Source organism: Miscanthus floridulus, chromosome 17, assembly GCF_019320115.1.
Source record: "Miscanthus floridulus cultivar M001 chromosome 17, ASM1932011v1, whole genome shotgun sequence".
Classification (NCBI taxonomy): Eukaryota; Viridiplantae; Streptophyta; class Magnoliopsida; order Poales; family Poaceae; genus Miscanthus; species Miscanthus floridulus.
Window position 1 is genome coordinate 103181052 of NC_089596.1, and position 71672 is coordinate 103252723.

The following is a 71672-nucleotide window of genomic DNA, read 5'->3' on the forward strand; positions in this document are numbered from 1 at the left end:
CGACCTTGACTATGGAGCACCAAGAATCAGAGCATACAACAAACAGGGAGCCGAGGCATCCCACCAAGATGCCATGGACCAGCTAGATAAAGCTCATGACATCGCCCTCCTTCGTTTGGCCAAGTACTAGCAGGCGCTACGAGGTACCACAACCAACAGGTGCGGGACTGAGCCTTCAATGTTGGGGACCTAGTTCTCCGCCTCATGCAGAGCACCAAGGAGCGTCACAAGATCTCCCTGCCTTGGGAAGGGCCATACATCATCGTAGAAGTACACCGGTTAGGCACCTACAAGTTCAAAACCATCGACGGCGAGGTCTTCACCAATGCCTGGAACATTGAGCAGCTACGTCGTTTTTACCCTTAAATAAATGAATACTTTTTCTTATCAGTTCTTGTCTTCAAAAAATCCCCGGTCTTTAGTGACATCCAACCCCTGCAAAGTGCGAGGGGTCAGACCTCACTCAGGGGCTGATATAAGTATGTTTATCTTGCAAACACTCTCTGTGTTATCATTGCAAACATTCTTTGAGTTTCCCCTTTTTCTCATGACAAGTCCTAAGGACTAGGATTTTGGGAACAAAATCTGAGTATAACTGGTAGGACTGTGGGAAACCCACGCCCCAGCGGCTATGGCCTCCTTGCTCACCAGCATGATCAGGATTGGCTCACCTGCACTCTGAGTTTTTTACGACCTTAACTATGGGAAGGGTCGGAAGGCACCAGACCTCTTTGCAAAAAAGAGGAAGAAGAGCTGAAAAGCTGTTTGTCATAACAAAATTTAAGAACTTGCTCATTTTTGCACAAATTCATCGCTTACAAAGTAATTTCATCACAAAAAGGACTGATGTATTCATAAATATAGAAGACTGTTCACCCAGGGGCTCCCCCACAAACTTATTCAATTATAGTTTCTGATCAGTTCTACTATGAGCACTACTACGGTCGCTATGCCATGCTCTCCATCGGTGACATCCTACCGGTCCATGGGATCCTCGAGGGTGCCGTCATCTGCAACATTGAACACCATGTCAGTGACTGTGGTGCCCTCTCTAGGGCGCCTAGGGACTATGCCATCATCATCAGCTACAACCCTAACAACGGCACCCTCACCAGGGCGCCCAGGGACTACGCCATCATCATCAGCCACAACCCTGACAATGACACCCTCGCCTAGGCATCTAGGGACTACACCATCGTGATCAATCACAACCCTCACAACAGCATCTAGACGGGGGGTGTTTCTCACCGAAGAAAGGCCGCCACGAACGACGGCAAAATCGATGACACGCAGCACCTCTAGTGTACCTCCTCCTTTGGTGGAAGCGGTCCCTTCTTAGCAAAGGTGACTAGCACCATCTCATCTACATTGAAGGACCTCAGCTCAACATCATGCTCTGGATTCATGAGCGGATCTGTGAGTTTTTCTCTCCCTAGCATTACACTCTCTCACTTAGGAACCGCTGCGACGCACGAACGCATTCGGTGAAAAGGAAGGAGAAGAGGTAGTGGCTCAGAAGCAGGTGAAGGAATGTGACGAGAACTCCCCTCCCCCTCCCTATTTAAGGAAGAAGCGCATCAGTTGTAGAAAGGCGAAAGGTTGGGACGAAAAACTCTCTTCCTTCCCCTATTCAATGCAGATGGGAAATCGATGCTGACGGGAATCTAAGGGGATGCGCCTAGACCGATGGGATGCGCTCTAGTCGATGAGACATCACCTGGTCAAACAAGATGTTGCCTAGGCATGGCCCACCACTACCGTGCGCCAGGTGCAAGAATCTAGGCGCACCCACATGCAGGCGACTCCCCGGTTCCCCAGGTAGGACCATGGAATGACCCGACGATGGAACCCCCATCTAGGGGGCCCAACGGGCCTCTTGGGTTGATCGGATGGCCTAGGTAAAATGATGGACGAACTACCGCTGAAAGATAAGTACCTCTGTCTACTTATTTTGCGAGTTAATTTCATTATCGAGCTTCTGACCCCAGCAACGATAGGGGCACGGACATCGCTCGGAGGCTGTCGAGAGTGTCTACTTGTTTAGACATCCTCATCGCCTGACCCCTCCTTATGTTTAAAACCAGAGACACGGGGTGCGGGTGTAAAGCTTTGAGTAAAACTAGATAGACCGCTAGACCCTACGCCTCGGCGGCTACGGTGTTTTTGTTCACCAGCATAACCAAATTCACAGTTCCCCATACCCCAAGCTTCTACATCCACCTTTTCAAGAAGGGTTAGGAGGGGTCCTCCTATAGAATCTCCTTCAAGGAGAAGCTGTCAGGTCTCTTAAAGTCAATCGAACGGCTCAAATTGCCACCGAGGGATGGAAATAAAAAATTGCGGTGCTCATGCAGGTCATGGTGGCCCCATCACAAACATCAAACTCAAACCCCGCACGGGCATGTCGGGTAAGAGCTTCTTGTCACTCATGCCACCAAGGTAACATTACCGACCTCCATTTTCATTTCAATTAAATCATACATTAAACCCATACATCCAAACGTTGCATATGCGGTCGTCGCATCTCAACACTTTATGTCGTGCCACGAAGCGGCACCCGTCTCATTCGATATGAGCGGTAGCTGACTGAGGTTCGAAGGCCAGTCCACAAAGGGCTCGAGGCCACCTTGCGTTAAATAGAGCCAGGGGAGAAAAACCATGATGAGCCCCAGCGGCCTTGTCCGACCCCGCTTAGAAGTAGACAGGGACATCTCAACCTTTCTCGTTTGATTCTAACCCCAAGCCAAACCCATAGAATCTCCATCGAGGAGAGGCCAATGGGCCACCTGAGCCTACCGAACGGCTCAGGCATCTACCGGGAGGCGAGTTAAGAAGTAGTGGAATGCCACATGAGGGCTCTACTGACCCCGTCAGTGAATGATGGACCCGGATTCCACATGAACATACCCGTTAGCAAGCTCATTGAGCATGACACTCGAGCCATCTAGGCAAGTGTCGTCAACTCAACCCCTCTGGTCATGGAAACCGAGGATGGGGGTGGCGCGCAAAACACGACCGACCCCTATCAGACCATGAGGGGCTTGAGGGCTCAAGCCGCTCAATCCAAGATCAAGAGACTGAGGTTCAAAGGCTGACCCACGAAGGGTCTAAGGCCACCTCACGACAAACAAAAGCCAGGGGAGAAAACGCAGATGAGCCTCAACGGCCTTTACCCAACCCGCATTAAGGCGGATAGGGTCATCTCAATCTTCTAAATTCAATCCAGCTTCTTACCGAGCCCATAGAATCCCCATTGAGGGGGAATCTGTTGGAAGGCAGGTCAAGGAGCAATGGAACACCACACGAGGGCTTTGCCGACCCTGTTGCAAAGCAACATGATCGGATTCTGTCTAAACATACCTATTAGTGAGCTCATCAGGCACGCCACTCAAGCCATTGAGGCAAGTGATGCCGCCTTAATCCCTCTAGCTGTGAAAAACTACGAACAGGGCGACAGTCACAAAATGAGCCGACCCTTGACCAAATCCCTACCACGCGTAGGGGCTCGGGGAAGGCCAGGTGAGCATTGGGACCAAACACATGGTCATGGAACGATCGCTAAAATCCTAAGTAGGGGGTACGTGCGAATACAAAAGTAAGTTTGCTACCCTCGCTCTAGTCTCTAGTAACATCTGGCCCCAGCGACCGCAAGGGGTCAGATCTCACTTAGGGGCTAATAAAGGAACGATTGCCTCCTTTCTTTTTTTGAAACAATCATTGCATTAGACCTTTTCCTCACATCGAGACTAGGTGCAAGGTTAGAGGGAACAGATAAACGAGCATGCCTGGTAAGACTGCAAAAAGCCCACGCCTAGATGGCTATGGTAATTTCACTCACCAACACAATCAAAATCTTTCATTATACACCTCGGGCCCTACAGACTTAACGAACAGAAAGATCAGATCGCATAAACCTTTTTTCGAATGCAAAAGGGAAGAAAGTAAGCTCAAACGAACGAAACAAAATTGCAAAATGAAATTATGAATCTATTTTCAGACACGAAAGTACCGACACTTGTCCACATATTACAGATAAATGTTTATCAAACCTATTCAACTAACTACTTCCTTGAAGGGAGAACCATGTCTTTCAGCCTGTTCGCCAGGTTTCGCGCAATGGGAGTAACCGCCTTCTCAATCTCATCTAGCTCGGAGTTTTCATAGCCAGGCGCGAAGCCGAGGCTCATTACCTCTAAGTTGATTTCCTGATCATAATGAGAGCGGGCAACAGTAAAGGCTTGGGTGATCCTGACATGAGAGGCGTCCTCCTCAAGCTGGCCCACCCACACCATGATACCCATAGCATAGGCCGCAAGTGAGCTAGTTCCCTCTGGCCGCGCCACCCCTAGGTCATCGAAGACCACCCCGACGGTGGTGCTCAGAAGATCATGCTGGTCACTCTCGACCTAAAGAGTCCCTCATACCTCAGCAAGCTTCGTGCCTAGCCCAGTAGAGATGCTCTCTGCCTCCAACCTTTAGGTCACCGTGACTCCAAGATTCGCCTAGAGGGAGTTGACCACCTGACGCGCCTCATCACGCTCTCGGATGGCCCGGTCATGCTCCTTGCGGACTGTGCCGTGCTCCGAGCAGAGTCTTTCTATAGTCTAACGTAGCTCGTCTTGCTCCCTACACAGCCAAGCAATCACCTCGGCATCCTGATCCACCCTCTACTACAACGCCACAGACCTGTCCTCAGCTTTTAGCTTGAGATTCTGCTCCATCTCTAGGTCATCCAGGAGTTCGATGGCCCACTGGCTAGCCTCGGCATCCTTCTAGAGCAACTCATTCCACTCCTTTTGGATCTAGGTAGCCACCTCCTTGTCCTGCTGCACCCTCGCCGATAGGTCTTGGAACATCCCATACATCTCCTCCACGTCCCGACGCGTCTCGGCTTCCCGCTATTGGGCGGCAGCAAGCTAGGCACCCACATCTCCACATAGTCGGGCCTCCTCAGTGAGGCGGTCTGATTCCACCTTTTGCTCATGGAGGAATCGGGACTTCTCCCGACTACGAGCAATAAGGGACTAAAAAGAAGACCAGTGTCAAAAGTACAAAAATACATGAAGAAAGAAGGGTGCGGAAGGAAAGATCAAGTGGATACTCAGTAATTGAGAATGCTGACATCACGCAAGATGACCCTGGCCTGATCCAGGACATCCATCATTACCGAGATCCCTTCATCGAGACTCCCCCGCTCTATGTTCTCGGTAGCATCGCCAAATAAGAAGAGAGTTAATGTTGGGTCTTGGGGATCCATCCACTAGAGCAGCGACTCACCCTGTGCCACTGAGCAGCTACCCCCGACACCAGGGCCGAGGGTGACCTCCCATTGGTCCTCTCCACCACTGCCACGGTGCTCGAGGACCCTCCAGCCGTGTCTCCCTCTGTTCTACCCACCTCAGGCTCCATCGCCTGGGCCACCGGAGGCGCGGATTGCGCTACCCCCTCGGACACCACCGTGGCTACGTTCGGCTGCTCTAGGCTTGGCGCAGCCATGGCCACCTCCGCTTGCGATGCTAGGGCCTCAACTTGTGGTGCCATGCCCACCACAGGAGGCACCACAAGCACGGGCGACAGCTCCATCTGCTCCAACATAGGTGGCGGAGTCACCTCCACCGTCGTCTACTCGACGACCCCCGAGGGTGCTTCTTCAACCCTAGTGCCCACTTGACCCACCGAGAGCACGAGCGCCACCGCTGGCAGCGCCTGATCGGCCGATGAGACCACAACATCGGCATCACTCCTACCTGAAACAGGAGCAACATCAGGCGACGGCATCCCTCTTGCCTAAAGAGCAACGCTCTTCTTGGGCGCCAGCGGCAAAGAACAGCCCCGTCGCAAGAGTCTACAAGAGGTAAAAGGCATAAGGCCAAATAGAAAAATAGAAAAACATGAAAAATAGAGGAATTGGTGACTTACTCTGGCGCCGTTGGGCGGTAGGAATGTTTTGGGGATGAACCCCCAGTTTCCTGCTCCAACTCGTCCGGGCGGGACCGCTTTGAGCCTGCCCCCTGCTCCTGGGCAGGGGGTCTCGCCTCCCTTGTCTCCGAGGGTGTGGCAGTGGAGCCACCCCCCTTTGTTGGCACCTCAGGCGTGGCAGCGAATCTGCCTACCTCTATCAGCTCATGGGGCGTTGAAGGGTCGAGATGGCGACTGGAGGGGGGGGTGAATAGTCTTTTCTAAAACTTAATCGCGTCGGCTAACCGATACAAATGCGGAATTAAAACTATCGGTCTAGCCAAGACTATACCCCACTATATATGTTCACTAGCACCTTGCAAAGATAACGATTATGCAACAAAGGTGCCGGGCTAGCTAGAGCTCTCCTAAACAATTCTAGGAGCAAGGTTACACAAACCTATGCCATTAGTACTTTAAGCAACAAGGGAGCTCCTACACATGCTAGTAAGCAAAAGCATAAAGCTAACTAAGCTCACTAGCAATGCTCAATAACAAGGCAACCAATGCCTAATTAGAGAGCGCAAATACTTAGCTACACAAACTAAGCAATGTGACTAACAAGGTTACTAAAACCAAATTAGCCACGCAAGGGAGCTACTTCTATGCTACACAAGCAAGAAGGTAATTAGCAAGCTACACAAGCTATCTAATTACAAGAGCAACTACACAAGCTTAATATGTATAAAAGTAATTGCAAGCTTGTGTAATGGGGATGCAAACCAACGGGAAGAACAAGGTTGACACGATGATTTTTCTCCCGAGGTTCACGTGTTTGCCAACACGCTAGTCCCCGTTGTGTCGACCGCTCACTTGGTGGTTCGGCGGCTAATTAGCATCACCCGCTAAGCCCGCACATTGGGCGCCGCAAGAACCTACCCCTTGAGTGAGGGTAGCTCAATGACACGCTTTACTAGAGTTGCTCTTCGCGGCTCCCGCGAGGCGAGCACAATGCCCCTCACAAGCACTTCTCTGGAGCGTCGCACAAGCTTCTTGCGCGCTTCGACGGAGACCACCACCAAGCCGTCTAGGAGGTGGCAACCTCCAAGAGTAACAAGCACCACCGGCTTGCAACTCGATCACCTAGTGCCACTCAATGCAACCTCACGATGCAATCGCACTAGAATCGCTCACTCACACAATCGAATGATCACTATCAAGTATGTGTGTGATGGAGGGCTCCTAAGCACTCTCAAGCATGGACACAAAGTCCCCCAAGGTGCTCAGCACCAGCCATGGCCGAGGGCCACTTCTATTTATAGCCCCAAGGGCTAAACTAGCCGTTACCCCTTCACTGGGCAACGGTCGGGCCGACCGGACGCTCCGGTCGTGTTGACCGGACGCTAGACCTCAGCGTCCGGTCGCCCACAGACGACCACGTGTCCCAGTTCCAACAGTCACTTGACCTGATCGAACGCAGCAGCACTCAACTGACCGGATGCTGAACCCCCAGTGTCCGGTCGTTTCTAGTAAGCTCCCGAGCATGACCGGACGTGTCCGGTCGAACGCGATCGGACGCAGCCAGCGTCCAGTCACACTCCAGTTTCTGCGTCACCGTATGTCAGCCTGACCGGACACAGCCTGCCAGCGTCCGGTGCATGCAGATCCAGCGTCCGGTTAGTTGACCGACGCCAGCATCTTCGCGACCAACTCGTTTTTACTTCTAACTTCTTTACCCTTGCTCCAATGAGCTAACCACAAGAATTTGCATCCGGCGCAATAGAAAATAGGCATTCCATTTTCCCGAAAGCGCCGAATGATATGATCAACAATGATATGATCCACTTCATATCATCACATGATCATATTGGTTCATCAATCTTGACTCTACTTGCTCTTCACCGTTGCCATCGTCCATCGGCGCCAAGTCTTGCTCAAGCTTCACCGCCACGCGGTCCATCACTCCAAAGCCTTCGACTTGCCCTTCACGCTTGCAACCGGTCCATCAAGCCAAGTCTTGTCTTGATCTTCTCCACCTTGATCACATGACTCAATGTCATGTCTCATGTGCATTTAAGCTCCTTCATCATCACATGTGTGAGCTTTGCAACATCTCCAAGCCATTTTCACCTTCATGGCATATGTTGCTCACACACATGTACCTGTGGACTAATCACCTGTGTATCTCACATAAACACAATTAGTCCACCTAGGTTGTCACTCAATTACCAAAACCAAACAAGGACCTTTCAGGCGTGGAGGCAGATCCACCTCCCCCCATCCATTGGTCCTCCACAGGCAGCCCAGGTGCAGCGGCTGATCCACCTACTTGCACCGATCTAGAGGATGGGCCAACAGTTTGGCCCATGTCTATTGACCTCATGGACTCACTTCCCCCCATATGGAATGGGAAGGGTCCCTGCGTGGGCAAGCGGGTGCCTATCAGCGAATCCTCACCCTCGAGGACATCCCAATCCACATCAGCAACTACCTCATCAAAATGCATATCATCGTCGTCATCGTCGTCACTACCTGTCTCCTCAATCCCATGCTTGCTGCTTCCGTAGCATCTTCTTCTTCTTGAGCTCCCTTGTGCTCCTATCCCACTCGGCCATAGTGCGATTCATTATCGCCAGGATCTAGTCCTTCAGCAGTGGAGCTAGGCTATCCCTAAGGATGAGTCTCTTTGGCTAGTCCTGCTACCCTGAGGTCAGCTTCAAGGGGTCAGAAATTCAAGTGAAGAGGAGGCACGGAAAAAGGGAACTTACAAAATTGATGAACCCTAGTTCTAGCCACATTGGAGGATGCCCCGGCACCAGATACACGAAATCAAGGACAACACCAGCACTGTCCTTTGAAGGCTCCATCACCTCCTTGATCTGCTATGCCACTTTAGTGGGGGGAAGCGCTTCGTCGACAAGCACCGTCCCTTCAAGCGACACTCCGAGCCCCATCAGGTATAAGGGGAGCGCGTGGCTCATCAATGGCGCCACGCTCCGTGTATGGTAGGTGTTGATGATCCTTGATCCCTTCACACCCCTCTCCTTCAGAATTTGGAGGGCGGTGAGATGATGCGCCCAGAGAACACCGACAAGGGGGCGACAACATCGTCCTTCACATAAAACCAATGCGAATGACACCTCTTGTTGGAGGTCAACAGACGCATCGATGGGTATTCGTTCACCCGGTTGTTTCAAAGATGAATGCTGGCGCATCTCATCGGCATGCTCAGCTCTTGCTTCCCAACCCGCTTCTTCGATAGGTTGACGGTGAAGAGATGCCACCATAGGTGGAAGTGGTGACTAATCCCTAGGAACCCCTCACACAGGGTGACAAATGTCGCAATGTGTTGGACCCTATTAGGAGTAAGGTGCTGCAACTTCACCTAGTAGTAATCCAACAGCCCCCAAAGGAACTTATGAGCAGGTACGGTGAATCCCTGCTCATGGAAGTGAGCAACGGACATGACATATCCTTCGGGCGGCGACGGCTCATCCTCATCATCGGGCAGCCACCACTCCTCAACGGCGGTCAACTATAAAGGAGGTCATGGCAAACGAGGCCCTCCAAGCACTCAGGGGTGATGTTGGATCTACACCATGGCTCCATTAAAATGATGGGGAAGGGGGTGGATGCGAGTTTAACGGTGGCTGCGATGCGGATGCGATGAGAGTGCGGGAGGCTTAGGTGATTGGTGGCGGAGGTTGTCGATGCGAAGGCGAGGAGGCAGAGTACGAAACCCTAGGGGTGAACCCCTTGGTTTTATAGAGGCAACGGATGCGAGAAGAGCAACCGCCTGCCTAGGTCTCCGAGCCTACCATGATACACCATCGCGTCACGTCGCGGGATATGCACCGGCGATCCCCATCCTTTCCCACCAAAATCGCGCTGAACATTTCGCCTTCCCAAGCAAACCAGGACTCTTTTCCCATAGAGGGGATACGAGTCAAAAAGCATTTCTCCAACCCACCTAGGCCTAGGAGTTCAAGGGATGGGCCCGTAAATGGCCAGAACTTAGGTACACGAGCATCAGGGGAGCCTCGATCCGTAATCGAGTCCTAGCCAGGCTGACCCTGGATGAAATCCCCATGAACGGGATACCAGGGTTCCCTTAAAACTGTCTAGTTGACAAAAAACCAAATCTCACAGTCTTACCCATGAAGGGTCTAAAATTACCCCTAGGTGATTCTATCTAAATCACCCAGGGGCTCGGGGGCTACACTCGACGGGTGCGCTCGCATGTAGCCTCTGGCAAATCGAAATACCCTCGGGCAATTCTGCCCGAATCACCTGGGGGCTCGGGGGCTACACCCATTGGGTGCACTCGTGCGCACCCTCTAGCAAGTCAAATCACCCCCCGGGCGATTCTGTCTGAATCACCCAGGGGCTCGGGGGTTACTATTAGGGATCTAATACTGAGGTAACCAATGAGGGAAGATTGGTTCCGCCTCGCCCGATCCCCGAGGGCTAGACTCTACCATGCCTGATGGCTAAGGGTTGGCTCCACCATGCCTGACATCCGAGGGTAGGCTCTGCCTCGCCCGATGTCTAAGGACAGGCTTCGCCCCGCCCAATGTCTGAGGGTGGGCTCCACCTTGCCCAATGACTGAGGGCAGGCTCTGCCTCGCCCGACATCCGAGGGCTGGTTCTGCCTCGCCCGACATCTGAGGGTGGGCTCTACCTTGCTCGATGACTGAGGGCTAGCTCCGCCTCACTCGATGGCTGAGGACAGGCTCTGCCTCGCCCAACGATTGCACCCTGCTCCTTCATGATGACAAGCATAGGGTACAATAGGACATTCGAGTCAAACTGCAATACCAAGGACCATGCCCTACATGCCTGTAGGAAGGTACCATCAGGATACGATGGGACGGGCGCTTTAAGCCCTTTCTGACCTAACAGTGCTCGAATAGTATTGTAGGCACCGACTTTTGTCCCACAGTGTTGTAGGCGCCGCCATCTGCCCTCGGGTGTCGATACTAACATAGGCATACAACAACTGCTACAATCCAAGGAAGAACTCACATCATCTACAGTGATAGGCATATAGTCATTCCCCTATCTACTCCCCGTAGAGTCATGGCTCGATGCCCTAACATACCGCACCATCCACTAGGGGAGGATGGGACATGACCACTCGCTAAAACAAAGTCAGAGCCTGGCCCTATCAGGATCAGCAAAACATGCTATCTCTGGTGTGGTCTGCCATGTCAATAGGGTAGGATCAAGGGAAAAGGAAGACCCAGCACCCTCGAAGGACTTTCTCTACCTTTGCTTTTTTCCTTTTTCTCTCATCTGTAACCCCTGCTCCCCCCTTGATCTATAAAAGGGAGGGCAGGGCGCCCCGCTAAAGCAACCGATCATTTTGACACACAAGACACAGTCAAGCAGCAACCGAGCTCTTGGTGTCCTTTCAACCTTTCCATCAGAGACTTGGGACCCGTCCCTCTCTCAACCATTTGTACCTCCTACTACGAATCTTTTTTGGTACTAATAACACGAGCAGCAGCAGATTAGACATAGGGATGTTCTGTCCGAACCAGTATAAACCTTGTGTCCTTTAGTACACCATCCGAGCCTAACGTGCAATAATTATAAATTTACTAGTTGGTGTTTGTTCAAAACACCGACATATACATTGTGTCTGAGCACGACATTGAGGCCAACCCTGAAAAGATCATGGCCATTTTCAACATGGGCCCCATACGCAATGTCAAGGGCGTGCAAAGGCTCACTGGCTGTCTAGTCACTCTAAGCCGGTTCATCTCTTGGCTCGGTGAACGGGGTATGCCACTCTACAAGCTCCTAAAAAAAACAGACGCCTTCATCTAGACTGAGGAAGCTCAACAGGCTCTGAAGAGCCTCAAAGTGTCCCTGACATCGGCCCGAATCCTCATCGCTCCTGAACAGGGAGAACCCCTCCTCCTCTATGTCGTGGCCAGCAACCATGTGGTAAGTGTTGCCCTAGTCGTCGAGAGGGAGGAGCCGGGACACCACCTTAAGGTCTAGCGGCCCATATACTTTGTTAGGGAGATACTCACCCACCCTAAGGTCTAGTACCCCTAGGTGCAGAAACTCCTATATGCCATGTTGATGGTGACCCAGAAGCTCCTACACTACTTCACTGACCACGTAGTTGCGATCATCACTTCATACCCGCTCGGGGACATTAGCCACAACCACGACGCCACGGGATGGATCTCTAAGTGGGCACTCGAACTCATGGGCCACGACATTAGGTATATCCTCCGTATCGCTATTAAATCATAGGGTCTCATAGATTTTGTCGTCGAATGGATGAATGTGTAGCTACCGACCCCAGACATCACCCATGAGTACTGGACAATGTACTTCGACGGGTCTATAATGGCGCCTGGCTTAGGGGATGGAGTGGTTCTAATCTCCTCAGATGGGAGTAGGCTTCGCTATGCCATCCACCTCCATTTTTTGGCCTCAAATAATGCCACAGAATACGAGGCCCTCATCAACGGGCTGTGTATCGCCATCGAGCTCGGCGCAACACGACTCTACGTCCATGACGATTCAGAGTTGGTCGTTAACCAGGTCATGAAGGAGTCCTCCTGCAAAAGCCCCCTCATGATAGCATACTGCTAGGAGGTGTGCAAGCTCGAGGACAAATTCCAGGGGATCGAGCTGCATCACATCCCCCGAAAGGACAACGATGCCACCGATTTTCTTCCAAAACTAGCCACTAGGCAGGATCCATCCTCGAGCAGGATCTTCATCAATGATCTCCATGAGCCATCCGCTCATGTCCTAGAAGGTCTGATCTAGACACACCCCGGTGCCAAGCCAACGCTTGGGGGCTCCGACCCCAGTACCTTCGTGATGACATCACCCGCTGATGTCACCATGTTGGCACTCGATCAAACCGACTGGCGAGCGCCGCCACTTGCCTACCTCCTCGAGGAGATTTTCCCATCCGAAAGGACCAAAGCGCGACGAATCACCCGATGTGCCAAGACCTTCATCAAGATCAGAAACGAACTCTACAAACAAAGTCCATTGGGAGTACTCATTAAGTGCATCTTGACCGATCGAGGGAAGCAGCTTCTCCTCGAGGTCCATGCTAGAATCTGTGGACATCACGTGGCCCCAAGGTCGCTGGTCAGAAAAGCCTTTCAACAATGTTTTTACTGGCCCACTGCACTATGAGATGTAGAGGAGGTCATCCGCATGTGTGATGGATGCCAATTCTATGCTCGGCAAACGCATTTGCCAGCATAGGAGCTTCAAACCATCCCCATCACCTTGCCATTCGTGGTCTAGGGCCTCGACATGGTAGGACCCCTCAAAAAAGGCCTAGGCGACTTCACTCACCTACTCAAAGTAGTCGAGGGGGCCAAGCCCATCACCAACATCCGCTCGAAAGAGGCGGTCAAATTCTTCCTCGACAACATCTACCGGTTCGATGTTCCCAACTACATCATCACTGACCATGGGACTAACTTCACCGAAAAAAGTTCCTGGACTTCAGTGATGGATACGGCATTAGGATCGACTGGGTCTCGGTTGGACTCCCATGTACTAATGGTTAGGTCGAGCGTGCCAATGGCAGGGTCCTCCAAGGACTTAAGCCACGCATCTTCGACCAACTCAGCAAGTACGCCAGGTGATGTGTTGTAGAGGTCTCATCGATCCTTTAGAGCTTGAGAATGACCTTGAACCGATCCACTGGGTTCACACCCTTCTTCTTGGCCTACGAAGCTGAAGCAGTGCTTCCCTCCAACCTTGACCACAGCGCCCTAAGAGTGAAGGCTTTCGACCACGACCGATTCACGGAGGCTCAGCAAGACGTAGTTGACCTACTCGAGGAGGCCGGTGAGACGATCGTCATTCGCTTCGCTCGCTATCAGCAAACTCTTTGCAGGTACCATGAAAGGAAGATCTGGGGGAGGATACTTGAGGTCGGCGATCTCGTGCTCCGGAGGACCCAATCAATGAAGGAAAAACACAAACTCTCTCCACCATAGGAAAGACCCTATATGATGAGCGAAGTGATCCGATCGGGCGCCTACCGACTGAAGGACAACAACGGCAATGTTCTCACCAACACTTGAAACATTGAACAACTACGTCGTTTTTCCCTAAATTCGGTCTTACCGCTTTTATTCAACGCTTGCTCCTGTAAAGCGCTCTAGCCCAAACACTTTTAGCCCGGGTCACTCAGGGGCTCCACGAGGGTACAATACTAAATACTACCGCTCTTTTACTATCACATGGTAACAACTTTATCCCTGAACAAACTTTGTCCTCGAATGAAAGCGTGCTCCATTCCTTTGATTACCCTACGTGACTTTGTTCTTACGGCTATGACCTACGGCTACGAGTAGCCAAGCCCCGTGGGCCATGCCCAGGTTCTTAAAAGTTGTAGCCTACTGAACGAATGGGCAGGTGCAAAAAAGAAAGGATAAAAACAAAAGCTATGCTAGGATAAAAATAAGGAACGGATAGTGATTCTATCACAAAAATAGGACTGATGAATTCATTGATACAAAAACTGTTCACACGGGGGCTCACCCATGAACTCAATGATTACATTTTCTGACTACTTCTACTCCAAATACTACTATGGCCGCTCGACGGCATTGGTTGATGTCAAAGGAGAGACCACGACACATGCCGCCGAACATAACCACCACTGCAAGGGCCCCACCTGGTTTCGCTCCATCGGCTTCGGCGAGCGCAACGGGTACCTCAAGGGCGTTGTACCCATAGATGCTCAACAGAAGAGCATGGAGTTCATGACCTTCTCATGCAGTCGAGGCAGCTCCTAGGCAGGGATGCTGCCTGCCAAGGTATGGCCACCGTGGTTGGAAGATATCTCATCAAACTTTATAAACTGGCCAACCTGAGCAGCTGCAAGGGCGAAACCTCCCACTGGCGCAGTCCCGAGCGTATTCCTCTCTGACATGGCATGCCCAGAGAAGACTCATCGAAAGGAGTCCACATGCAGCCCCATCCTGATAAAAGCCTCATAGACGGTGATGAAGCCAGCGACGTACGACACCCTCCAGTGCACCACCTCCTTCGGCGGAACTAGCCCCATTTTGGCAAAGGAGGCCAACACCATCTCATCTACATTGGGGGACCTCCAACTCAACATCGCACTCTAGAATCACGAACAAATCTGTGAGTTCTCCTTTCCTTCTCCGTTCCCCTATTTAAAGAAGAGGCAGAGTAGGTGAGTAAAGACGAAAGGATTGGGATGAGAAACCCTCTCCCTTCCCCCATTCAATGAGGATGGGAAATGATGGGATGCACCCTGACTGATGGGACGCACACTAACCGATGGAACGGTGCCTGGTCAGAAGGGACATGGCCTGGGTATGGCCCACCACTACCGCATGACTGGGCACGAGAAACAAAGTGCCACCATGTGTGGGCGGCTCTCCGCCTTCCCAGGCAGGACATGGAAATGCCCAAGCGATGGGATCTCCACCAGGAGAGACCAATAGCTTCTTGAGTCGATCGGATGGCTCAGGCGAACAACGAGAGATAGGTAAGGAGTAGAGGGATGCCCCATGTGGGCCATGCCATCTCCATCACGAACGACGAGCACGGATCTCGGTCGGACATTTCTGATTAAAGCTCTTCAAACCCCGTCACTCGAGTCATTAAGGTAACATTACCAACCCCCACTATTTCTTTATAACCATTTATACATCCATATACGCATTCATTCCATACGCCCGCGCCCCTAGATGATTCTACCTGAATCGCCCAGTGGCTCGAGAACTAAGGCATCGCACATGCGGCTAAACGCATCACAACGCTCCGTGTTGCGTCATGAAGCGACAGTTACCTTATTGAACATGAGCAATGACCGATCGGGGTTCAAAGGCCGGCCCACGAAGGGCTCGAGGCCGCCTCATGTCAAACAGAGCTAGGGGAGAAAATGCAGATGAGCCCCATGTGGCCCTCGCCCAGTCTACCCCATAGCAGATAGGGTCATCTCAACCTTCTTGTTCGATTCTAAACCTCACCAAACCCACAGAATCTCCATCGAGGGGAGGCCAGCAGGCCACCCGGGTCGGTCTCTGGAATGACCTAGGCATCTATCGGGTTGCAGGTTAAGGAGCAATAGAATGTCACAAGAGGGATATGCCAACCCCATCACGAACGACGGACCCGAATTCTACTCGATCATACCCGTTAGCGAGCTCACCGAGCGCGTCACTCGAGCTCGAGCGATCGAGGCAAGCAACAAAGCTAAGCCCCTCCGGTTGTGAGAAACCGAGGACGGGGTAACGCATAAAACTCAAACCAACCCCTACCAAGTCCAATGGGGCTCAGGGGCTCAAGACACCTAAAAAATGCCTTGCCTGCGCGGGCTGCACTAACGCTAGGATCCGCGAGCTGCACCGACGCCAGGATCCGCGAGCTTTAACTCGCTCGATCCCTAAACTAACTGCCTTGGCTGCGCGGGCTGCACCGACGCCAGGATCCGCGAGCTTCGACTCGCCCGATCCCTAAAACTAACTACCCGCTGACAAAACCCCCCAGGCGATTCTGCCCGAATCGCCTGAGGGCTTGGGGGCTACACCCACCGTCAAAGACAAAAAAACCTAGACGATTCTACCCGAATCGCCTGGGGCTCCGGGGCTCCTGTCGGGTTCATAAACCCAGGGTCCCTCATGGACTGGCTTCCCAGCAAGAGCTCGGCCCAGCAGACAACGTTGCGAGCAACGCGCAACTCATGGGCTGACCCAAAAACCTAACAAACAGGACAGAAGGATGATCTAATATCCAACCGAAAGACCTGGCCGAGGAGGAACGACGCCCGCTTTCGACTCCGGCTCGCCTCTCCGACCAGAAGGCCTCGCTTTCGACTCTGGCCCGCCTCCGGACGGCCTCTCCGAATGAAAGGCCTGGCCAAACACCACTTGCGACTCTGACTTGCTTCTCCGACCGAAAATGCGACGAACCCCTGCTTACAACTCCTCTCTGACTGGCGCAATCAGAGCCGACTAGGACCAACCGACTAGGGACGCTCGCTCGGTAAAGACCAGGAAACGGACGAAAAAAGTAAGGCAAGACACTCAAGTCAAACTACAAGACTAAGGACCATACCATGTACACCTATAGGACAGTACCAACAGGACATATCAGAAGATTGCCCTGCAAACTTCTAGGCATGTCAGAACAGTGTTGTAGGCGTCGACATTTGACTTACAGTGTTGTGGGCGCCCGCAACAACTGTCATACCGGACGAGCACGGTAAAAACCCCTTGCATGCCTCTGGGCATCAACAGTATGACGGGCACTGACGCCTGAGATACCAGAAGAAGACGACGCAACCTCCCACGTGCATCTGACATTAAATAATATTATGGGCGCCTATCATCATCTTGTACCTGACGGCATGGACAACAAGACTTAGTAGCATACATACTCTCTCTCTCTTACTTGTAAAGCTATGTCTTCGTCTATAAAAAGGGATGCGCTCTCTCACAACAAAAAATCGATCAGTTCACTTACTTTGATTCACCCTCTATAACTTTAGACACTCTAAAGTTATACCAAGCACACGCTCGAACACTTAGCGCATAATGGGGCTCCCGTCACTCTCGGCATTTCAGATCAGAGTCCGACCGGACCTCTTATACCCCATCTTTCTCCCTTTCGTTTGTAACCCCACAACAAACTTCGAGCACCTGAGCCCAGGAATAAAGTCACCGACCGACTCAAACTGGACGTAGGGCACGTTGCCTGAACCAGTATAAACCATATGTCATTGAGTGCTAGGCCACCTCCGATCACAATATAAATCAAAACTACAAATATTTACGTGTTGATCACTTTCTGTACCGACACCTTTAGATTGATTTGATTGAAGTCTACGACCAGAAGAATACTAAGAGACAATTATTAGGCTCTCGGCCACAACCAACCGCAACGAAGGTGTGGCATTAAAAATCGGTGCCTAAGCCGTGGCGCAAAAATGGCTTGAAAATGCTACTCGCGCACCTCTGCTACAAACTAAACAACACTACTAATTCTTGCGGCCGCCGTGAGTTGTGGCGTGAAACCAAACACGCTCAAATTAAACACAAGACGCCACGAAACGCGTGTCATGAGCAATAAGCCGATAATAGATGCGTGAGTTCATATTCTTTAAAAAAAAAAGGATTATCTCGTAAGAAAGGCAGGGCTCTGGACTTCTGCCATTCATCCTTCTAGCATTATTCCCACCAAAGGAATAAAAAAGATGTTAGTAATATTAACATAACTACAGCTTTGGTCCTATGGCTTCATGGTGCGTGCTGCTGCAAGTTTTGGATCTATCTCCCACTGTGTCTGAGCTGATCCCCAGGCGCACACTGTTATTGACACTACCACACGTATTTTGACGGTTGGAACTTTGGAATACGACCCATGAGCAACAAGAAATGAGCTGCTCATATTTCTCCAAAGACAAAGGAACGATCATGTGTCTGTGAGAGAAAATATTAGCATTCCCACTACAAAAACTAAAAAAAAATCCTGGTATTAATACACTAGCTACTGCTTGGTCCCTCCCTGCATGGTGCATGGAGCATGGTACTGCAAGTTTTTTTTTTTTTTTTTTTTTGAAACGGAGGGGTAGCACGCCCCTGCCGGCCTGCCTCCACGGCCCCACCCACCCACTCACCCCGCCCCACAGTGCCTGATCCACAGCCCCCACTGTTCTTGACGAATGACGACACTGTGGCAGACGGCCAGGCACACCTATTTTGAATTTTTGATTTGAATTTGATGATAATGATACTATATATACTAAAATATCTCCACGGCGGGCCAGTGGGTCCCACCCCGGGCCCCCCGCGCCTCGTTTAAAACCCTCTCACTCCTCCATTGATGATGATCCCGTGCCCCTGTTCCTTCCGTCATCTCTTCTCCTCTCCAACACGCCCACCAAACCCGTCCAGTACCAGCCGCCGGCTGTCTCGCTCGCCGCCGCCCTCTGCCGGTCCCTGACGCGAGCCAGGTCGGCCATGGCGTTCAACAAGATCCAGGTCGCCAACCCCGTGGTCGAGATGGACGGTAATTGAGATCCCTGTCCTAGTGTCCTGTCCTGTCCTGTCCCTCCTCAACAGATCTGCTGAGCTCCATCGTTTGCCTTGCGCCGCGTCCTCACTTCCGATCGCTCCAGCCGTGGCTTTAGTCGAAGCGTCACAGGAGATCTCGTAGATCTACTAGATGAATACCTTGGATCAGATACGCTAGGCTTGCTACTAGTGCCTGGGGTTTGGGTTGGTTCACCCCGCGATTAATCCAGCTGGCTTGCTTACGTTTGTTGCTGAATTTTGCGTGCAGGCGATGAAATGACCAGGGTGTTCTGGAAATCTATCAAGGACAAGGTAATCGGAACATGTCTGACTCTGTCTTAGATGTTACTTCCCGTGCAGCCGTGCTGTTGTTCTTTGAGATAACATCTTTTTTTTCCCCTAACACTGGTTGCTGGGATGTTAATTTCCTGCAGCTTATCTTCCCTTTCGTGGACCTGGACATCAAATACTTTGACCTCGGCCTTCCATACCGTGATGCTACCGACGACAAAGTCACAGTCGAGGCTGCGGAGGCCACACTCAAGTAAGAATTGCACGTTACTGTCACTTCCTTAAGAAAGTGGAAATGGAAAGCAAAGCACAGAAAAGACTGTTGTGGCTCAATATTATTTATATCCAATCCAGATGCTCAAGTTTGTGTTTGGTTGAGTTGTCTAATAAGCTTGCTGTTTGTGGTGGAATATACATAGGCTGTCCAACCTTTTAACCTTTTTTTTCATAAGTCATTTAATCACTGGAAGTGACTTCGTTGAGAAAGCGACATATGTTTAAGGGTCTTTCTGCTACCCAGTTGCTTATCTGTTGTTGATTCAGTAGTTTGGCGTTGCGGGCTTTCAATATTTTGCTGCTTCACGCACCTATCTTTTTTCTATTGCTTATGCTCATCCATTATTGTGTAGGTACAATGTGGCTATCAAGTGTGCCACCATTACACCAGGTATATTTTTGGGTTATTGTTCTTCTGACAAGTTTTTTTAAGACATTCTAGATTTACTGACATCACATCAAAATCCATGGCAGACGAAGCAAGGGTAAAGGAGTTTGGCTTGAAGGCTATGTGGAAGAGCCCGAATGGCACAATTAGGAACATTCTGAATGGTAAGATGCTGCTGCGGCCTGTAAGTGTAACCTTCTCTAGTCCTCGGGACTGACAGTTCTATTCCTGTGCCCACTGCGTGTAGGCACTGTTTTCAGAGAACCAATCATCTGCAAAAACATCCCACGGCTTGTTCCAGGTATCGAAGGAAGACCACAGTCATAATCATAGCTACTCATTTATGTGATCTTGTATTGTAAACTAAACTGTTGGCGAATTCAGGGTGGACAAAGCCCATTTGCATTGGGAGGCATGCATTCGGTGATCAGTACCGGGCAACTGATGCAGTTATCAAGGGACCTGGCAAGCTCAAATTAGTTTTTGGTATGTATCAATCACTCAGCATTTGAGAACCAATGGAATGCTTATCCTATTAAACTTCCTAATTGCAATTCATGTGATGCATTTTCTAAAATTCTGTTCATCCGTTGAGCGAATCTTGTGAAGAATTGACCTCTTCCCCTTTGTCCTTTGTTTTGTTACTGACAGAGGGAAAAGAAGAGCAAGTTGAGCTGGAGGTGTTCAACTTCACTGGTGCCGGAGGTGTTGCCCTATCCATGTACAACACTGACGAGGTACAGTTGGTGCTTGCTACTATTCCATTACTTGATATATATAATGTGCCCCTCTTGTGATTTATCATCTCAGTATTTGTGTAATTATGCAGTCCATCCATGCCTTTGCTGAGGCTTCTATGGCCACTGCTTATGAAAAGAAATGGCCATTGTATCTTAGCACCAAAAACACTATTTTGAAGAAATATGATGGCAGGTAAGGGTCTTGCTAAACTGTTTCTCATTATTTCCAGGTCTTACTGGTGGTTCCTTTTCCCTAGTGCAGCATGTTTATCTGTGTACTTGATTTGTTTGCAGGTTCAAGGACATTTTCCAGGAGGTGTATGAAGCTGGTTGGAAAACTAAATTTGAAGCTGCTGGCATATGGTATAATTCCTTATTCCTACTTCCATCTTTGTTTAACAAGGTCTGAGCCCCAAGGCCTATCTTCTCATTAGGTCTTGATGCTTTTAGGTATGAGCATCGCCTCATTGATGACATGGTAGCATACGCGCTTAAGAGCGAAGGAGGGTATGTCTGGGCTTGCAAGAATTATGATGGAGATGTGCAGAGCGATTTCTTAGCTCAAGGTTACAATTTGCCTACTGGCAGTTTTTACAGCTTGGATTCAAGTTTTAAGTAACTTGTTGCTTGCTCTTAGTTAACTAATAAAGTGTTGTATTAATTATATGAGTCTTTCATTATCTGCAGGTTTTGGCTCATTGGGTTTGATGACATCGGTACTGGTAGGTCACTAAATTTGCTTTCAGTATTTGTCAGGATAATTGATAAATATCTCATCAGTCATCAGGCACATTATTTGAGTTGGTCAGATTAGAAGAAAATTAGTGTATTTTACTTGGACACTTTTAGATTTTTCAAGTGTTTAGATTACAGGTTTCAGATGAGCACTGCAACTTTTGTAAATCAGAATGATGCTAAACTGGTTCATGTAACCTTGTCCCAGGTGTGCCCTGATGGAAAGACAATCGAAGCTGAAGCTGCCCATGGTACTGTTACCCGTCACTATCGTGTTCATCAGAAAGGAGGTGAAACCAGTACAAACAGTATTGCCTCAATCTTTGCGTGGACAAGAGGACTTGCACACAGGTTTGTATGACCATCGAGTACAGTTCTCGTACTTCTGCGAGATGCATCAGTTCAGATTCATTCGTTATCTGGACCTATAAATTTTGCATTTTCCAATTATCTCAGTAGCCAACCTTCCTCTTTCTTGTGTGGTTTAGGGCAAAGCTTGATGACAATGCTAGACTACTTGACTTCACTCAGAAGCTTGAGGCTGCCTGCATTGGAGCTGTCGAGTCTGGGAAGATGACCAAGGACCTTGCCCTTCTTGTTCACGGATCTGCAAAGTATGTGACTGCAGTATCCGTCTTGCTGCCCCATTCAAGTGCATCTTCAGCCTGCGGACACTTATTGATTTTCTACTAACTGATGTCTGTTGCAGTGTCACGAGGAGCCATTACCTGAACACCGAGGAGTTCATCGACGCTGTTGCTGATGAGCTCAGATCAAGGCTGGCGGCCAACTCAAACTTATGAAATCCTTGCTGAAGTTCTGATGCTTCCCTGCATGACGATTCGAGTCATTTTTCTTATGTGGCCATTATCTTTCCTTGTGCCACCACCCTGAAGGCCTGAACTAGGGGAATATCTGCAGGCTGCAGCAGTATGCCAGATCATTAGCAATGAGAGATTGTCCTAGATTCCGCGATTATGGAACTCATATACCTGATTATCTGATACATTTTATGTTTTAAAAAAATATCTGATATCCGATACATTTCAATAAAAAGGTCGTCCATTCAGAATGCTTTTCTGGTTGTCTCTTCATCTGTGGGCGATTTTGTGCTAAACATTTTGTTTCAAAAAACAAATTTGTGCTAAACATTAGAATTGGTTGTGACACTTTTCTGACACGTTCCTGCAGACTGCAGTGCCTGTAGTTCTTGATTTTGTTGTGAGTACCGAGTTGCTTTACACTTGTGACATGTCACGTTTCTTTTGGCATGCACAAGCAGAAGCAGTGCCTGTAGGCTCTAGTTCTTGACGGTGATCAGAAGAGGCCGCCGGCCAGCCCATGAGGTAGCGACTGCCCAGATGGCGATCGTAGTCCGGAGGTCGGCTGAGCTTGACGCCCACTGCATTTGTACGCTCATTTTGTATTTGACGATTGGACCTTTTCGTTTTTTATTGAAATGAGCCGTGGTACCGAATTTTTTAGCTTTTTTTTAAAAAAAAATCACAAATATATCCTTGGAGTTAAGATTTTAAAATCTGATCTCTTAGCTCGGCGTCAGCATTGCTGGCGCCGAGCTTACACTTCTTGGCGACATCGTTGCTGGCGCCGAGATTTTGGGCTCAACGCAGACGTGACGGTGACTTGGTAGGCAACTCGGCGTCGTAGATCCTGACGTCGAGCTTGGCGCTGTAGATCATGGCGCCGAGCTTGCCGCCATAGATCTTGGTGCCGAGCTTGGCGTCAGGGTCTATGGCGCCGAGGTGGCGTTTTAACCCCGGCCCCAACCTTCCTGCCCGAGTTTTTTCCTCTTCTTTCTCCTCCCTTTCGGGTTTTTTCTCTCCCCACTTCGTCCTACCTCACGAATCGGCATATTGGACCTTGGAAACATTGATTTGATCCGTAGATCTTCGAGAGCAAGGTATCCTTACTCTACTCCTAGTTTTTTCGCATCGATTCGGTATATATTAGTAGAATTTTTCAACCTAAGAATTGTCATTACTTAGGGTTTCATGTAATTTTTAATATTTGTATTATACAACCGTAGGATGCCAAGGCGTGGAAAAGCTAGCAAACCAATGTAACCTCAGCGCATGTTGTTATGTTATGGGTTCATTGTTGTGCATCAAATGGAAAACCCTAGGTTTAGAGTTTAATGTTAATTGCTTTCGGTTCTTAGAACGAAAATGGCTAAATTATAGTTATGGCCGGATGACCGAAAATACCTTTGACCCATTGCCTCTGCCTAGTGGTGTTCCCGTGCCCATAAGCTTTTGCGGCGATCCTTACAAGGTAGCCAAGTCCGATGAAAAGGACACGTATAGGCAGATGTATTGGATGTGTTCCAATTTTGCATTTGAGCCTACACTTCGTCAGCGCCGCATTAACAAGATGGTGAGGAATTGATGTTTGTGTCATATGACATCTTGCATGATTTTTTTTGTAATAATTGCATTTTTTGCATACCCCTCCATCGCTCTGTGATTTTGAGCAGTGGATCGACATTGTGATAAGCCTGAAGACTAGGAATAGATGCAGAAACTATTATAGTGGGAGGCAGAAGACAAGGAGATAATGGTAAAGAGATGCGGAGAGGAGGCTGCAAAAAAGAGCACAAGGAAGAGGAGGAAAGAAGACGTGTTGCTGCGTACAGAGAGGAGAGGGAGAAGAAGCTTGAGCGTGCACGCTGAGCGAAAGAAGTGATGGAGGAGAATCTCGATACCCTGAGGAAGGGAAGGTGGCCTCGTTGCACTCAATAGTCTTCATGACATGCTAGTTCTATGGTTTATTCATGAACAATGTTGTCTACTGTCGGCACATACTTCTTTTATTATTGTGCTGTTTAATGTGGCATAGTATTGGACTTTTTATTATGTAGTTGTTTTCATTATTTGTGGTCATAATATTCAGTATAATGTTGCGAACGTAGTGAAATATGATCACGTGCTGCAAACACAACCTAACGAAGTAGGGCATTATATAATTCAACACACAAAATACATGGAATGGCATGTGAGAACATGTATCAAACTAGGGTACAGAGTTCCTTCGACTAAACCTAACATGCCGGGCATTGTGTTGTTTAATGCGGCACGGCAGGCGAGGCCGGGCGCGGACGGCATGGCACTACGAGCACAGGCGGCACGGCGCGGGCACGACATGGCCACGGTGAAAGGTCCTAATGGCTAGAGGGGGTGAATAGCCTAATAAAAATTTCTACAACAACACTTAACAAAATGGTTAGACAATTATAAGGTGAAGCAAGGGTTGCGCTAGCCTACTCAAAATGCAAGTCACCTACCACAATTCTAGTTTAGATAGTATCTATTCACACAATAGCTATGACACTACCCTATGTTAGTGTGCTCTCAAAGGCTAACTAAAGAGCCACACCAACCAAACAAGCAAGCTCCCACAACTAGCTACACTAAAGAGCTTGACAACTAGTTTGCGGTAATGTAAAGAGAGTGATCAAGAGGGTTATACCGCCTTATCGAGGAAGGAACCAATCAATCACAAGGATGACTAACAATGAAGACCAATCACCTCGGAGTCAAATGATGAACACAATGATTTTTACCGAGGTTCACTTGCTTGTCGGCAAGCTAGTCCTCGTTGTGGCGATTCACTCACTTGAAGGTTCATGCGCTAATTGGCTTCACACGCTAAACCCTCAATAGGGTGCCGCACAACCAACATAAGATGAGGATCACACAAGCCACGAGCAATCCACTAAAGTACCTTTTGGCTCTCCGTCGGGGAAAGGTCAAGAACCCCTTACAATCAAAACGATCGGAGCCGGAGACAATCACCACTCTCCGCTCAACGATCCTCGCTGCTCCAAGCCGTCTAGGTGGCGGCAACCACCAAGAGTAACAAGCAAAATCCACAGCAAAACACGAACACCAAGTGCCTCTAGATGCAATCACTCAAGCAATGCACTTGAATTCACTCCCAATCTCACAAAGATGATGAATCAATGATGGAGATGAGTAGGAGGGCTTTGGCTAAGCTCACAAGGTTGCTATGTCAATGAAAATGGCCAAAGGTGTGAGCTTCAACCGGCCATGGGGCTTAAATAGAAGCCCCTACGAAATAGAGCCGTTGTACCCCTTCATTAGGTACAACGTGGGGTGACCGGACGCTCCGGTCGGATTGACCGGACGCTGGCCCTCAGCGTTCGGTCACGTGATTCACGCCATGTGTCCCCTGCTTCAAATACTGTTTGTCAGATTTCAACGGTCATCTGCTGACCGAACGCTGCGCACAAACTGACCGGACGCTTAGCCTCCAGCATTCGGTTGTTTCCAATAAGGTTTCAGAAATGATTTTCTTTGACCGGACGTGTCCGGTCAAGCTTGACCGGACCCTACAAGCATCCAGTCACTCAGTGACTTTTCTCTACGCTGCCCAACAACAGGACCAGACGCTGGACCTCAGCGTTCGGTCAGTCCAAGACCCAGCGTCCGGTCGATGACCCACGCTGGCATCTACGCTACCACACTCGACCGGACGCGTCGGTCCCTCTGAGACCAGCGTCCGGTCACTCAGTGACCAGCAAGACTAACTCCTTTTCACCTCTAACTTCTTCACCCTTGCTCAAATATACCAACCACCAAGTGTATCACCTTGTGCACATGTGTTAGCATATTTTCACAAACATTTTCAAGGGTGTTAGCATTCCACTAGATTCTAAATGCACATGCAAAGAGTTAGAGCATCTAGTGGCACTTTGATAACCGCATTCCGATACGAGTTTCACCCCTCTTAATAGTACGGCTATCAAACCTAAATGTGATCACACTCTCTAAGTGTCTTGATCACCAAAACAAAATAGCTCATACAATTTATACCTTTGCCTTGAGCTTTTTATTTTTCTTTTTCTTCTTTTCAAGTCCAAGCACTTGATCATCACCATGGCATCACCATCATCATGTTATGATCTTCATTTGCTTCACCACTTGGAATGTGCTACCTATCTCATGATCACTTGATAAACTAGGTTAGCACTTAGGGTTTCATCAATTTACCAAAACCAAATTAGAGCTTTCACATGGCACGGTCACGGCAAGGCGGGCACGGCACCGGCGCGGCACGGGCAAGGCCAGGCGCAGGCGGCACGACATGACGGGCGGGCGTGGGCGGCACGGCGCAAGGGCAGCGTAGGCGAGGGCGACAGCACGCGGGCGTGGGTGGCCGGGGGCTGGAGAGGGCGCAGGCACGGGCATAGGCAACGGCGGTGCGCTGGTTCAGGCGGGCGCTAGCGGTGCGAGAGAGAGAGGGAAAGCAAGAGAGAAAAGAAAGGAGGGCCCATACGTAAGACAAGCTCGGCGCCAGGATCTACGGCGCCGAGCTGCCTGCCATGTCACCGCCACATCTGCGTTGAGCCCAAGAGCTCGGCGCCAGCAACAATGATGCCGAGACGTGTAAGCTCAGCGCTAAGGGTCCATATTTTGAAATCTTACCTCCAGGGGCATATTTGTGATTTTTTTTCAAAAAAGGGCTAAAAATAAAAAATTCGGACTTTTTGCTAGGACCAACGCTTTTGGTAGTCAGCGTTGGTCGTGTTCTAAATGTGATAGGAAGAATTATCATTAAATAAGTTGGGAATAGATCACTAATTAGGTACCAGCTATTCTAAAGTTGGAGTAAGTTGGATAACCAAAATGATAACCAAGGTGGCACACATGGGAACCAAACAAAAAAAGTGGTAGAGCAAGTCGAGAGGACAAAGAGATGAAACTACACTCCCAGCGATCCTTTCTAACACTAAGGTTAAGCATGAGGGACTAAGCTAGCAACATAAAAGGTGAAGGCTACACCACTTTACTTTTTTTAGACTCTTTATAATAGAGCAAGGATAACAAATACGGCTAGCACTGAAGATCTACAAGGCATCACCAATGTAATGGATGCAGAGGATAGACATGGTTGTGACCACTTGTTGCTTATCATGGATAAGGGAACTTAGCTATGTTATTGCTATCCATGGACCACCCTTATCTGAAACGCTAATGCTCCTATCAAGACGTTCGTCCGTCTGGACGGGATGGACCCGCCTCGCGCCACGTGCCCCTGCACCTTGCGCCTCACACGGTCACATCAGACCCACCTTACGCCGTGTGCCCCGTGCGCCCCTGAACCTCCCGCCTCGCATCATGCGTCCCTGCACCTCACGCCTCGCACGGTCGCACTGGACCCGCCTCGCGCCATGTGCGCCCCGTGCCTTGCGCCTCATGTCGTGCACCCCGCCCGTGCCTCGCGTTGTCTACGCCTCGCGCTATGCTCCCACACAACACGTCAACTAGCCTCCATTGGACTGCATCAAGTAGATGAGCACATGTTGCAACCTTATTTTTCATACGTTTAGATGCATGTTTCATCTGGATGTTGCATGTGTGTTTATCTAGATGTTGAATGTGTTTTATCTGGATGTTGCATATGTTGCAATGGCTATACACGTATGTTGCAAGTATATGTTTTTAAATGTTTCATCTATTTTAGATGTATGTTGCAAGTGTTTTATTTGGATGTTGCATATGTTTCAGTAGCTATATGCATATGTTGCTAGCGTCTATTCAAAATGTTTCATATGTTTCAGACGTATGATGCAAGTGTTTTATCTGGATATTGCATATGTTGTAGTTGCTTTATACATATGTTGCAGTTGCTTTACACATATGTTGTTTCAGTAGCTATATGCATATGTGGCTAGCGTCTATTCAAAATGTTTCATATGTTTCAGACGTATGATGCAAGTGTTTTATCTGGATATTGCATATGTTGTAGTTGCTTTATACATATGTTGCAGTTGCTTTACACATATGTTGCAAGCGTATGCTGCAAATATTTCACCCGTTTCAGACGTATGTTGCAGAAGTGCTTCATGTTGCAACATTAGCAGGCGCAGGCGCATCAGCAGGCACGAAGCGCACAACTGCATGTGTAGGCGCATCAGCATGCAGGGTCGGGTGTGCAGGCGCAGAGTTGCATGTGGGGCAGGCTTTTTTTAGAAAAGGCAAGGAAGGCTTAGCAGCATGCATGGCAGCCAGGACGGGCGTAGCAGGCGGGTTAGGCGTGTTCGTCCGGATGTCAGGGCGCTAGCCATTCCGTATCTGAAATGACAACTGTTTGCGGAGGTGTACTTTTACGAGTAAGCTTCGCCCTCTTTTATTTTGCGTTTGGTGTCAAGATAAGTGGTGAAAGATAAGTGGTGAAGATATTCAAGGGTAACACGCGAATTAAACTCACATGGCTTAGAATTTAGTTTGTGATCGAGAGTTTTTTTATTCCCGCTAGCATATTATCCACATCTATGCTTGTGTTTACATGTAATGGACAGCATGAATTCGGGTCATTTGGCGTTGTGATTGGAATGTGCCATCCCTCCTCAGAAACGGCTTGGCCATGGTGTGGCGATGAGCGGGTTCACGTGTGCCAATTTGCATCTTTGGTCTTTCCATGTTCACAGCAGATGCAACAAATGCTACCCTCTTTTATATTGATTAATTCTCTTCTTAAATTGTCACTTGGATTGAAACACATTATTCCAAGCATTGAACATGGGCCTTAGAATTTATTGTTTTAATTGAATATAAATGGGCCAAACCAACTTAAATCCAACATTCAGGTATGGTGAATGCCGTATGAAAATGGCATCCTCATACTAAGTGAATGTTTTCTTGATATAGAATGGCGATATGAACAGTTACAACATGGTTAATTAGACAAATATATGTACAAAATGTCATATTTTCTTACACTACATGTGTATATGGGTGCTGATCTAGTTTATGAATTGATAACCACTAGAATATGCTGTTTTTTTTTGTTTGGTTGTGTGCCTAGAATGTGTTAGTATTCTCCTTGTTTCGTTGTGTGCCTGTTTACACAAATGTTTCGTTGTGTGCCTAGAATGTGTTAGTATTCTCCTTGTTTCGTTGTGTGCCTGTTTACACAAATGTTAGAAGTGCTTTACAAAAATATTTATATAATCTCGATGTAATGTTCTTAAGTTTTTAATAGAAACTACCATTATTAAAAAAACAAAAAAAAGTATTTTCTTACACATTTTGTTATAAAAGTGTAGTTTCTTGAAAAGAGATCTCTCAACGGAATAATGCTTGGGACAATGTGACATCGAATTTGCTTAAAAGTGTGGATGATTTTTAAACATTTTAGGTTCTGTTTGGATCCACTACATCTAATTGTGATCCAAACAAACTAGATTATGAAGCGGATTATTATAGTTTTTTTCCTGATTACTATGAGTTATTGTCAGATAACCTAAGTGTCGATGAGCGAGAATGGTGCTCCAAAGCAAGGTGAGAACGAACACTGCATCACGAGCAATAGCATCATATAATAGGAGAGAAGCATACAACAAATTAATTAAAACAGTGTTGCAAATTTGCGATGTTATCTCCAAACAACTTGAGTGAACTGTGCACACATGCATTCGTCGATCACCTCATGAGGGACCGGCGGCGCCGAGGATGGCAGCAGCCTGTCCTCCGAACCCCTGCAGGTCGACGCCGGCGAATCCTGGTGGCGGCTGCACCTGCATGCCAATGCCAAACGCGCCGACGCCAAAGGCCACACCATCACCGGCAAGCTGGGCGGGCTGCTGGTGCCGGCCCCTGCGCCCGACGAGCAGCGCGTCACGCAGCAGCTGGTCGGCGCTGGCCGCCACGGCGGCCTGCACGCCGGCCAGCGCGGCCCATAACGCGATCAGGTCGTCGTGGCCCATGGCTCCCAGGTCCGCGTCGATCCACGCCATGGCGGGGCTCCTCGCCTCGCGCTCCTTCCGGATCGCCTCGTCCGCGAGCTCCTGTCTCGTCTTCTCCGCGTCCAGCTGCGCCCGCAGCTCGCCGTGCTGGCGGTTCAGCTCCGACACCGCGCGGTACTCGCCGCCGCCGGCAGAGGAGTGGCCGGCACCGGCACCGGCACCTGCAGGCGAGGGGGAGGAGGAGGAGGCGAGGAAGCGCTCGACGACGGACTCCACCGATGGGTGGCCGAAGGAGAAGGCCTTGCCGGCGGGGGAGAAGACGACGGCGGCCACGTCGGCGCCGCAGAGGATGGAGAGCTCGCTGGCCTTCTTGAACAGCCCCGCGCGGCGCTTGGAGAAGCACACCTGCCGCGCCTCGTCGCTCTCTATGCGCCGGATCTCGATCTTCTGCCGCCCCATGCTCGGCCGGCGTGGAGGCGCCATTGCTAGCTAGCTACTGCGTACCTGCTGTGCACGTCGCCGACTCGCCGGCCGGTCAGTTAACCGGAGGAACAACGTAGCTCGCCTTGCCAATGAATACTGCTACCAGCGGCTGCAGTTGATCAAATGTGTGCCATCTTTTATAGCTAACGCTGCAAGGCGAGCTGAGAGAGATGAGATTATGATAAATTAGATCGCATGAGTTGTCGATTGTGAGGATCCAATATAATAAAAATGGGTAATTAGGAGTAACTTGCTAGCTACTAGGTGTAATTCAAGCTGTATACATACATATCCCAGATGCTAATGCTAAATGAGGGATGAGGTTAAAGACTGAGCTATTAATTTGTGACGTAAAGGGTAACCTTTTATGTTTCTTGCAAGTAAAAAGATGGTTTATGAAGAGCATAATTAGGCAACATTACAATCCATATAAGCAGTTAAGCACAACATGCTGGATTACAAGTAGCATCCGAGATGAAATTAAAGCGCATTTAATTACATTAGCGTGTTGTGCCAATTCATGTGCTGCCAATTTTGCTCTCCATTAACCTTGAACAGACAAACATATCCTAATATATTAGGATCGCTCTTCCTCTCCATGTGTCAGAATTACGATGGTTATAGTTACACCAAAAAATAAGATTCTTGCAGAATGCTCTTCCTCGGAGTATGTACCTAGCAATGCAATGCTCTTACTCGTCCTTTTGTATTTATAGACCTCTAAAGTAGAAAGGAGAGATAAAAAAATGAGTAGAAATAAATACAAATACAAATATAGATGCAATCATATATGGACAATCCACGATGGGGGAACTACTCTGGATCCTCCCGCGTTTGATCTTCTTTTTGTGATTGGTCTCAAGTAAAAATCCCTCGGTATCCTATTATCACGCCAAAGACTGACTGTTTTTGTCATTCCCGATAAGCCAAATTATACCTTTCTTCAATGATTCAATACTATGTTCAATTGCACACCGTGTATTGGATGCATCCCTGTGAAAATTGTGTCAAGCAATTTCCCATTGAAGCTTTTAGAGGTCTATAATAGAGGCTATTTGGAAAGATTAAAAGTCGCCAAACCTGCCGTGCCAACATAGCGTGGTTAAAAAGCCGAAAGTCCTTAAATCTCATTCCACCTCTACATTTTGGCTGCAGCAAATTATTCCAATTCCAAGAGACCCAATGAGTATTCTTTTTCCCCTCTTCTCCACCCATCAATAATGTCGAATCATTTCCATAAGATCATAACAGAGGCCTTTAGAAAGCCTAAAGACACCCATCGTATATGTAGCAAGGTTCTGTGAAACTGATTTGACCAAAACTTTCTTTAGTGTCATTGATGAGTACTTGTCACTCGAATCAGCTAATCTTTTATCGAAACATGCTCTAATTGATAGGAACTCAGGTTGTGTTTGATTTGAAGAAAGGTATGAATAGAATCGTCTTATCCCAATGTTTGGTTTAGGGGACAGATCCATCACTAATTTGTGTTTGGTTTGAGGACATTAAATCTGGGACGAACTTTCCTAACAGATTCGTCGCACGTGCTTCTTCCTTCAATAAAAGAAAAACAAAGACGAATGCCCAACATTCATTCTTCCTCCCGCCACACTTGCCCCCACGACAGGTGTTCAGATCTAGGTGGAATATTCCTTGATGGGATCGTTCCGACCCTGAGTGCCCCACCAAACACTAGAATAAAATCGAATATCCTACTTCGTCCCTATCCTATCCCCTAAACAAAGCACTATTTTATCATTCTTCATGTGACCCTATGGAGTGGACAATCTGATATATTTCTCATCAAAAGTGAAAAGCCTTGTTTTCAATTTGAAGCATACCTTTGGATGGAATGCCTGGCTTTATCATAGCACAAAGTCCAAACATAATCAACATTTTGGGTTAATTAACTAAACATTGCAACTACAATATACCTACTCAAAGTGCACGGGCCTTGGCATTTTTACACAATACTAATTTAGGCCACCAATGGAGCTTCCATATCAATCCTCACAAATTTGCTAATGGAATTGAATTGGCCTTGTGAAAGGTATGAGCTCTAACCCTGATACCAGTTCAAAAGAGACCATGAGCATCTGAATACAACCAAAAGATCAAAGAGGGAGAGGGGTGAATGGGGTCTCTAAATATTTAAACGTAGGGCTTTCTTAAAATACACTATAAAAACCATAAACTTAACAAACATGATATGCACCTTAGGTTTTTTTCCCAATGTGCCCTACCTACCCAACTCATAAAGAATTTCACAACCTAAATCCAATCCTACTAGCTAGTCTATACTAGTCTAGGAAAGCAAAATGCCACACAGATCAAGCAACAAGTAAAGAGCAAATCAAAAGAGAACTCTCGGAGACGAGGAAATTTTTCTAGTGGTATCAGTTGCCAAATTGCAATTTCTTGTCCACGGTGAACTCCACCAAGGTATACTCATCACGAAGCCTTCCCTCGGTCATGGTGTTGAGCTCACCACAAAGGTTTGTGCAATCAAGTCAAGTGCCACAAGCCACTAAGGCTCACCACTATCGCCCAACTCTCCCGGTCATCTTGTTGTCGTCCACTACGGATCTTCTCCAATAAGGAGGGGGTCTCCTCATCCCCCGTACTCAAAGTCATTGTCGCTCCATACCAAGCTAATAGGGTTGGCGTACACCAGAAGGTTGGCACTGCATTTGTCGGAAAGTCACTAAGACTTAGTGCTCAAGTATACCGATTCAATCACTTAAGTGGCCTGTTCGCTGATTGGTTTCTGGGCTGATTTGGGCTGGCTGATACTGGTTTGTTGTGAGAGAAAAACACTGTTGGCCGGCTGATTTGGGCTGACTGAAACCAATAAGCGAACAGGCTGATGTCTCAAATTCTAAGGCCTAACCATTGTAAAGATGAAAAATTAGGTCTATCATATGTCTTAGATGTGATCAATGCACACTTGAGCGGGTAGACGGAGTGTAGGATCATTTGCTCTAGCTTGTAGCAATCTTGGTGCACTCCAACCACATCAGCCAAATGAGTCAGAACCCACATATATAGCCCATTCACCCTGACGAGATGTTATATTAAAAAAAATTCTAGGAGCAACAGATGATTCGATGCTAGGCAAAAAGGTCAACGCCGTACTGTCTAGTGGCTACTAGCCATTGGAGCAATAGCTCGGTGCTCCATCGGAGTCCATCTTAACACTTGACAATATGATGCATGTTTTCACACAATGCCACACTTGACGATATACTGCCATCTTTACTGCTACCTCAGTTTTAAATTATTAAACGTTTTGACTTTTATAGATACATTATTTTTACTATGTATTTAAAGATAGTGTGTATATCTAAATGCATAGTAAATACTATGTATCTAAAAAAACCAAAACATTTTATAACTCGGAACGGATAGTGTACATGTCACCAAACAATACGCTGTTTGTCTTGCGTGTGCAAAAAACTGATAAACCCTTTCTTCCACCTCTGCACTAATAGAACTGAAATTTCGAATTTCTCGGCTATCTGCGATAAATTAAACTCATACTCAGTATGTTGGTCCAATACGTTTATACTCATCCATTCAGTCAGTCAATGGAGAGTAATAGTTAATTTACAATGTACAAATGAGGCGAGACGGCAGGCTACACTACAGCTAGCTGCACATCACCAGCCCTTGTAATCTTAGCAAACAAACGAACAAATAAACCATCATATCGGATTACTACTACTAATCAAACTCTAGCTAACCTGCTAAATTTGCCTCTTAATGCATGCGACAGCTTGCATGCCAAATGCTTCCACATTAAAACATCGGAAACGGCTGCCGTGTCGCTAGAGCAAACGGCCCTTCTCTTCTTCTTAGTTGGCTTGGTAGAATGGAAGAACGCGCTCCAAGGAAAGGAAAAGAACAAGCGAAAACGGTAGAAGATGTTGAGTAATATGCTGCTCCCCTTTATGAACGCGCGGTAGAGACAGGTGTCGAAAGGTTCTCCTGCTGCACTATAGCCACAGTAGGAGCAGACATCAAAGTCAGTCTTGCTGTCACATCTAGTCACTGTAGCAGCATGACAACCTGATATATCTGTGCACTAGGATTAGATGAGTAGAGTTGTATATATAGTTTCCCACTGCAACTCAGTAAAGAGAGCGAGTTCAATTTTATCATCTTCTCTGCAGAGCTCTAGCCAACGCTGGTGCTTGTGCTGTGTGTGTGCGTTCTGTTCTCCCTCTCTTCTTCTACCTCTAGCCATAGTGTGTGGTCGGCAACACTGGTGAACGGTCGGCTCACCCTTGTCGGAGATCCAGGGGGCCAACAAGTGGTATCAGAGCTGTACAAGCGCCGTCGTTGGACTAACCGCTGGCGATGACAGACGGTTTAGAGATGGACGACAGCAGCGGCGCTATTGTGGCTGCCCAGCCACTACAGGAGGTCATCGTGCGCACGGTGCGGGAGGTCAGCGGCACCCGTTGGCCGACGCTGACTCACACCAACTATGGCGAGTGGACGGTGACCATGAAGGTCAAGCTCAGAGCTCGACGGCTCTGGAATGCTATTGACAAGGACACCGACAACGAAGAAGACGATATGTTAGCGGTGGAGGCTATTCTCGCTGCTATGCCAGCGGAGTACAGGGAGCCGTTGGGGGCAAAGAACTCTGTTAAGGCGGCGTGGGAGGCCATTACAGTGATGCGCGTCGGTTTTGACCGTGCAAAGAAGGCGATGGCCTAGCTGCTGAAGCAGGAGTACGCCAACCTCAAATTTAAGGATGGTGAATCGGTGGAGGACTTTTTCCTCCGCCTACAGTCGCTCATCAGCAAGCTGAGGAGCCACGGCGTCACCATCGACGATGAGGAGGTGGTCTCCAAGTACATCCACTCCGTGCCAGTGAAGTACATCCAGATCGCTCTCTCCATAGAGACGATGCTAGACCTGTCCACCCTAACCATTGAGGATGTGGCAGGTCGTCTGCGGGTGATGGACGAGCGCATGGAGCAGGCCACAGCAACGACAGACAACGGTAAGCTGCTGTTGACAGAGGAGGAGTGGGCTACCAAGAGGAACTTCGGGGAAGCCTCCTCTAGCCGCAGCAGCGATGGCAAGCGTCGCGACAAGGCTTCTTCGAACAAGAAGAAGAAAAAGGTTGACCCCAACGCCTGCCGGCGCTACGGGAAGATAGGCCATTGGGCAAAGGAGTGCCCAAATCATAAGCAGGAGAAGAAGGCTGAGGCTCATCTAGCATAGACTGATGATGATGATAAGGCCAATCTCCTAATGGCGACGTTCTGTGCACTACACGGCGTTGAGGCCAAGGAGAAGGGAGAGGTGATGGCGGTGAAAGGGCCTGGGAAGGCTCTAAAGGTTGTCAACCTCGACGAGCCACGCACCCAAGTCCACCTCGGACGTGTGGGTGGCGAATAGGAGCAGCGATGGTATCTAGACTTCGGTGCCAGCAACCACATGACGGGCTCCAAGGAAGCCTTCTCTGAGCTCGACGGCAACGTGATCGGCACAGTGAAGTTCGGTGATGGCTCAAGGGTGATGATTTGAGGGCGCGACACCATCATCTTCAGGTGTCAGAATGATGAGCACCGCACGCTGACGGATGTGTACTATATCCCGCAGCTATGTTCAAGCATCGTCAGCATCGGGCAACTGGATGAGCGTGGATGTGAGGTACTGATAGAGAGCGGGATCCTAAAGATTTGGGATCAGGAGCGGCATCTTCTAGCGAAGGTAAAATGCTCACATAACTGGTTGTACCTGCTCGACTTGAAGGTGGAGCGGCCGGTGTGCCTGGCAGCATGGCACATCGAGGAGCCGTGGTTGTGGCATGCTCAGTTTGGCCATCTCAGCTTCGACGTGCTCGGTCGGCTGGAGAAGATGGTCTAAGTGCTATCCCACATTAAGCACGTAGGTGAGCTATGTGATAGCTGCCTGATCGGGAAGCAGAGGAGGCTGTCGTTCCCAAAAGCAGCCAAGTATCGCACGGCGGACGCTCTCGAGCTCATCCATAGCGATCTCTGTAGGCCAATCACGCTAGCCACAAATGGTGGTCGATGATACTTTCTCCTGCTTGTGGATGATTATAGTCACTACATGTGGCTGCAACTCCTGACGAGCAAGGACGAGGCGACAAAGGCGATCAAGAAGTTCAAGGCATGCGCGGAGGCGGAGAGCGGTAAGAAGCTTTCACTTTGGTGGAGTTCGCTACGTACTGCGCGGATTAGGGTGTGTTGCGACACCACACCGCGCCACTCGCCACAGCAGAATGGCGTGGTGGAGCGGCGGAACCAGACGGTGGTTGGCATGGCTTGATCCATTATGAAGGCCAAGAGCATGCCGACAAGGTTCTGGGGTAAGGCGATGACCACGGCAGTGTTTATCCTCAACCGCATGCCCACCAAGGCCCTAAAGGGCAAGACGCTGTTCGAAGCTTGGTATAGGCGCAAGCTGAGCTTGTCCTTCCTCCAGACATTCGACTGCATCGGCCACGTCAGGAAGACGAAGCCGGTCCTCACCAAGCTAGAGGACAGGAGCACACTAATGGTGCTCCTAGGCTACGCGGAAGGTACCAAGGCATACTGGCTCTACGACCCATGCGGAGGCAAGGTGGTTGTCTCGCGCGATGTCGTGTTCGACGAGAAGGCGGCCTAGGACTAGAACAGTTCGGGCACAGGGGGAGCTGGCGGCTTCACCAGCACCTTCATCATCGAGCACTTGGTCATCCACAGTGGTGGAGACACTAGAGAGGGAGGTGCTGAGCACTCCAGCAATAGAGCCAAGCACTCCTGGAGCGGTGCCGAGCACTCTAGAAGGGGTGCCGAGCACTCCAGCAGTGGTGCCGACCACTCTAGGACGAGTGCCGAACGCTCCCATAGCAGAGCCAAGAAGTCTTGTAGTGGTGCCGACCACTCCAAGACTGGTGTCGAGCACTCCTAGAGTGGTGCCGACCACTTTAGGAGTGGTGACGAGCGGCCTAGGAGTAGTGCCGAGCACTATAGCCGGGGTGCCGAGCACTCCAAGTGCTGTGCCGACCACTTCGGCAGAACAGGGGACTCCATCGACACCGATCGAGTTCACCTCACCTCCAAGCGACATCACTGAGTTCGTGGATGCCTTCCATGACATTGAGGAGGTGCGGTTCCACCAGCTGGATGACATCGTCGGTGGCGCAGGGTCCTCAGGCCTATCAGGTCAGTTGCTCAATGATCCAGAGCTGCTTCTTATTAGTGTAGAGGAACCACCCACGTTCACGCTGGCCAAGTGTGATGCAAATTGGCGACGAGCAATGCTAGAGGAGATGAATGCGATCGAGGAAAACAAGACTTGGGAGCTCATCGATCCACCTCCAGGATGCCGTCCGATTGGCCTAAAATGGGTGTACAAGGTCAAGCGAGACGAGCTCGGCGCCATTGTCAAGCACAAGATGCGCCTCTTCGCTCGAGGCTTTGTCCAACGCGAGGGCTTCGACTTCGAGGAAGTCTTTGCGCCGGTAGCGCGCATGGAGTCTATCCGACTGATGTTGGCTTTGGTAGCAGTGAAGGATTGGCGCGTCCATCACCTGGACATAAAATCAGCCTTCCTCAACGGTGAGCTGGCGGAGACGGTCTTCGTTAGGCAACCTCCAGGTTTCGCCGTCAAGGGGGAGGAGCACAGGGTGCTTCGACTGCGCAAGGCGCTCTATGGGCTGCGGTAGGCCCCATGAGCGTGGAACGCCAAGCTAGATGCCACATTAGGCGATCTTGGGTTCACACGGTGTGCAACCGAGCACGCGCTCTACACGGGAAGGAGGAGCTAGTCGTCGGCGTGTATGTGGACGACTTGATCGTCACCGGTGCACGTGCGGAGGACATCGATAGCTTCAAGCACGAGATGGCAGCTCATTTTCGAATGAGCGATCTCGGCGCGCTCTCCTACTACATCGGCATTGAGGTGAGACAAGGGAAGGAGGCGCTCACACTCGGTCAGAGCGCGTACGCCTTGAAGCTATTAGAGCAGAGCGGCATGGCTGAGTGCAAGCCATGTGTGACTCCGATGGAGGAGCGGTTGAAGATGACGAAGGCTAGTACCACGACGAAGGTAGATGCAACACTATATCGAAGCATCGTCGGCGGTCTGCGCTACCTAGTCCACACAAGGCCAGACATTGCGTTCGTCGTGGGCTACGTCAGCCGCTTCATGGAGGATCCCCAAGAGGATCACTGGGCTGCGATGAAGCAGCTGTTGCGCTACGTCAAGGGGACGGTGGATCAGGGGATCGTTTTCCCCGAGACCGACGAAAGTGGGCTGCAGCTCACTGTGTTCAGTGATGTAGACATGACGGGGGACATCGATGGACGACGGAGCATCTCTGGCATGCTCGATTTCCTCGGGTCAGCTCCAATCTCATGGCAGTCGCTGAAACAGAAGGTGGTGGCGCTATCCACGTGCGAGGCAGAATACGTGGCAGCGACCACAACAGCGTGCCAAGCTGTGTGGCTGCGCCGGCTGCTGAGCGAGCTGACCGGTGTGGAAGCTCACCCACCAACACTGATGGTGGACAACCAACCCGCCATCGCCCTCGCGAAGAATCCGATTCTCCACGACCGGAGCAAGTACATCAACATCAAGTTCTACTTTCTCAGGGAATATGTCGATGGAGGGAAGATCCTCATTGAGTTCATCGAAACTAGTCGGCAACTCTCGGTCGTCTTCGGTTCACGGAGCTGAAGAAGATGATCGACATAGAGAGAGTTCTAGGGTTAGCAGCATGATTAAGGGAAGAATTGTTAAGTAATCTGCTGCTCCTCTATAAGGCTGGATAACGAACTGACTCGGCTTGACTCGGCTCGGCTCGTTCTGGCTCGTTAAGATAACGAGCTAGCTCGGCTCGGCTCGTTATCCTAACGAGCCAGAAGGCCAGCTCGGCTCGGCTCGTTAAAAGCTCGAGCTGGCTTGTTAAGCTCGCGAGTCAGGTATAAAAAATACACAAAATATAATATTTGCATTTATCTAAAGTTTAAGAATAATAATAATATAAAAGAAATACATCTATATCAGTTACCAGTTAATTTATAGGGTCTAGACCAGTTACCAATCAATTGTAAAGTATAAGACATGGAGTAATACAAAAACTAATATAAGTTTTGATACTTTTTTTCCTGGAAGCTTGGCTCGTTTAGCTCGCGAGCTGGCTCGAGTTGGCTCGTTATAGCTAACAAGCTAAAATCTTAGCTCAGCTCGGCTTGTTATCATAACGAGCTGAGCCGAGCCGAATCGAGACAGCCACGAGCCGAGCGAGCCAACGAGCTTCGAGTTTTTCGTCCAGCCTTACTCCTCTGTATGAACGCGCGACAGGGATAGACGCCAAAAGACTCCCTGTTGCTGCACTATAGCAGCTGTAGGGGCAAGCGCCGAAAGGCTTCCCCGCCGCACTGTAGCCACAGCAGGAGCAGACGTCAAAGTTAGCCCTGCTGTCACATCTAGTCACTGTAGCAGTATGGCAGCCTAACATGTCTGTGTACTAGGATTAGACGGATAGAGTTGTATATAGTTTCCCACTGCAACTCAGTAAAGAGAGTGAGTTCAGTTTTGTCATCTCCTCTGCAGAGCTCCGGCCAACGCTGATGCTTGTGTTGTGCATGTACGCGCACGCTCTGTTCTCCCTCCCTTCTTCTACCTCTAGCCATAGTGTATGGTCGGTAACACTAGTGAGCGGTCGGCTCACCCTTGCCAGAGATCAGGGGGCCAACAGAAGAGAAATCTCAAACAAGCACGTAGCGCCTCGCAGCTCTGTGCTGCTAGATGGGAATGGCGCCATTGCCGGTTGTTGAATAGTGCCCATTCACCAGGCCCTTCAGTGGCTTCATGAGGTGCCCATTCTGGTAAGCATTTAGCTTCGGTGCTCCTCCGGTATTGCTGATGCATCTGCCTGTCTTACTGATAATGCCACCTTGATCAAGCTGACCTGATGACGCTGCTATCAATCCTGCCAAGATTTTCGTTAAGTGCTCAAGCGTTTAAATTTCTTTCAAAAGCAAAGAACACTTCAGCAGGCAAAATAAGTAGAGGTTTGAGGATGTCTTACCTAAGAAAAGCGGAGATGGCTTGCCAGGCCTTGACTTGAATTCAGGGTGAAATTGTACACCGACGAAAAACCTATGAGTTGGTAGTTCGATAATCTGCATGTGACAAATCAAATACATGAGACCAGGACATGGTTAATCTTCATGAAAAATGTTGGCAGTCATACCTCCATGCGTTTACCGCTTTCATCCCTGCCAACGAAAGAAAGCCCTGCCTTCTCAAATTCTGGGACCATATCAGGATTCACCTCGTATCTGTGGCGGTGCCTTTCATCAACGTAGCTAACATTGCCATACCTAAGGCAGTTCAGAATTCAAACGATTGCCCGAGTACTCCATAGATAATCAAGTGATAAAAGAGGGACCAGATGTAAAACTCCTGCGGAAACAATGGTGAAAGATGTGGGAGGTGCTTCTTACAGTATAGCAGATTTGCAGTTAGTGACCTGGAAAAAGGTCCTCCTTGATCCAAGGCGCATTGTTGCCCCCATATGGGTTTTGGATCCCTGCAGAACAGGAGAAGCATGGTTGGCACTAAAACTCATGCTAATTTTCAACACAAAGGAAATAGCAACTGTAGCAAAATAATTACCTCTGGCATGAAAATAACACATGGTGTTTTTGTGGTTGGATCAAACTCTGTGCTGTTAGCACCATGCAACTTCATGATAGAACGTGCAAACTCAATCACTGCAATTTGCATGCCCAAGCAAATGCCAAGATATGGAATGTTTTTTTCTCGCGCGTATTTTGCAGCAAGAATTTTCCCTTGGACTCCTCTGTCTCCGAAACCTCCTGGCACCAACACACCATTTGCACCCTGAGGTGCAAAAATTCGTTCAGATTTCTATATAGTGGGCTAGTGGCATGTCACAAGAAGGCATTCTATGCTTACCTTTAGCGACTCCCATGCTTTTTCATAGGCATCAGGAGTCTGCAAATGCGACAGTATCCCAATTATTATCAGTTAACTCTCTAAGATATAGAAAAGAAGAATTGATAAGGCATAAATAAAACTGACCTCTTCTGCTGTAGAATCTTCAAGATCACAGGAAGGAACCCAGTCCACCACAAGTTTCCTGTCCAAAGCAACCGACGCATGCAAAAGAGCCTGACAGAAGAGGAAGAAACAGATAAGGCCCACCAGTTTGGTTCAAAACTGTATCTGTGTTATAAGATATAAAACGGTAATGGCACCTTGATAACAGATAGGTAGGAATCTGACAAGCCAGTATACTTTCCAACCATAGCAATCCTAACCTGAAAAGGATTTTCATGCCACAATATCAAGCACTGGTTATTATATATAGAGTCAATTCGGTATTGGAAACAACAGTTAAAATGATCAACAAACCAACCGGAGTTTTCAATCTGTCACATCTGCTGGCTCTTTCAGTCCATTCAGACAATTGGGGTTCTCGAGCAACTTTACCCACACTGCACACATGATGAAATAATACATGTAAGTATTTATAGAAATAAAGCCAACCGGAAGAGCTTATAATACTTTGGTCCAATGGCATACCACTGAAGGTCTAACACTTTCAAAATAGCTTCATGGGCCTTCTGATCCTATAAAGAGAGAAAAGATTTCAGGTTAACCATGTCAAATGAGAATTTGGCAATCATGCATACAAATAATTTCATATGAAATACTCTGAGCAACAAAGGGATGTGCCAAATGTTCGTGACATCATGGAGATCAATGATATTTGGTATCTGCCAAATAAAATCAGAGTCAGCATTGCTGTTGCATGATGCAGACTTGATTTTTTTTTAAAAAAAAAACTCTTGAGCAGGCAACATTTTTACCGGAACATGACAAAATTGTGCGAGCTTCACTTTCGCATGTTCTTCAAGTGGCTGCCAAAAAGCACAGAGCAAACCATTTATACAGCTACCATCAGCATTGAAAGGTTCAGAGGAGGCACGGAATGAAAATACAGATAGAAGTTATGTGGTATACCTGTGTACTACGACATGCCAAAATATCAGGCATGAGTCCAAGTCCTCTAAGTCCGCGAACACTATGTTGGGTGGGCTTTGTTTTCTAGATAACAGAGGAAACAACAGCATTAGTTTCTGAACAGTAATAATATCTTCGGAATATAAAAAGTAACACTGTACCCCCAAATCAGGAGAAGCTTACCTGCTCACCAACTACATTTAGAACTGGTACAAGACTGACATGCACCAAGCAGAAGTTTCCAGGCCCTGACAATTTTCACAAGATTGCATCAATAAACAATTTATGCTAATAGCGAATAGACATTGGATCAACATCCTTGAGTAAAAACATAAGTAAAACAAGGAAAAAGATTACGAAGATTTACAGAGTTTCCTTACCTACATGGTATGAAAATTGACCTAATGCTTCAATGAAAGGCATTGATTCAATGTCCCCTGCATCAAGAATGCCACTGTCGTTATGCGGCAAAAATATTTTGTCTCCTGCACCAGAATACTTACAGGTATGGGAACAATTGAGCAAACTTATGCTATTTTGCGACTTCCTGCAATGATACAGAATGTTTTTTACCTATAGTGCCACCGAGTTCTATTACACAAACATCAGCTGACTCTTCTGTGCCATCAACTGGATTCATTGCCACACGTTCGATCCACTCTTGTATTTCATCTGTGATGTGCGGCACAACCTGATAAAGAGAATTAACTCTAATTCTTAAACTCACTGTAACAATTGGCACCTTTTCTATGGCTACAGAAAAGCATGGAAATCTCTGTTCTGATAACCATTCCTCACCTGAACAGTTTTTCCTAGGTAATCTCCTCTACGTTCCTTGTCAATAACAGACTGCAGTTTGAACATTAGTAGAAAAGTTATTAACAGTTATACTATGAAATCCAAGATATCTCATAAGGTATACAGAAACATGTGCTCCGGTGGTCCTAAATTCTGTCGACTACAAAGTGATAGACGACAGCTACCCATTTTCTTTAAACCATATTTCTAGTATCAGGATTTCATTATCTATTCTAATTCATATTATGTGTTACCTATACTTTATGATAAATCCTGAATGCACATATTTAATTTCAAGCACTAGTAGACCTCCAGACGAATTTGCAGATGCAGTAAAGGAAGCAAACAGTTCTACAATGGGTCCTAGCCTATGATTGGTGCACTATTAACCTGATGATATGCTTTCTACCAACCAATTGCTTGAGACAGCATCACAGCAGTGGCTGACTAAGGACCAGATGATTTCCCACATGCATTATTGAACTGTAGCAGATCTTAGAATGAAAAAAAAGCAACATCACAAAAGATTTGTGGGTTCCATTAAAAATTCAGGTAAAGAAGCACCTAACCTTGGTGCAAAAGAAAAAAAAATCACCGAATATTCCTAGTCCGTAAATGTCAAGGTGAAGCGTAAGCCACAACTTTAACAGATAATATACTGGCAAATTAGCTCAAAGGCTTGTGTGGACTTTTGAGAGAGGCTGTTTATTCCCGTCACCTGGTAGATCTTCCCCGTGGTTATGTTGTTGTCACGAGTCAACTTGATGTCTAGAAATCGTTCGTAGTTTCCAAGGTCCAAGTCCGCCTTTGAAAAGAAGGGTTGGAACAAAGTGAAGTCTCGTTAGCCCATGAAAGAAGCCTTGGAGAAATATAGCACAGTTCTAACACGTTGGAGAAGAGGAGAATGGACAGCAGGACAGGTGTATGAAGCGCTAGTACTGACGACCAGTCCGTGGCAGGTTTGAAGTTGCAAAATAAGGACGATATGTGGCGCTATCGTGCAGCTGCTAACGTGTACCACTCGGTACTGGTCTAAACAGTACAATTCGTGGCTCAAATCTCCAGTAGTGTAATGTGGTGATCGGTGTACACTGAACCAGAAAGTACGTACAGGGGAAAAGAAAGTACGTACAGATCTACTGGCTATATGCAGTGAGATGAATCGTACCTCACCACCGTCGTCCAAAACAAACACTTCGCCGTGCTCGAACGGAGACATGGTTCCGGCATCGGTGTTGAGGTATGGATCTGCACACCAGCGACAGCGAAAGAAGTTCAGATACGGTATCATCTCCCAGAGCCCCAACAGATAAAACTCAGAGTCAGAAGTCTCCACGGCACTAGCTCGATCAAAGTACATGCGTATAGCAAAACGAGCGTCAAAGAAGTTCATAAGTAGTATGAGGACTTCAGTGACCGCAATAAGACACGTAAGTATAGCGGAGAAACCTGCAGTAAGGCCTTGTTAGTTCCTCCCAAAACTTTACACCTTATCACATCGAATGTTTGAATACATACATGGAGTATTAAATATAGACTAAAAAAATAACTAATTGCACAGATTACGACTACTTTACGAGATGAATCTTTTAAATCTAATTAGTCCATGATTTAACAATATGGTGCTATAATACCACATGTGCTAACTCGCGGTTTACGGACGGATTATGTAATTTATTTTTCTATTAATATCCAAACAACCCACGCGAAATGTAACATCCACCCCAAACTTTACACCTGGATCTAATGAAGGCCTAAATCAAGTACGGGGCAATTCTTGCCGGGACGTGACGAGACAGGGTAGAAAACGTTTTTGTGCAAATTGAGACAGACGCGAGAAATGAAAGGTGCACAGCACTTGGCCCGCATGAAGAGACAAAAAAGACTCCCAGTGAGGACAAAATTCCAGAGCACGGGATGGCAAATTTGACCTGTATTACTACCCCCAATAAAAAAAAACTGTGCGCCTGAGAAGTTCATGTGCTCCAAGGAACCCAGATAGTGACATTGACACAGGATCAGATGCCCACTTCAACAAACCAGCGACGGGTACGTGATCGCGGTTCAAAGGGGAAAAAAACGAAACATGGGACATGAGATTTGAGATTATTTTAACAGAAAGCTAAATTGAACGGCCGGCGACTTGGCTAGCTAATCGCTGCCTGGCCGGCTGGCCATCAGAGGAAGAAAAGGTAGAATTGCTTTGTGGTACGTACCAACAGAGGAACAAGCCCACCAAGACAATAGTAGTAGTAGTCTGTAGTAGCAGAAAAAAGAAATTGGGTGTAACCTATAAACCATGGAAAGCTACAAGTGCCTACTGTAGCTACTAAAACGATGCCACATGAGATTAAGCCTTATCCACACATCCAAGAGCAGCCGAAGGCGACCGCCGTCAAGAGTCCAAACCTGAATCAGGCCGCCATTACGATGGAAATGGAGTCAGTCCTAGCAGTAGCTAGCAACGTGAGTACCCTAGTGAAGTGTGAACCCCCACCCAATTTGTGACGATCTCGAGAGAGAGAGACGACGACGACGAGTTGTTTATGCCCGGAACCACCAAACGGAAACGGGCACACGTACGCTTTTGTTTTGTACGGGGAGGCCGGGTGTTCGCGGCCTGTGCGATCACGTGGCCGCCATTACTCTCTTCCTTTTTTCTGTTTGAACGGAGAGGGCGGAGAGGGTTGAAATCAGAAACGGACGCGCCGCGCGCGCGGGCTGCGGCGGCGGCAGCGGGCTTACCGATCTTGATGGAGGTGACGCGGAAGCCGCAGGACTTAAGCAGGACGCCGATGCTGCTGGCCGTCACGCCCTTCCCGAGCCCGCTCACCACTCCGCCGGTCACCAGCACGTACTTCATGGAGTCGGTTCGGGGTCGATCTCCTGGCGAGAGAGCGAGCGAGGTCACCTCGATCGTCGCACGCGATCGAGTCGAGGAGGGAGTGGCGGAGCAGACTGGCGGCGGTGCCTGCCGCGGCGAGGCGGAGGAGGTGGGAGGCGAGATGGGAATGGGAGAGAGGGTTTTTTTTTTTTTGTTGGGTTGGGGGCCAGCCAAGGCAGCCAAGGGAGGTTGGGGTTTGGGAGCGCGGAGGGGAGGCCGTTAAATAGGCGTTGGCGTTGGCCCTCGGATCGGAGAGGGAGAGGACAAGGCCACAAAGGGCACTGGTGGGGCCCACTACGGTGCTCACACACGCGTACAGTAACTGACACCGCGAAGACCTGTAAAACCCCCTCTCTAGTCTCTACCGGGCCGGGCTCTCTCCTCCTGTGGCGCTAGAGTACAGTTTGCAACGAGACCTTGTAAAGCGTACAGTGGTGTGTAGTAGTTTCTTTATGAGAGAATTCTGGGAAAATAAGTTGTTCCTTTTTTGGTTTTAAAATTTTTTTTTGTTTTCTATTTGATATTCACTTTAACTTTCATCTTTAATTTGACACTACTGTTAAATCTGTTAGCTAACGGTGTTAACTGGCTGTTAAAAAGATGTTTTTGCCCCTAGAAAAAAAGCGGCGAAGCAAATTTGAGAGGAAAAAAAACATGCGCCTTTTTTTTTAGCTGGGCGCATGCATCAGAGGCGGGCGTAGGTTTTTTTTTCCTCTCAAATTTGCTTCGCCGCTTTTTTTTCTAGAGGCAAAAACGTCTTTTTAACAGCCAGTTAACACCGTTAGCTAACGGATTTGACGGTAGTGTCAAATTAGAGATGAAAGTTGAAGTGAGTGTCAAATAGGGAACGAAGAAAATTTCAGGGCCAAGAAAGGAACGACTCATTTTCCCAGTGTCAAATAAGGAATTCTCTCTTTATTTATTCAGACAAATCCAAGCCACTGGACCACACTTTCGACCTGTTCGCTTGACTTATAAGCCGTACTTTTTTAGTCAACAAATATTATTTTTCTCTTATAATAAATCAGCCAACAGCACTTTCAGCCATAGCTTATCAGCCAAGCGAACAGGACATTCATTGTTTGTGCAGGTATTTCACTTGCAGTGTTCGCTTGGCTGATAAGCTATGGCCACAAGTGTTCGCTTGAACCTTTCAGCGCTGCGGCGCAGCCTCTGTGGCTGAAATCTTCCTAGCACAGTACTGTTCAAACTGCAGCGAGGCCACGAGTGGAGGTTGAAAGTTAGGTTTGCATGCTTGGCACTTCGTGGTCTGCTTATAAGGGTATGTTTGTTGTAACGGCCCCGTTTACTTCGCTGAAAAAAATAAGACGAAACATTGTTTCGGCTGATTTATTATGAGAGAAAAATACTGTTCTGGCTGAAGAAAAAAAAGCAAGCTAAAAAGTACGGATTATAAGAGAAGCGAACAAGAATGTCTGGATTCTCGTTCAGGTCCAGATTCTTGTTTGGATTCAGATTCGCTGAAAACATTTCTCTAGTGTGTTAGCTGGATGGATTCTTTGAAACTAGAACTAGAAACCGGCCAAATCAAAGGTGGGTTAGGCTATTTGTCTTAGCTAGTCTACCTCTATCCACAAAACAATGCAATTCTAGATGCAATCTTGGTTGACGTGTCTTAAGTTTGACCAAATATATAGATAAACAATGTTAATGTTTATGACAGCATGTCATTATAATATGAAAATACATCTCATAACAAAGTAATGATACTTATTCGAACTATTAATATTGATACAATTTTTATAGTTAGTCAAATTTTAGATATTTTAACTTAGTATTATGCTAGAATTGCATCTTTTGTGGACGGAGGGATACAAAAATGAGCTGGCGATTCTGCCGAGAAACCAAAACGTTCCATGGTTCCAAACGCACCATAAGTGTGTAGTGTAAAATCAAGACTTTGGGAGCAGAATAAAAAATAACTACTACTTTCACCAGAAAAATATAATGGAATAAAAGGCTTTTTCATGCCAATATTGATATGTTGGTTATGATTGAAAATTTGATGTTCTAGTTTTGTTTAAGTCAAATTACCTAAAGTCTAACCAAGTTTATATAAAAAAAATACTAATATCTATATTACCAAATAATTATGATTAGATCTGTGACACAACATATTTTCAGAGTATAGCTTTTGTTGGTGTCATAAGTATTAATAGTATTTTTATATAAATTTAGTTAAACTTAAGATAATTTGGCTTACTCGAGAAAACTAAAGCATCAAGTTTCTTTTGGAGTAGAGGGGTAAATATTGTCAACTTCGAAATAGCACTTGAAAGAGCCCAAATTCATCCAAATGTTTGTATTGTTAGCAATAATAAGGAGACGTTGGCATCACATATTCTTGAATTTAGAGGTGGATAATATTAATACAGCCCATTTTATTTATTGGGGTGCCAAGAGTGTTTGGCAAGTAGCAAATTTCCTACTCTCAAACCATGACTTTTCTTGGCCGAACTGTCGGAATGGACCGGATGAAACGAGCAATGAAATGACGTGTCGTGTTCTTTTGATACATTTGCTTGAGTGTTTGACATTTCTCACGGCCAAGTGGAACCATCTGGTAGGATTGATTGATTATAATCTCTTCGACGTGAGATTATATTCCATTGTTCTACCGTAGCAGCCTGGATGCTTCCGCACACTCTAAAGGTTGCATTGTCCTTTTTTTTAAAAAAATTACCATGCATTCAGAGGATTTCCATCTACTACGTACCCGGCCCGGTCATTAATAATAAACGTACCGTATCAGCAACCGAAATGGTGTGGTGCGTGGTGGGTTGGTGTGTTGTATGTGAAGTCTTCCTCCTCGGTTAATTAAATAATTTAGGTAAAGGTCCAACTCTAACACTCCATGCATGTTTTGAACTTTCAAATGGAGGAAGGGGAAATATGCTGGAAAAACTTACAGAAAAAATCATTTATAATGCATAAAAAAAATCTGTTGATGGTGAAACCTGAACATGCATTGGACACGAACGGAAGGTATATATTCTCGTATATATGTAATAACTGTTGGACCGTGCAAATGTCATCACTTGGCAACCGTACGTTCAGATACACGCAGACAGGACAACGTAGGAGTAGCATGCATGCATGATGGAAACCACTGAGCGACGTGCGTCTGACTTTGGGAGACCTGGAGTATGCACAGAATATGTTCCCTCGGTGACCTGCTGGAAGTCCAACGTACGTCAAGGTCGACCGAGTGAGTCCCCGTTCTGGTTGTCGGGCATTACCACGAAATGCTTAGTAGTAGGTCATATATATTCCTACACCATCAATCGTTAACAACAGCTAATTAACAAGAGCAAAAGTTGGCGATGAAATCGTCTTCGAATAATCAGTGCGTGCATCACTTTCTAGCCAGCCTAGGCTAGGCTAGCTTTGCTCCCAACGAGGCCTGATCGAGAATCAGATTCTAGTTAATAGTAACAAAGAAAGCATAGCCATTGGCCAAGAACCGTACGTGTGACAGGCAACAGTCATCATGCATCTCGATTTCTTCTGCAATTGCCGTATGGACGTGTGGCGTTCGGGCGTTCAGCTGTCGCGTTTTCATTTCTCGGCCGGTCAGAACAACAATCATTTCATCCATAATATGGATTATTGCCGACTAAAACAGTGCTGCCGCTATTTCGATCGGCTGCGCTGTCGATCGATCGAGAGAGATCGAGAGAGATCGGGAGAGAGAGAGAGAGAAAGGACGTGTGATGGTGATGATATATCGATCCGGTGGGGTTCAATAATTTTTTTTTTTTTTTGAAACGAACGTGGGGTTCAATTGGGGCCATATCCTTCGTTGAATTCTCTCGCTCTCTGATCAAATCTGTGCAGCAGGAGTTCGTGAGATCCCCATCCGGCCGGCCGGCCGGCCAGCAGCTGCTACTAGCTATTATATTTCACTGCTCGCTTATTCGGATTTGCTTTGATGCTACTCTTCGACCTGACACTACCATATGCGATCGATGAGCTGCGCTGAGCTGCGACCCAGTCATCTGCAGGTTCTCACATCTTTTTCAGTAAATGCGAGCTCTTTACGCTAAACATATATATGTGGTCAGATCATTAATTTCCCAGTCATCTCAGCCATGATCATCTCAAGTGAAGTTAATTAGCACAACACGGAAATAAAGGAGGCTCTTTTTGCTTGCTGCGTGAGATGCTGCATGGTGGGGCTGACAGCGAAGTAGGTACGGTGCTAGCTAGATTGATCGGGATATTTGGTTACATATATGTCATATGTGGCTCTGTTGATGACCGGCAAAAGGTGAGCATCATTTGGAACTTGAAACTTGGCGCCAGATTAAAGGGTTCTTATTAGTTCTCTCTCCTCCCACGTTCCCACCTGCGCTGCTCAGTTATCAGCCAGGTTTCTATATTGGTTCTGAGTATGTTTTTTATACCGGATTTCTTCCTAAAACCGACGGTTAGACCGGTTTTTGCCGCGAATACTTGATTTTTTAGATGGACCGGACCAGCCAAAGCTCTTTTTTTTTTTTAATTGGGTTGTTGTTCCGGTCCCCATAACTAGGACTCTTGATCTGGTTTTAGTAACTTTTATTAGATAATGGAAAATTTATGGCTTTAGCCTTCTTATAGGAAAAAGAAGCATCAGTCCAAACTTATACAGCAACACACCCATATATAATTGGAACTTATTATATAATAGGTTCAAACTAAAGTTCGAGACGGTGAATGAAGGACCATCCATTTGATGCGAAGGCCCCGTTCGGCTTGCCCCATATTCGGCTTGTTTTTTCAGCCGAAACAGTATTTTTCTCTCACAACAATTCAGTCAGAACAGTGTTTTTCAGCCAGATTCAGCCAAGATTCAGCAAGCTGAACTAGGCCGAAGAACTCCATGGCTCATGATTCTAGTAGCTTGTAAGTGTCAAGAATCCGTTCCTTGCCGTCATCCGAGCGCTGCAATAGAGTCCAAAATTGTAACCAATGTGTCCCCTTGAAAAGAACCTGCAAAAAAGTTTTTTGGTGACCTTTATCAAAAACCATATCGTTCCTTCTGATCCATATTGCCCAGCAAAACGTCGTGTCCCAGTCAATAAAAGATGATTGTGTTTGAAATAACTATGCCTCCATCTCGTGTGGCTGGCAACACCGTCTTCTTGCCACTTTCCCGCTTCCTCTATGTTGCTTACATAGATACTCCATCTATTCTAAATTATAAGTGCAAGCATTTATAACAGCAAATTAGTTCCTTTCATTCCACCATGCATATCTTGGGAGCGCACTTATTTAGTATGGTAGAGATGTCAACAAACTCTCTCCATTCTAAATTATAAAACGTTTTGGCTTTTCTATATACTTAGATATATATTATGTTCAGATATATAATAAAAATAATATATTTAGAAAAGTCAAAATGTCTTATAATTTAAAAATAATGGAGGGAGTGCATATTTAGTATCGTAGAAATTTATCTTAGGCTAAAACCAAAACAACTTATAATTTAGAAGAAAGAGATATACCTCTCAACCACGTCATATTCTGAGGCCCGGCCGAATTCACGGAACCAGCAGTGCCAAGGAAAACCAAACATCTTCTCTGCCTATAAATGTATGAATAGTCGGCAGCTTATGTATCAATGTTCAAAACAACGTGTGTTATATATCACCCACCACGCTTTCCAATAAACTAAATGACGCTTAGGTCATCAATATCCTAATCGAGCCCTGCTAATCCATCTTACGCACCGCCATTGGATAGAGTGATAATGCTAGTGAAACATCGCTATCCCTTTCACGCATCGAGATCGACCATACTCATGTTATCCGATAGATCCTTAGCTTCGCCACCTAATCGATCGGCTCTCGGCTACCGGCCATATCTACGTTTGCCCACCTGCTCTGTTTCATGGCAGTTGATGGCCTTCGGTTGGGCGGTTACTCTCTCGTCTCGTCGTCGTCGCGGTGGCCTGCCCGGCTCAGTCAGATGACCCGCAGATCGAGCTGCTGCTGCTGCATTTGCCCAGACAGAGAGGTCCACGTCGCAGGGGCTGCATGTTCTCTCCCATCTCTGCATGCCATTTCTTCTTCCTTCTGCTTCTGCATGCATGCACGGCCGGCCTGAGAGCGGAATGAAGCGGCCGGGGGAATGGATGGATATGGAATTGAATTGGTGCCGGCACCAAGGGAAAGAAGAAACTATATAAATGCTGTGCCGGCCCAATAGGCAATAATTTTGGGGCTGGGCACTGCATGAAACACAGCACATGTCGGGTCTGGCTGTGGGCGTACCGCGATTTTTTAATATTTTAGTCTTTTTTTAAAGCTTCTCACAAATAGATTCCTGGAGAAAAGATTTCAGAACGTGGATCCTTAGCTCGGCGTCATTGATGCTGGCGCCGAACTAACACGTCTCGGCGCCAGCGTCCCTGGCGCCGAGCTCCTGGGCTCGACGCGAACGTGGAAGGTGACATGGCAGGGAGCTCGGCGCCGTAGATCTTGGCGCCGAGCTCGGCGCCAGAGTGACTGACGCCGAGCCTTTATTACCTATGGGCCCCGCCCCTCTCTTCCTCTCCCTCTCTCGGCGTGCAGGAGCGTCGTGCCCCGCGGCTGCGCTGGCCCCCCACGCCGCGCCCCTCCGCCCGCGCCTTGGTCCCCTCGCTGGTTCCTGCGCCTGCGCCACGCCCTCTCTACGTTAGTACATGAACACATTAGCTCAATATTTCAACACATATAGCTCACAAACTCCAACATATTCTCAGAGTTTATCACAGCTTGATCTCCACAATCGCACAGAGGAGGTTCCTCGAGTCGTCTAACTGTGGCTAGGTGCTTCTCCTTAGCCGTCATTGGTGGAGGGTTAGGGGGGTGGAACCCACCGCTTGAAGTGCTCACGTGGATGTCTCCCTCTAAACCAATCGTCGAAAAGGAGGTACATAGGATCAAACTTGCCTGCACCGTCGATCCACTGAAAGAAAAAACACCTCTCATGGTCCTATACAACGAGATTCCAATAAAATATTAGTCCCATACTTACACAAATAAAGAAAAGGATAGTGGAAACAATTTCTTACATTAAAACGACTGCATGTGTAGAAGCAACGCGCCGCTATGTCCGGATGTTTCGATTGAAAAATATGGGCTAGAAAACCACAGTCACAGTTTGGGACAGGGAGGTCAGTAGGGACGGAGGCATCTTTGCTAGACGCGTCGGGGTATAATTCTCGAGGACGACACCGTTTTCGCCAAAACTCCTCCCGAAACATTTCTTGCATCTAACAAAACAGATGTAATTTAACAAACATAAATCAAAACATCACAAATAAATGTCAGTGAGAACCATAACTACAATACAACCAATTTCGTCCTAAGAACCAAAAGCAGTTAACATTAAGCCTTAAACCTAGGGCTTCCCAATTGATGCACAACAATGAGCCCATAACATAACTACGCCTAGGTTTGCTAGCTTTTCCACACCTTAGCATCATCGTACGTTTGTATAATACATATATTGAGGGATAGAATGAAACCCTAAGTGATGACGATTATTACGTTCAAAAATCCGACTAATATATACCGAATCGATGCGAAAAAAAACTAGGAGGGGAGCGAGGATACCTTGCTCTCGAAGATCTACGGATCAAATTAAAGTTTCCAAGGTCCAATATGTCGATTCGTGAGGTAGGGTGAAGTGGGGGGAGAAAAAACCCGAGAGGGGGGAGAAAGAAGAGGAACGCTCGGGCACTAAGCTTGGGCCGGGTTAAATGGCAGAGAGCTCGGCGCCAGTCACTCTAGCGCCGAGCCGGGCACCATAGCGCCGGGCTCGGCGCTAGAGTGACTGGCGCCGAGCTCCCTGCCATGCCACCTTTCACGTTCGCGTCGAGCCTAGAAGCTCGGCGCTAGGGACGCTGGCGCCGAGACGTGTTAGCTCGGCGTCAGCATCACTGGCGCCGAGCTAAGAATCTATATTCTAAAATCTTTTCTCTAGAGATCTATTCGTGAGAAACTAAAAAAAAAAGACTAAAATGTAAAAAATTCAGTGGGCGTACGCACTCTCTCGAGTCGAGTCTGGACCAAAACGCCCGGTATTCATTTCTCCTCCATGGCAGTGCCAGGCACGTAGTACCACTGATGAAGTGATGAGCGTCCCTGCAGTCCGCGCAACACTGTCTGCTACGCATCAACCATGCAAATGCTTAGCGCCCTGGCCCTGCGATGCGCAGCGCTTTTTTTTTTTGCCTCTTTATTACCCTCGATCGGATGGTACCGGGAGGTCTTGGTCCAGATAATTATTGTCTTAAGTTTCTTTCCACCGACCAACCCACAAGAAAAGGTTTAGCCAATTTAAAAAAAATAATAGCTTTGTTAGAGCAACTCTAGCATGATCCTACCCTATTTTCGAGACCCTAGCCAGAGTAGAAAAGCACACACACGGCAAGGGTCCATGCTCGGTCGTTAAGTCCATCCAAGAGAGAGGGAGACATGCTTTCTTCGTTTCAAATTATAAGACATTTTGACTTATCTAGTCTTTAGATATGTTTTTTTTACTCATCTTCTAATTTAAAATAGAGGGAGTATCTTTCCGTTAGGCATGGTCGTCGATGAGCACGACAAAGTCGGACTTGTGTGTGGCAAGCCATAGGTAGAGAGCCCTTGGTAGCCTTGAGGAGTAAGAAGAGGATAGAAATTGAGGAGAGAGAGAGAGAGAGAGAGAGAGAGAGAGAGAGAGAGATGAGAGAGAGAGAGGCCCACAGGTGTGCACATATGGAGAGGATAGAAAGGGAGAGTATATAGACCATAACAAGCGGGCCTCACGTGTCAATGCCATCTGAAAAATAGGGGCTAAAAGTTAGGGAGTCGTTGTTAGAGTTAGAGGTTAAAATTAGAGCCATGAAAAATGCCATAGAAGTCTCTTCACAAGAAGCATAGGCCTATTATTTTAAAGGGTTGTTGCTTGAGTTACTCTTAAGAAACAGTGTAAGCCATCGATGGGCATGTACAGTGGTATTTTCTCCTCACTCAGTCGCTCATCTACTTTTCAACCTTGCAATAGCTCAATTGAAAACCCTAACCTCGCTAAAGTTGAAGAAGATGGTTAGATGGATGTGCGATCTTGACTTTAAGGAGCAAGTAGTGGTCTAGCCAAAACCTCATAAAGCGAGAGGAATAAAAAAAATGTGCTCGGATCAAATATAGCAATCCGCTGTTCTTCCGATCAATAAAAAAACAAGCAATCCGCTGTTCTTTTTTTCTTTTTCCTAAACCAATGTGTCGACTTCTTGGAAGCATAAAAAAACTATTGTCCGTACTATACGATACGACGGCCGTGACGCGTTTGAAGGTAGCTAGCGGTCTCAGCACTTCAGCAGGCACGTAAGAATATGGACCGGACGTCTGCCATGCCAAAGCTAGCCCCTTTTGCGCTTTTGCATGAGCGACTGACTGGTTTTGTATGGTTGGAACTAGCACTCTGCGGTTCCGCCTCCTCGCGCGTCCGGTTCCGGTTTAGGGCTCGTTTGGAATGCGCAATTTTTTTTTCTATTTCTACGGTTTTTTTTTAAATTAAATTAATTCCCCCCCCCCCCCCCCCCCCCCCGCGTCCTCCCGGTCCCAGCTCCACTTGACGTGTACGTGTACGGGTGCCGCCGTGCCGACAGGATCAGACGACGATTCTTTCTTCCGGTCTCCGGCCAAAGGGGTTATTATTCGAGCTTTTCGCGGTGGTGGACTGGTGGTCTTGCTTTTGTTTTGCTGTGTGCCTCCTTTGCTGTTAGCATGGCACACGGGTGTACACATGGACGTGGACGTGTACTACTCCGGTCAGTAGTCTATAGTGCCGAGCAAAGAATCACAGAAAGCGAGCGTGGTCTGAGGTCTCTGCCGGACTGCCGATCGAGTTTTCCGCTTTTCTCCGAGTCTTGCTTTGCGTTGTTGACTCCTCCACGCGTTCCCACTTGTGGACGATTGTGGTCACTCACGTACGTACGCTCACACGGACCTGACCTTTGCTTGTGCTCTGGTTATTGGTGATGCAAGCGGCCAACTAGCTAGCTAGTCTGTCAAAAGGCATCATGCATCAGCTTATCCGATATGTGCGCTTTTATATATGCTTAGTTGCCATGCATGACCAAACGTACGTGGTAGGTGGTAGTGGCACTGTATGGGCCGAGTGTGCTATGTACAGTGGTCATTTTTCACGCACGAATAACGGCAAAAGTAGGTTTGACACTACTGCACAGAGCATTCCATGGACAGCCAAAAATGTTTACATTCAGAGGAATATATAGACGATGACCCAGAGAAATAAGGTTACAATTAGTGTGTGTTTGGTACTACAGATCAAGGCTCTCACATAAATAATTCCGGTTCAAAATTTCTGAGAAAACATTTCAAGTGATCAACAATCAGAGTTACTTTGTGAGATCGATCGTTTGACTCGTAGACTAGATTCCGATTAAAAAATATCATAAAAACCATTAAGTGAAAAAAATTCTTAAAAATAGAACTTTTTTATCGGTGGAGAACGATTAAAACATAAGCCATTTTAACTTGTTCCACTGAAAAAGGACTAAATGGAATGATACCATTGCAAGTACAGGGAGGAGGGAATAAACGGAACTGTGCAAAAACTATTGTGCCCATTGTTTCTTGTTGCTATACGGAAAAAAAAAGTAGACAATTCTAGTGATTCTCAAGAAAATTAAAATGTTTCTCCACCAATCCGCTTGTGGTAGTTATTCTCTAGCATTCCACGCTACAATCAGAACCACTCCATGCTAGCTGCCGATGCAAACAGCCCCTTATTAAGCGGCATTACAATCGTCGATCGAGAGCCTGAATTCGTTGATTCTCTGACCACATACGGCTATCGGTCGATATGTTTATCGGAGTTCAAAGCCTACATTAATTTTTTTGACTATTCATATCTTTGACTAAAGAAAACATGTAAGTTGGGTTTTCTCATCCAAATTTGCGCTCAAGAGTAAGGTTCGTTGGCTCTGATGGGAATTCCGGCTCTTAGGCCCTGTTGTTTCCACTTCTCCCAGCCACGCTTGGATTATAATCTAAGCGAAGATTTTCTCGCTTCTCCCTTTTCGCTTCTCGTAGTTCAAATCTCTGAAGCGGCTTACCACATAAGCGAGAATCGGTGGAAATAAGCAAAGCGTTTGGCAGGATTCTCGCTTATTTCCACCGATAAGCCGCTTATAAGCGGAAAGAAACAGGGCCTTAGATCGAACGAAGAGGCACAGTACGTACTAGTACCGTATATATTTACTCTAGCTTTAAAAGTACGGAGATGATGTCCTTGTTCAGATAAAAATCTAGCCGGCGGGACTATTCTGATCAGGGTCAAACATTTTGTTTTATAACTGCCGTCAACGGACCGACCAACCCGGGCCGCTCACCTGCGCTGCGCGCCACGTGCCTAAACCTGTGTCACCCGTCCGGGTCACGCGCCGCGCGCCCCTGCCCCACTCCACATTCACTGCTACCGCCCCACTCCGCCTCGCTCCCATCGCATGTGCAACCTGCTCCCACTCGTCGCGTGTGCTGCTTGCCCGGCTGAGCCAATGCCAGTGCTAGTGGTCCTGACTATGGTGGTGCTCGCGTACCGACGCTGATGCTGGTGCTAGTGGCACTCGCGCGCCGCCGCTCGCCGCTGGCTCCCACCCTGACGCCTGGAATCAACCAGCCCCGACCTTTCCTATGTGGCAAAACACATGTTTGAAATGTTTCAGATGTTTCAGAGGTATGTTTCATATGTTTTATATGGATGTTGCAATGGTAGTTTTCGGATGTTGCACATGTTGTAATGGTTATACACATATGTTGCAAGAGTTTGTTCAAAATGTTTTATCTGTTCCTGACGCATGTTGCAAGTGTTTTTATCTGAATGTTGCATATGTTGCAATGGCTATGTTGCAAATGTATGATCCAAATGTTTTATCTGTTTCATATGTATGTTGTAATTATTTCATCTTAGAGTTGCAAAAATATATCTGAATATAGGGTTGTTGAGCGAGGAAGAGAGAGCTAGCGCGGGAGCCATGGTGGCGTCGATGTGGGGAGGAAACGCAGGCTGCACAGCGCCGGTGTGGAAGAGGTTGGGGAGTCATCCGAGCCGCATGGAAGAGGTGGCCGCGAAGCGGTGTGGAAGAGGCGGGCGAGGCGTCGGTGTGGGAGAGATGGGGTCAAGTCATCCGGGCGGCGTGGGTAGCGGAGCGGAAGGGAGCGATCCGAACGCAGCGCGGGAAGCAGAGTTGGCATGGTCCGGATGCGCGCAACTGTCCGAACACCCCCGCGCTAGCCTTTTTGTTTTATAACTGCCTAGCAGGATTTTCTTAGGTCATAGTAATAAATATATTTATCAAGGTCATCGGACCCGATAAATAGTGCTCTTACCCACATCCGAAAATCTCTAGAGCATGGGTGATAACAGAGCTAACTACTACCTTTTTATTTTATTAGTGCTATATTATCTTGTATCAATCTAATAGATCATTCGCATAATATAGTTAGTTATAGATACATAATAATAAACCACTGATATCTACTCTTTTTGTCCTGTAATATAGTGCAATCAAATATTAAAAAAATAGCATGTTGACGACGACGACAACAACAACAAAGTCTTTAAGTCCCAAACAAGTTGGGGTAGGCTAGAGTTGAAACCCAGCAAAAACAATCAAGGTTCAGGCACGTGAATAGCTGTTTTCCAAATACTCCTATCTAAGGCTAAGTCTTTGGGTATATTCCATCCTTTCAAATCTCCTTTTATTGCCTCTACCCAAGTCAATTTTGGTCTTCCTCTGCCTCTCTTCATGTTAATATCCTGGCTTAGGATTTCACTACGCACCGGTGCCTCTAGAGGTCTCCGTTGGACATGTCCAAACCATCTCAACCGGTGTTGGACAAGCTTTTCTTCAATTGGTGCTACCCCTAATCTATCACGTATATCATCGTTCCGAACTCGGTCCCTTCTTGTATGACCGCAAATCCAACGCAACTTACGCATTTCCACGACACTTATCTATTGAACATGTCGTCTTTTCGTAGGCCAACATTCTGCACCATACAACATAGCAGGTCTAATCGCCGTCCTATAAAACTTGCCTTTTAGCTTCTGTGGTACCCTTTTATCACATAGGACACCATATGCTTAGCGCCACTTCATCCACCCAACTTTGATTCTATGGCTAACATCTTTATCAATATCCCCATCTCTCTGTAGCATTGATCCTAAATATCGAAAGGTATCCTTCCTAGGCACTACTTGACCTTCCAAACTAATATCTTTCTCCTCCTGAGTAGTAGTGCCGAAGTCACATCTCATATACTCAATTTTAGTTCTTCTGAGTCTAAAACATTTGGACTCCAAAGTCTCCCGCCATAACTCCAGTTTCTGATTCACTCCTGTCCAGCTTTCATCAACTAGCACTACATCATCCGCGAAAAGCATACACCAAGGGATGTCCCCTTCTATGTCCCTTGTGACCTCATCCATCACTAAGGCAAACAGATAAGGGCTCAAAGCTGACCCTTGATGTAGTCCTATCCTAATCAGAAAGTCATCCATGTCTCCATCATTTGTTCGAACGCTAGTCACAACATTGTTGTACATGTCCTTAATGAGCCCGACGTAATTTGTTGGGACTTTATGTTTGTCCAAAACCCATCACATAACATTCCTTGGTATTTTATCATAAGCTTTCTCCAAGTCAATAAAAACCATGTATAGGTCATTCTTCTTCTCCCTATACCGCTCCATAACTTATCTTATTAAGAAAATGGCTTTCATGGTTGACCTTCCGGGCATGAAACCAAATTGGTTCAAGAGACCCGCGTTATTGCTCTCAAGCGATGCTCGATAACTCTCTCCCATAGCTTCATAATATGGCTCATCAACTTAATTCCTCGGTAATTAGTACAACTTTGAATATCTCCTTTACAAGTATTCTTGTAGATCGGTACCAATATACTTCTCCTCCACTCGTCAGGCATCTTGTTCGATCGAAAAATATGGTTGAACAGCTTGGTTAGCCATACTATAGCTATGTCCCCGAGGCATCTCCACACCTCGATTAGGATACCATCCAGTCCGTATCACCTTACCTCCTTTCATCCTTTTCAACGCCTCTCTGACCTCAGATTCTTGGATTCTCCGTACAAAGCGCCTATTGGTGTCATCAAAAGAGTCATCCAACTAAAAGGTTGTGTTCGTATTCTCACCATTGAATAATTTGTCAAAATACTCTTGCCATCGATGTCGAATCTCATCCTCCTTCACCAAGAGATGCCCCCTTTCATCCTTAATGCACTTAACTTGGTTGAAGTCCCTTGTCTTTCTCTCACAAACCCTAGCCATCCTATAAATATCCTTTTCTCCTTCCTTCATACTCAAATGTTGGTAAAGATCCTCGTACGCTCTACCATTTGCCACACTTACAGCTCGCTTTGCAGTCTTCTTTGCCACCTTATACTTCTCTATGTTGTCCACACTCCTGTCATGGTATAAGTGTCTATAGCATTCTTTCTTCTCCTTAATATCCCTTTGGACTTCCTCGTTCCACCACCAAGTATCTTTAGCCTTGCCTCGACTTCCTTTGGTTACTCCACACACCTCTGAGGCCACCTTCCGAATATTGGTTGCCATCTTCTCCCACATGTTGTTTATGTTCTCTTCTTCCTTCTAAGAGCCCTCTTTGATAACCCTTTCCCTGAATACCTCTGACGTCTCCCCTTTCAGTTTCCATCACTTTGTTCTTTCAATCTTAGCTTGTTTATCCCTATGGGCACGCACCTAAAAATGAAAGTCTGCCACCAAAAGTTTATATTGAGAAACAACACACTCCCCTGGTATCACCTTGCAACCCAAGCATGCTCGTTTGTCCTTTCTTCTTGCGAGGACAAAGTCAATCTGGCTAGAGTGTTGTCCGCTACTGAAGGTCACTAGATGAGATTCTCTCTTTCTAAAGAAAGTGTTGGCTATCATCAGGTCAAAAGCTACCGCGAAGTCCAGAACTCACCCCTCCTGATTCCTACTACCATACCCAAAACCTCCATGAACTGCCTCAAAACCTGCGCTTGTAATACCTACATGCCCATTAAGATCTCCTCCTATAAAAAGCTTCTCACTACTAGGTACAGCTCTAATCAGACCATGTAAGTCTTTCCAGAACTATCTCTTAGCACTCTCGTCGAGGCCTACTTAAGGGGCATATGCACTAATTATGTTCAAGACCATATCACCAATGACAAGCTTGACTAAGATAATTCTATCTCATTGCCTTCTCACTCCCACCACACCATTCTTGAGGCTCTTATCAATCAAAACTCCTACTCTGTTTCTATTCGTGACTGTCCCTGTGTACCAGAGCTTGAAACCTGTTGAAAGGACCTAGGATGCCGCCTAGAGGGGGGTGAATAGGCATTTCTGAAAATTAACACCTTTAAATGCGGAAACGATAAGTAAAGAGAGTTTCCAAAATGGAAACTCCAAATAACGAGTAGTACCACCCCTCACAAGTTAGCCATAGAGTATATAAAAGATACTAAAAGAATCTAGGAGCCAAACACCTGCACCCAAAAAGTTAGAACACAATACAATTCAGTTTGGCGCAGGGGCTAATACCGGACGTGTCCGGTAGGTATACCGGACGGGTCCGGTATTCACGACTTCAGTGGAACAGCCCCGAATTTGCTCCTTTTGATTTCTATCTTCAATCCAAACTACAGGAAACTATTAGAGATAGTAATACACACAGAGTATCTGCAGAATAGCTAAAGCAACACAAATATCAAATGAAATGCGAATTGAGACACGATATTTGTTTTATCGAAGTTCGGACTCGTTTGAGTCCTACTCTCCATTGAGGGGGCTGCGGGCGACCCAGCAAAGGTCAGCCCTAGAGGATACCACGAAGGTCACTCTAGCTGGAGTCTTTTCCAACTCCTTTTCCTCCTTCCACTAAATGATTCCGAGGCGGCGGAATCGACCGTTACAAACTTTCCAAAGCAACCACAATCTCTCGGTTGCTCTCTAGCGACGCCTAGCCGTCTAGGACCGAAGAGTCCAAGAGTAACAAATGCGAATCACGAGATTGACAATATGCACAAGTGCTCAAGTGGTGGCTTGCTCTCTTTTTCAAATTCTCTCTTAACCCACAAATTGATTTTGCAATTTGGATCACACACTCACTAAGAGAGGGTTTAGGAGAGTTGGCAAGGCTCAAAAACGTGTGTCTATCTCAGCAGAATCAGCAGCCTCCAAAGGTGGAGGCTTGGGGGTATTTATAGCCCCCTTGAAAAACTAGCCGTTTTTATAGCCGTTGCAATACCGGACACGTCCGGTATGACTCATACTGCGCCAACGGTAACTAAGTTACAGTGAAGTTGTGAGGCGTCGGAACTCCCGAAGAACGTCGGGACTTCCAACCGTCGGAACTCCTGACTCAAGTCGAAACCCCCGACCCTCAGTAATTTTGAAAAACATGTAACTGAGTTAAAGTTAGTGAGGTGTTGGAACTCCCGACATATGTCGAAACTCCCGACCGTCGAAACTCCCGACTTACGTCGGAACTCCCGACCCTCACGGCTTTTGAAAACTAGCCATTGGCTTCTGGTCATCCATACTGGACACGTCCGGTATGAATACCGGACACGTCCGGTATGACCAGGATAGTGAACCCTCCAAGTCGGTCGAAGTGCGACACGTCGGAACTCCCGACCCATGCCGGGACTCCCGACCGTCGGAACTCCCGACCTATGTCGGAACTCCCGACGAACCAACCCGAGAACAATAGTTTTACAGCTGCTGGACAAATACCAGACACGTCCGGTATGAATACCGGACACGTCCGGTATTGCCAGACCAGCAAAAAATCAGTTAGCACTTTTGTCGCTCAAATACTCAAAACTCACATGGGTTGGCTTGAGCACTTATGAAACATTATCTATCAACATGATGCATCCCTCTTAATAGTACGGCATACCTATTAAACTCAAGATAAATGGAAATATGAATTTGTACCACTTGAGTTGTTCTTTTTGAATTGATGCCGTCCCTTCCAATCTTCATCAAGTAAGGGTGCTAACATGTTGATGTTGATCTTTTCACTTGAGCATAGCCATCTTGAGCATGTGACTTGATTCCATTCATCAAGTTTGAATAATCCCAAATGTATCAAGTCACTTCCATCAAATACTTCATCATAGATTTGATCCTTCACATCAATATGACCATCTTAGCTTGATTAGTACCTCAACTAAATGCAAGTACTTTCTTCTTCACCCTAGCTAGGTTCTTCGGCCGCCAAGCCGTCGCTTGCCCTTCACCCTTGCTTAGTACCTCGAAGCCTTTCCTTGCTATCTTCACCATCTCAAGCCATCAAGTCACATCTTGTGTTGAATCATCCATTCATATGTATTGTTACCTTTTTCATTTTAATTTAGCAAGCTTCAAATATGAGACCATTCCATATGCAATCCCTTATGTCTCATTAACTAATAATCATGAGCTTGCTTTCACATAGTACATGGAAATCCCACAAGAAATAAGCCTTCACATGAATTCCATTTGCATTGTTGTCTTGTGCTTGAACTAGATTGTTTATACAACAACACGTCATTTTGGCTTTCATTAAGTACCTGTGAGATAACCTATTACCTGTTCACACTTAGCAAACGGGTTAGTCCTTTAATCACGTTGTCATTCAATCATCCAAAACCCACTAAAGGGCTAGATGCACTTTCAATCTCCCCCTTTTTGGTGATTGATGACAACTTGATTAAAGCTTACAAAATGATATAAACATTTAAACTTTTGGGTTCAATGATTTATGAGAGGCTCCCCCTTAATATGTGCTTATGATTAGAATCCACAAAATGACCTCAAATGTCAATTGCACATACTAAAACAAATAGGAGACTCCTCCTAAATCATTGCATCCGTGGAGTGCATGTGTGTGTGACAAAGAGAAACCGTGATGCATATGACAAGATATATCATACAAGAATAAATATAAAGGCATCACATTAAATATTTTCATTCTAGCATGCATAGTCCTTATGAAAATAAATATGACACATGTAATTCACACATAGCACTCATTACAAATTTTCTCAAGCCCAGAAACCACTGATATATATAGATAAAGATCATGTCTCAAGAGATACATAGATAAAGCATAAGTAAGTCTCATCTCTCACATGATACAATCTATCTCAAATCCAAGATATATCAATGAAGCTCAGAAACAAACTACAGCCTGTAGTACATATCTTTAGGTACAAAGATAAGCAAATAAAACTATCCTGAAGCTTTAATCAGTCTCTCTCCCCCTTTGTCATCTATCACCACAAAGGTCCAACAATGACATACTAAGGACAAAGGGGCTACAAGCTGTCACTAATCTCTAGCATCACTCATCATCATCATCATCTCTCCCTGCATCTTCGTCATCAGAGCGGGTAACACCAGCTGGACGAGAACCACCGGCACCAGATGGGTCGTAGCCACCAGAGCCGTAGTAGCCACCACCACCTGTCAAGTCACTCCACCAATCTGTAGCATAGTCGTCGGCAGTGCTGGGACGTGACTGAGAGTGAGTAGGCACACGAGCCTGAAGTGGTAGAGTGTCAGGGTGCTCAGGTGCCTGCTGCTGCTGCTGTCGCTGTATGAACTCAACATACTCTCTATCATATCTAGCCTGCTGCTGCTCCTCAGTCTCAGGCTCACTAGCTGCCTCATCTGATAGAGGAGACCTAGGAGGATCAAGCTCAAGATTAGAAGCAATTTGCTTCAAAGTCTGAGTGTCCTTCCTCCTAGCCTCCCTCTCCTTCTGCTGCCTAGTCTGGATGTCACGGCACATCCCAAATATGGAGCTGAAAAGCCTACGGATAGGCGAAGGAGGACTGCCATGGCGTGAAGTAGAACATGAAGGTGCACGTGGTGAAGGTGAAGCTCCTGCTGGTGCACCACTCCCAGGTGCATCTGCCTCTGGTGCTGCTGCTGCTCCTCCTGGTCCTGCTGGAGGTAACCCTGTCTCAGGCAAATCTGCAATAATCTTCAGGGCCTTGTGAATCTTATCATACTCAAATGTGTGCCCTGTCACCTGCTCAATCATATGCATGATATAAGGAGCAAAACCACAGCCCTTGAGGGGCCTCTCTCCAACACTCCTGATCTCGGACCAAATAAAGTCAAACACGCTGAAGGGCCGAGCATCAGGTGCCATCCTGTGGAGTAGGTTCCTGGAGTAATCAGCAATGGTGCCCTTGTCTCCACCCTTGCAGTCAATAGTCTTCCTGAACATCCTGTCCAGGTACCTGTAGGTAGGGTGAAGACCTAGAACCTTCCCCACAGCTCCTCTCTCACCACTAGGAGGATACATATATGCGAGCTGCTCAGGGGGTAACACCTGCTCGGTGTGGATCTTGTCCCTCTGGAGATCATCCTAGGTCCTTTCACCTGTATTGTCCACCTCCTTCGCCTTCTGACCTTTCCATTTAGTCTCTTGAACGCATAATATATTTACACGCCTCCTAGTCGCGGTATCAACTAATTCTCTTAACTTACCTATAAGCGACTCTACATTCCAACTACCTAAATGGATCCTAGTTGGTTCGATTAGCTTTCTTACCCTTTGCACCCATCGACTCAGATGTGAAGACCCTTGCTCATTTTTCACTACACCCGGGCGTCGATGTAGCGCGCCACTAAGGAAGCGACGACCCGATCCTTGCTTACTTGACACCATGCCCAGATCGCGACATGGCGCGTCACCAAGGGGGTGCCGACCCAGCCCTTGCCCATTTAACACCATACCCGGGTTTCGATATGGCGCGTCGCTAAGAGGGTTACGCCCCAACGGTTTTCATTCGGGTTTCATCTCCATTAGAATGGCTAGATTTAACGTTGGCTTGCCACGCCTATCACAACCCTTCTCCTTTACCAGGGCTTGAGACCTGCTATGTTGAGACAACATAGGCGGAGTTAAAATTGCATGTTGATGACAGGGAGACAAAATTGTTTTACATTAAATAATTGTATAAATTTGGTAGGTACTTATTGTTACTTGTCAATTATCATTTATCAACCACTCATCATTAATCATGTTGATGACAACGGATTAGGAAATAAAGTGAGGGCATATAGGGAGTACTCCCTCTGTCTTGTAATATAGTGCATTCCAAAAAATTTAAGACCACTTACGGGAATCCTCAAATGACGCATGTACCCATAGATTAATACCAATTAAGGTGTTTCTCCTCAAATAATGGTTTTCTTTTTAATAAACTTTATCAAATCTAGGCATTGGCACCTGTAGAATGCACTATATTTCAGTATAAATTTTAGAAGTCAAAAGACACTACATTCCAAGATGAAGAGAGTAGTCCACATTGATCCTTTTACCGTGTGTTTGGTTTGGGGAGCAAATGGGTTGGGACGGATACAACCTAGTTTTTTGGGATGGGATGAACCCATTTCGTGTTTAGTTTGAGGGTTGGAACCGTTTCAGTTTTTTGTTTGGTATGTGGGATGGAGCGGGTTTGGATGAATGGGACTGTTAACTCCGTTAGTAGCTATCCCATGTGGGACCCACCTATCAGTGACTCCACCTTTTCTTCCACCTCCCGTTGCGACCTCGCGACGCATCGGCCTGCCACCACCAGCGTGCCCCGCCCTGCACCACGCCGCCCTCCCCCGACGGCCTGCCGCCCTGCCACGCCACCCCATGCCCCTGTTGGCCCCGCCGCGCTGCCTTGCCGCCTCGCCCCAACGTCAGCGGCCTGCAAGACCCTTTCTTCTTCCCCAGGCCATGGATCCGCAAGCTCCTCCTATCGTGCCACTGCTCCTCCTCCGCAATCGGTGTGGGCGCCGCCACGGGCTCCTCCTCCTCCACGATGTACGCAGCTCCTCCTCCTCCGACCGTTGTGTGCACAGCTCCTCCAGTCCTTCTCCTCCACGACCGACGTGGGCACCGCCGCGATTGCCGGGGTTGGGGTGAGCGCTGGGGACGCGACTGGGCTGGCGCAGGGAGGGGGCAGATGCCGGCGCAGGGAGGGGCAGACGCCGGCGCTGGGGATAGGGCCGGGAGCGTACGCGGACGTGGAGACGGCGTTGGAGTGGGTTCGCTCGGTCCCCTCGTTTTGGAGGAACCAGCTGAACCCGAATATTAAGGGAATATTCCCATCTGGGTTCAACCCATTCCACTCAATCTCTGATCCAAACAACAGATCATCTGGCATGGACCCAGAATATCTCACTTGAACCTGCAAACCAAACACACGATTAATCTGTCACTAAGTTGTTCAAGCCGTGCACTGCATCCAGCTATATAATCTGCACTTTGGAGCTCACCTACCATCTCCTCCAAACTAGCATAAATCTTACTTCCTCCGTCCCCAAAATAAGTCTTAATTTCACCAAGACAATTTTAACTTTGACCAAACATATATAAAAAAGCTATAGATATTTGTGCTACTAGATAAACATATATTATTAGATTAATCATGTCACATATTTTCGTAGTAAATTTATATGGAGATATAAATATTGATATTATTTTTTATAAATCTAGTCAAAGTTAAAATTGGTTGAGACATATTTTAGGACAAAGGGAGTACGTGACAACTTCTGTAGCCCATGTTACTAGCGTACTATCGTCCTGATTGGCCACCAGGAATTATAAACTTATCAAGCATGCCGTACACAAGAATCAAAACTTTAGCCTTTGTTTGAAGGAAAAACATTAGATTATGTACGCAGCACACTACGTACAACAGAACCTGAATATAAAAGAAATTAATGAAGCTAGCTCCAGTATATACTACTATTTATAACCAACGTTGATGGCGTAATCAGTGCTGCTGCCGCCAGTATATTGTGCCGCATGTGATTAGTATCAGATCACATGTCCGTGGTGAAGAAAAATATATATATATATTTTTTTTAAAAAAAATACACGGACAGATTATGCTCCAACATGTGCCGCGTCGTGGCAGCAGTAACAATCGCGTGCGAACGAGCTCTGCTAAAGCCCGCTGAATTGACTGAACTGGTTAGCTGAGCTCAATGCAAAGTAACATGTCATGTTCTGAGTTTAACTTGAAAACAACCTTGAAAACCTAGGCATTTTCAATCGCTCCACAGGGCAGAGCACCGTGCACGGGAGGAAACGGCGCCAAATCTGGCATTTTCCCGGAACCGCGAGCGGGGGCCCCGACACGGATCCTCAGCCGTGGGTCCGCGCCACCGTCGCCTGGTGCCACGTAACAGTGGGGGTGGTGGGGGGTGCCCGGTCACAGCAGCAGCAGCAGGTGGGTGTGCACCGGCCCCACCACGTTGCCGATACCGCCCGCGCCCGACAGGACCCCGTAGGCCCGCCCCCCACGTGGCCCGATCCTGACGCCACGGGGCCCACCACGACCGTTGGTAGTTACCCGTAGAGTAGCCGTCCCGGTGGCCCTCTCTGTCCCAACCCCAACTCCCAACCTCCGCAATCTGCCCTGATTGTATCTTTTCACGTATTTTTTTATTATTTTGTCCGTGCCCTGCTACGCCATGAGCCAATCGATCTGCAGAGGTATGGTCACAGGCTAGTTAGCTGAGGTTGGTCGTTTCCCGCTTGTTGTATCTTTTCACGTGTAGTTTTTTCCGGTACGTAGGACCATGCACCCGCACCTGCATGTTGGTTCCAATGGCGTCTGTCGTGTACAGTATGGACGATCGAATCTAATGCTTTGGTCGTTTGCGCCCGTTCCTTCAGACGTGTGTCGTACTGTTCCTTCACGAGCGCGCTTCTCATCGTCACCGACAACACGAGCATGTGACCCTGCTGCATATATTTGTCGCGTCAATATAATTACTAACGACTATCTATAGCTAGCTAGCTACTGTAGGTATCTGAGGACGCTCTCGGGCGACCTAAAGAGCATCTCTAGCTAGCATAAGGCAACTCTAAACATTTAAATTGGGATAAATCTTAAATCACCACTCATACCCCTTCATCTGTGGTTGTAGTATAGGACTACATAGTTTCAACCGTTTCTCCTCCATGCTCGTACACTTTTAGTCCGTTTGGTTGCCTATATATGTCAGAACCAGGCTCTGTACATGCAACTTCAATGTGTTTGGTTGTCTGCACGGGAGCCTGTGTGGCAGAACCGCCTAATCTAATGTCTCACAGGAATACTTGTCATCCATTAGACACTAAGTACTCAAGGAAAGACACTTAATTACACGGTTCCGTCGAGCACACCCCAAGAGATAACCCGAAAATCCACATTTTTTCCATCAGGACGATCACAAATGAGAGAATAAAACTTTTATAAACCATTTCTTACATCACTTTTAATACAACATCAGAGCTATGAACAATTTAATTTAACAACGGAATATAAACATGTGATCAGAGTTACAGCGGAAATAAATAACTATCCATGACATGATGAAGCATTGATATATAAACTATGACAACAGATTATAAAACTTCTATTTATAAAAACATTTAGCGAGAGTTATAAATAAAAACTATGATCGCAGCGTAAAGGAATCCTCTCTGAGCCCGTCAGGAGGGATCCACACACAAGAGTCAGCTCTAGCATCCGTCTGTCACCTGCAACAGGGGGGAAATAAACCCTGAGTACTCAATTATACTCAGCAAGACTTACCCGCCAGGAGGAACAAAAGACTCCAAGGATATGCAAGGCTATATGGCTTATGGATTTATTGCATCTGCTGGAGCATTACTAGATGTGCGTCCTTATATTCAATTTTATCAGCAGTCAACATTAGTTCATTAACTAACTATTTTATGTAAGCACCTGTGCTACTTTCAAGCAGGTGGTAAGCAATCAAAATTATTTTACTATCTTTCATCTTCCAGTTCTTACTACGCTGCTAGATTGTAGACAAGTCGTACAAGATCACCCGACGATTCGCGAAGCAATGTATCCTAGCTGGATACCCTGAAACACACGCCCTACTTGTACCCCAAGCACAAGCAGGACCAACCCACTACCCTCCTATCACGGGGTCCTGGTCCCTGTTCAAACTTGGACTCCAAGCCCCCACTCTTGAGTCCCGGACTCAGTGCATTGTTTAGACCTCCACCATCCCCGCCTCCAATCAGTCGGTCCGGAAAGATTCGAAACCCATGACAAGAGAGCAATGAGCCTTCCCGCGCCCATACACAAGTATGTGTTCAGGATAATAAGTCTGTGACCTGACTACCATCGATTGCAACAGTTGGTCCTTAACCGACACAGGCGGAACGATTGCAACCCGAGCCTCGCTCGAATGCCAAACCAAGTCCAGATCCAAAGTACCATTCCGCTCGGTCTCCAATTATCATTCATATATATTTTCCAAGTGATAATAACATAATAGCAATAATAATATCTTTTCTATCTCTCACGAGTGACCGGCAATCACTCGACTTCTACCGGAGTCCTGTAGCATCGCAATCTACATGATCCTATGATACTAGTGAAACTCATAGGATAATGATATATATATGCAAGTGGGTTTCATCCAACTCTTTAAAACTTAATGTGCAACCATAATATAAAGTGCAGAAAAATAGAGGTTATGCACCGGGGTTTGCCTAGGTAAGATATAACCAAGTTAGTTGTTCGCCATGGTGGCATGATCATCACGTCACCAACTGCTTCTGCTACTCCAGATGTCTTCGCGATCCATCGTTGTTCTTATTATGATATACGTGGATGCAACGCATAAACATAAATAATCAACGACAACCGCAACTCTAAAATACGATTACGTCTCGCCAGCTAATGAGCTAGCTCTAATGACTAATATACTAAGCCATGTATCCACGTTGTCAACTGAGGCTCGTTTCCAGAAAATGTTTTCGTTCTACAAACCCTCAATTATTTTGACATTTGATTGATTAAATATATATTTTCATAGTAGAGCTCATTTAGTTACCTTAACAAACTAATCCTTACTGAGCTACAAAAATTACAGTGAACACCTAATAATGTTAGGAATCTACTGTAAAAATTTCAGAGCCAACACTACTATCCATTCATCACAACAATTCCTACAAGTTTATGTTTTAACAATATTAAGCATCTCGAATTAATTAGATTACTCTTGAAAATTCTATGAAACTATGTGAATAAAATACACTAGAAGATAGATCATGATTTTAGGAACCAAACTAAATAAGTTTCACAATTTTTGGTTAGCTTCACAAATTGGTATTGAATGTACAAGTTTGATTTAGAAATTAAATTAGCAAATACTTGGAAAAAGAAAAGGGCCGACCTTAACCAATCTGGCCTACCGACCCAGCGCGGGGCGAGGGCGCATGCGAGGCGCGGCGGCCCAATACGGCCCAAGGCAAGGGAAGCCCACG

At 47.1% G+C, this 71672-nt stretch overlaps 3 protein-coding genes across 5 annotated transcripts; 1 reads left to right on the plus strand and 2 right to left on the minus strand.

Annotated features, from left to right (window-relative positions):
* The first annotated feature begins 18749 nt into the window (after nt 1-18749).
* Nucleotides 18750-22456, plus strand: LOC136516286 (isocitrate dehydrogenase [NADP]). Its single transcript, XM_066509648.1, has 15 exons — nt 18750-18945; nt 19219-19262; nt 19385-19494; nt 19871-19908; nt 19992-20069; nt 20153-20206; nt 20290-20391; nt 20557-20642; nt 20735-20838; nt 20940-21008; nt 21096-21211; nt 21333-21367; nt 21589-21731; nt 21869-21994; nt 22090-22456. The coding sequence occupies exons 1-15, from the start codon at nt 18897-18899 to the stop codon at nt 22181-22183; spliced, it is 1248 nt and encodes a 415-aa protein (XP_066365745.1). The 5' UTR covers nt 18750-18896; the 3' UTR covers nt 22184-22456.
* A 7394-nt stretch (nt 22457-29850) lies between these two features.
* LOC136515028 (agamous-like MADS-box protein AGL29) lies at nt 29851-30591 on the minus strand. The gene has a single exon (XM_066508722.1). It carries the CDS (start codon nt 30589-30591, stop codon nt 29851-29853), a length of 741 nt encoding a protein of 246 aa, XP_066364819.1.
* An 8982-nt stretch (nt 30592-39573) lies between these two features.
* Nucleotides 39574-46478, minus strand: LOC136516324 (uncharacterized). 3 transcript variants are annotated; one of them, XM_066509686.1, is made up of 20 exons: nt 46162-46478; nt 44585-44664; nt 44135-44221; nt 43417-43467; nt 43192-43309; nt 42999-43103; nt 42802-42866; nt 42619-42702; nt 42465-42515; nt 42309-42371; nt 42178-42224; nt 42011-42089; nt 41850-41912; nt 41674-41763; nt 41548-41586; nt 41245-41472; nt 41073-41158; nt 40820-40949; nt 40655-40748; nt 39575-40555 (listed from the first exon to the last, which is right to left on the minus strand). In XM_066509686.1, exons 1-20 carry the CDS (start codon nt 46277-46279, stop codon nt 40368-40370), a joined length of 1866 nt encoding a protein of 621 aa, XP_066365783.1. In that variant the 5' UTR covers nt 46280-46478; the 3' UTR covers nt 39575-40367. The 3 variants fall into 3 exon arrangements, with proteins under 3 accessions (XP_066365785.1, XP_066365783.1, XP_066365784.1); XM_066509687.1 differs by having other exon boundaries at nt 39576-40555; nt 42999-43055; XM_066509688.1 differs by lacking the exon at nt 44135-44221 and having other exon boundaries at nt 39574-40555.
* Nucleotides 46479-71672: the final 25194 nt, after the last annotated feature.

What these genes read in the sequence shown, in the direction of transcription:
- LOC136516286 (XM_066509648.1), top strand. Translation starts at nt 18,897, where the DNA reads ATGGCGTTCAACAAGATCCAGGTCGCCAACCCCGTGGTCGAGATGGAC. An exon ending in GCTGCGGAGGCCACACTCAA is followed by an intron (nt 19,495 to 19,870) that starts GTAAGAATTGCA and finishes ATTATTGTGTAG; the next exon opens with GTACAATGTGGCTATCAAGT. An exon ending in CATCCCACGGCTTGTTCCAG is followed by an intron (nt 20,207 to 20,289) that starts GTATCGAAGGAA and finishes TGGCGAATTCAG; the next exon opens with GGTGGACAAAGCCCATTTGC.
- LOC136516324 (XM_066509686.1), bottom strand. Translation starts at nt 46,279, where the DNA reads ATGAAGTACGTGCTGGTGACCGGCGGAGTGGTGAGCGGGCTCGGGAAG. An exon ending in CGTCACCTCCATCAAGATCG is followed by an intron (nt 44,665 to 46,161) that starts GTAAGCCCGCTG and finishes GCTGGTGTGCAG; the next exon opens with ATCCATACCTCAACACCGAT. An exon ending in GCCATCTCCGCTTTTCTTAG is followed by an intron (nt 40,556 to 40,654) that starts GTAAGACATCCT and finishes AAATCTTGGCAG; the next exon opens with GATTGATAGCAGCGTCATCA.
- LOC136515028 (XM_066508722.1), bottom strand. Translation starts at nt 30,591, where the DNA reads ATGGCGCCTCCACGCCGGCCGAGCATGGGGCGGCAGAAGATCGAGATC.